The following is a 70,530-nucleotide window of genomic DNA, read 5'->3' on the forward strand; positions in this document are numbered from 1 at the left end:
GTCTTCCGCATCCCAGTCCGTTCATCTGGCCTCATCCCAGAACCTTCCTCCTCCTGCTGTCCCCAGAAGCCTAGAAGAGTGCCTAGAGTTCAGCGACCGGAGTGACAGGGCCTCAGACAGCACCAGGCTCACCTGGCCAGGGAGAAATGCTGTGGGGGGAACAGGTGGGACCCGAGCCCCGCTCGGTAAGGAGGATGTCAGGTTCCCCCACAACACATGGGGAGGCCTTGCTGCCAGCTCCCCTGCCCAGTCTGCTGGTCACCGCCTCACCCCTCCTCTGGCCCAGCCCAGAGGCAGCTGTGAGGGGGCGTCCTGCCATATGTCCACAGCAGGGCCCGTCTGCGCACGTGTGTCGCTGTCAGGACACTGAGTCCATGGGGCATGCACAGAGAGAGAGGTTTACTGTAAGGATCTGTCTCTCGCAGTCATGGAACCTGCAGAGCCCATGTTCCTGCTCAAGTCCGGAGCCTGGCAGCCACTGTGGGACCAGCCAGAGCTGCGTCTCAGCTTTAAGGCCATCAGGCAGGATCCCCCCACATTCAAGGGATTGATGGTCAGCCTTGTCTGCCACTTGGGTCAATGGATTGGACGAGGCCCACCCTCTGGGGAGTGCAGTCTATGGATTCAAGTGTTAATCCCACCCAGGAATGCTGGGAACAACATGCAACTAAGTATGTGGGACCCCCGTGGCCCAGTCATGTTGGTCTGTAAGACTTCCCATCACACACGCCCGGAGCCGATCACTGATGGCCTCTTCCTTGCTAATAGGTGTCTGGTAAGTCTGGCATTGCCAAGATCCCAGCCCTGAGCTGGGACAACACGTGTCTGTCCCCAACTCAGCAGACCTCGCTGTTCTCCGACTCTCTCACCTCGGCTGCCCCCCACGGGGGGCTGAGCCCAGGAAGGCTGGATACAGATGTTTCTCAGTCTGAGGGGACTGGCCACAGCCCCTGGCAGGCACTCATCCCCATCCTGCCAGCAGGTACCCAACACGAAGCAGCAGACCTTTGGTAAGAGGCACCCTCTCTGGCCTTGCTGACAGCATGGGCATAGCCTGAGGGAGGAGGCAGAGCTCTTCAGCAGCCCCTGGGGGCCCCAGGGATCCTCCGGGCAGGGCTGGGGGGCAGGCCCCACTGGCTGCAGCCGGAAGCCGGGAAGCAGGCAGAGGCTGGTGCTTAACCTCTCCACCCTCGTGAATGCAAGCACCCTGTACCAGCATCCCTCTGCCCCACGCCCTCCAGCCTCTGCAGCATCACGTCTGGTCAACAACAGCCCAGCATCGGGGCTGGGACCCAAGCAGGCGCGACAATCAGCTCCATGCCCTGGTCCCCGCTGGCCTGGCTGTGGAAGTCCAGCTGAGGTCTGAGAACCCACTTTCCTAACCAGGTGGTCTAACCGGTCAGCGCTTCCCTGGACTAAAAGGGGAGTTCCCTGTTGGGTGGCCATTAACAAAATGTGCCAGACGGTGGCGGGGGGGCTTGAACAAGACCATTGTTTCTGGCAGTTCGGAGGCCAGGAGTCTGAGGTCACGGTGGTTGCATGGCGGGGTTCTGGGGAGAGCCCCCCTTCTGTGGCTCATGGCCAGTTTCCTGCTGCCTTGCCACGTGGCAGAGAGAGCGCTATTGTCTGTTTGCATGAAGACACCACCAGGGGCCCCTCATGAGAGCCCCGTCCTCGTCACCTCTTCACCCTCCAAATACCATCACCCTGGGAGTCAGGGCTTAGCACGTGGACTTCAGGGGCTTACAAATATTCAGTCCCTAGCACCCCCTGAATCTTGCCTCTCTGCCTCCCCAGCACCCATAGCACAGATTGCGTTTGTGTCTGCTGGGGACGGGACATGCCAGGTGAGGACTGGGGAACTGGGGGAGCCCAGGGAGAGACCAGAAGCACGGTGTGCATGGACGTGACCTTGCCAGGTCAACAACACTCGGTCCAGTCGAGCTGCAGATGCTCCAGGCTCCTCTTCTCTCTCTCAGGACCCTGAGGTTTCTATTGCCAGACATTCCAGGCAAACAGGGACAAATATCCTTGTTTAACCTGTACTTTATGACAACGAAGGAGACTGGGCTCTTTTCCTGTGTTTACTGGACTCCTGGGTCACGTCTTGCATGGTTTTCTTACTAGGATTTCTATCCTAGTCTATCTATCTTGGGAAAACACACTTCATTCGTAGACCCTCTCTAGCCCTCTCCATCCCCCCAGTGGAAATATACATCAGTTGTCCGCTCTCTGACTTTGCTTATGGACTTTCCTTGTCCTACAGAAGGCCTAATTTTCACAAGGCAACGTATTTTTACCCTTTCTTTGATGGCTTACGAGGTCTCCTCCTCAGCTAGGATGAATTCCCTCACCCAAGCTTTTACAAATATGCCCCGAAATACGCTTTTTACAAATATATGCGTTTACGGATATGCTCCTATTCTCCTACCTTCATGTTTTCTTTGGATGCAAACACTTAACTTACATAGAACTTGTTCCTATATGCACTTGCGGCAGGGTCTCTTTCTGGTCCTCTGGAAGTCGGAGAAACAGCTGTGTGGGTACAATTTAAGTAAACCACCTCTGCGTCTGGCTGGAGATGTCACCGTCACAGTGTGGCCCCCTCTGTCCGTCCGCATCTCCTCCTGGGTCCTGTCGTCCGCGTCCCCCCACCCACCACTCCGGGGCCCAACCCGGGCCGTCCAGGCACTGAGGAGCGAGTCTGTGTCATATGGTTGACTAAAGCTGGTCCTCTCTCCTTCCCACTGTTCTTCATGAATATTCTCTGAACTTTTGAAACCTGAAAGTATTTTATCCACATGAAATTTAAAGTTACTTTATCCAGTTCTTGAAAGTGGTATTTTTAGGGGCGCCTGGGTGGCTCAGTCGGTGAGCGTCTTACTCTTGATTTCGGTTCAGGTGATGATCTTGGGGTCCTGAGATCAAGCCCTACATTTGCCTCTGCACTCAGTCCATAGTCTGCTTGAAGATTCCCTCCTCCATCCCTCTCTCTCAACTAAATAATCTTTTTTAAAAAGAAGCATTTTAATTATAATTGCACTAAATGTATATGTTAGCTTCCTAAAGCCTAGCACGTTCTGATATTAACACTTTTCTGCACAGAAACCCGTCTTGCACGTCTCCAGCTGTTGAAATTCCATTTTATGTCCTTTGGTTCAATTTCATCATCTTATTTGAAGAAGCAGCATACTTTTCTTAGCCTTAGGAAGTGTATAGCTTTGTTGCTCTTATGAATGGGATAAAAAACTCTGCATTGCTCTACCTTTCTAAATTCTACCAGTTGTAATAAAACCTGATAGATTATCTAGGTATGTTCCCAGTCATCTGTGAATGAAGGTATTTTCTGTCTTTTCCCAATATTTATTGCGCTGGGTTCACTTTCCCAACCCACAGAATCAGTTAAAACCTCCAGCACCGTGTCGACCCATCATGGTGAGAGCGCCCCAGATCTTGTTCTTGAAAGAACAGAACAACTCAAGCATTTTCTGTTTAGTAAAATGTTTGATCTGGGGTTTTAGTAAAGAGTTTTTATCATGTTTAAGTAGTTTTTCTCCGTACTCAACAACTTCTTAGGAGAAAAAAAGAATACATACTTGTCAGATTCATGATAGAAGTACCAAATATCTGTGAAATTAGGTCCATAAATTGTGAGGCATAAATCATATTTCCATTTTCTCTGCAACACTATGAAACTCATCATACTTTTGTGGTTAGAAAATTCAAAACAACAAAAAATCATGCTTTGGAAACCTCACTTCCCCCATCTCCCAGCGGGGCATCTGCACCAGGGTCTGTGGTCTCCGGCCCAGCCCTCAGCCCAGCAGCCCACTGAGTGCAGGACCTCCACGTGCTCCATTAGCCCTGGGGAGCGGTGGGCAGAGGGGAGGGCAGGTGGAGGGGAGAGAGAGGAAAGTGTGGGAGAGGCTGGCGTCCAGGTGGAGGCCAGGGTCAGAGGGGTCTGAGGTGGAGAGCGGTGGCTGCCAGGCCCGTGATGGAGAGGGGCAAAGCTGGTGTCTCTGCCACACCTGCCACACATGACCCTTATGTCCCTGAATGAATCACTCCAGGGAGGGCTGTGGAAGCAGGTCCAAATCCCACCGTGGGCAATGCTCTGCCACCAGGGGCGTGCCCTTGAGTCCCCAAGTCTCCTCCTTGAGAGGTCTAGGTGCTCTGTCTTTGTGTCCACAGCCTGACCTGCCCCCTGGGGAAGAAGAGGTTCGCCTCCAGGGCAGCTCAGGGATACACAACAAACATGCAGCCTGGGGGCCTAACTCTGCTGCAGGTCAGGGCCTCCTGCACCCCCCACCCCCACAATTCCTGACTTGGCTGCTAATTCATATTTCTCCATATATAGATGCAGAACTGTGTCTCACCAACTTAAATGTTCTCCAAGAACATCCCTGGCGTCTTCGTGTGCCCCAGGATGTCAATGTGCCCTACTTTCCTCAGCTGGTGTCCCTTTGTTAGGTGGTTCACTTTTCCTATTGTCTGAGAATCACAGACAATGCTTCAGGGATCCATCCACTCAACCATATTATTGCAAAAAGAAAACAAACAAACAAACAAACAAAAAACCCAAACGGTTAAGCAGTAAAACTAGTGTCTGAAAAGACTAAGAATTTAGTTCCCAGGAGGGTCTGAGGCAGGGGGCTCTCGGGCGGTGTCCATGCTCTCGAGCAGAAGCTAGTGGGTGCCAGGAGGGGCGTGGTGGGCTTCAGAACAGCGCATTCTTGGGCATAACCACGCCAGCCCGGGCTGCTGGGTCGTGTGGTCCAGCTGGAGGGGAAGAGACACAGACCAGACTCCCTGCACTCAAGGTCCTGGCGTCGTGAACCCCACCCAGGAGAAAAACGGCAACCGGAGGACCAACCAGGTAAGTCGCTCCATGTCCAAGGGGAGGAGACCGGGGGGTGTGAGAGGCTGTGGATTTGGAGGAGGCCCCTCCTGCTAGAAGCAAATGTCAGGATCGGGGAGACACCTGTCTCCCAGCAGGGAGTCGCACTGCTTTGGGTTGGAGCACCCTGCTCGCCCAACAGGTTGGACATACTTTCATGAGTTTATTGCCCCTTGAGGCTTCTTCTCCCAGGAAATGGCAGGTCTGGACATGCGGGAGGCGGCTCTTCATTCAGCACGGCTGCTCTCCCCTGAGGACTCCATTTGTCCCCCCAGCGCTGGGCATCAGTCTGCCCCTGTGAGGTTTGGGGAGGGAAGAGGCTGAGATGTGACAGGCCCTGTGTCCCTCCAGGCAACCAGGGGCCTGAGGGCTCCGGGGAGGGCTTGTAGAGGGCTGCAGTTATGCATGTGTGCACACGCACACACGCTGACGCATGCACATGCACACACTCCCAGGGAACACTCCCAGCTGGTCGCTGTTGTTTACAAAGCATTTGCACGGCAGGGCGGGTGCGCGCGAGTGAGGACGGAGCGGAGGACCGCTCACAGGAAGACCCTCGGGAGCGCTGGTACAGACCGGGAGTTTTTATGCCCAAACTATGAGGAAGATCCAGGGAACAGGCCTGGGGAGCCGGCACAATTGGTCACCCCCAGCCCAGCAGTCCAGAGCATCAGAAGTAACTGACACAGAGGGAGAAAGTGAGTGTGGAGGCATGCAGACACAGGGAGTAAGACAGAAGGAGGACAGCCAGCCCCTAAGCGCACACGGGTGCGCGGAATCCGTGGTTCCAGGCATTCCTGGCGCCAAGCAAACCCACTTCTACAGGCGCACACATCAGTCCTGGGAGGAAGGTGGGATTCTCTGTGCTTTCCAGAAAATTAGGTCTGAGCTGTGAGAACTGAGACGTGGCCAGGGAGGGTGTGTGGGAGCGGATGCACTGGTCTGTGGAGACAGGAGGTGTTGACGGCTGCGGGGACACAGCCTATGGATCACAGGAGGAGCCACATTCCTGGTGGGAACCCCAGCCTGTCCTTGAGCTGGTACAGCAGGGACTGTTTCCCCTCCCAGGCCACAACACACAAGGCCAAGGCACCACTTGCCCCCCCCCATCCCTGCAGCTGTGCCTCATGCCCTCCACGAGTCCAGAAGTCTGGAAGGACAACCTCGGGGGCTCAGGCTGCCTGCAGACTGAACCAATGGTGGGAAGCAAAAGACCTGGGCATGGAATAGAATAAGGGCTCAGACCCCACATGCTACAGGGACTCAGAGGAAAAGGGACTGTAGTGGGGGAGCTGGAGCCTCCAGAAAGCACTCAGGAGGAGCTAAGGACAGCATAATGGGGAGGCTGGCTGGGGGAGAGGGGTTTCAGACAGAGGTAGGAATGAGCCAGGTACTGTCATGACGACTCCAAAGGGCCTTCACACCTGGACACATGGCTTCGGGTAGACTGGGTGTCAGTCACCCACGTAAATTTCCCCTCTTCCCATTAAAACATTGATGGGGATGGGGGTGAGTCCCCACTAAAAAATAGGTCTAACAGTCAATCTATCCCCATTCCTAACCACAAAGTTTGTAAGCCTGGATGGAGGAGCCCCAGAGGCAGATAGGAGACCTCATCCCTCCCCCCAAATTCCAAAACACAAAATCCACAGCGACCCCGAAAACCAGCAGCTCCATTACAAGCAGGAAGGAGCCATTCTCCTTCTGGCCAGTCCTTTCTTCATGCACCTGCTCACAGACTCCACTTCCAAAGCTGATGGGGTGGGCAGCGAGAGGTGGCAGGAAGGAGGGACACAGGTTGGGGCCACTCCCCACCCCAGAAGCAGTGGCTCTGAGCACAGGACTTTCATACTCAGAGAACAGGCTGAGGAGGACACACGTCATCCAGGGGAATGGAGGCATGATAGCCCCTAGACCTGGGAATTGGGTTGGCAGAGATGAATCTAGAAAGGGAAACTGACACAGGGGTAAGTGAGCAGAGGAGCCACATGCCCCTCTGAGGACACATGCTGCATCTGGACAGATCCCTGCCCCCCTCCAGAAGGAGTAAAGCAAACCCCCTAAGCATACTGTGGGACACAGGAAACATCCATCACCCTGCTGACTTAGACAATGTCCCGATCTCTATAGGGGGTTTTCTGCAGAAACCTGAAGGGAAGCTGAGAAACCCTACTTGGCATTCTGTAAAGGATCTGAGCTCATGAAGCAGAGCTGAGGGAGAACAGCCTAGGATGAAAATAAGAGGTCTTAGAGGGACGATGAGAAAATCCAGGAGTGTTAAAATTCACATGGGTGCCAGATATCACCCCACGGATGGCTCTCTAACCTCAGAGGGGGAATATGTCTTCCCCACAGAGGGTCCGATGCTTCCTGCCCCGACACGGAAATCACACTGAGACCGTGGGAAATGGAGAAGGTCACCTGCAGACCTAGCTCCCCATTACAGCAGATGCAGGGACAACGTAAGCTAAACACACCAAGAGGAAACAGACAAACCCCTAATGTGGGACAGTGTACATGTGACACCCTGGAAAAGCGTGGGGCTTTAGGAAGCGGCTGCTCTGGGTTAAAGACTAAAGGGACCAAACATCAGAAAGTGATGTGTGAACTTGACATTGCACGGGACTGAGGGAAAAGTCCTTGGGGGGGACAGTCGGGGAGGTCTGAATATGGACTGGTTTTTGGATACTGGGGAATTAGTCCTAGTTTTTAGGTGCAATGCAGCATTAATATTATAAAGAAGAGAACTTCCTTTTAAGAGACCCTGCTGGAGTCCTTCAAGGGGGCATGTTACAATAGTTGCAGTTTGTTCCAGACAGATCAACATTTAGAATGTGCATGTATTACAAATGAATAAAATATCGATTATTGTTGTGTATGTGATGACCTCTGTCTTATCCTCCCAGCTTTTGCATTTGGTAACTTTTCACAATAAGAAGTGGGGCGGGGAGCCATGTTGTGTGGGTAAAGGGCTGAGCTGGCTGTGATCTACTAGTCAGTAGGAGCAGAAATGAGAGAGGGGCACCTAGGTGGCTCAGTGGGTTAAGCCTTGGCCTCTTGACTGCGGCTCAGATCATGCTCTCGGGGTCTGGGGTCCCGGGATCCAGCCTTGCGCTGAGCCCTGCATGAGGTTCCACACGGGGCATGGAATCAGCTTGAGATTCTCTCTCTCCCTCTGCCCCTTTCCCCACCCCTGCTTGCTCTCTCTCTCTCTCTCTCTCATTAAAAGGAAGGAAGGGAAGAGAATGGAGCCCCAGCATGGGAATGGGTGGTGTTCTGAAGAAGAAGTTGCAGCTAAGAGAAGGGATCAGGAGCAGAATTAACACAGCTCACAGCCGAAGTATAAAACAGTCTGGATTCCAGGCAAAAGCAATTAACTTGACTCATTTCTAGAAACCTTCCGTAAGTTGTCTTTGATTATAAAGAAATCCAAGAAAATACTATAACCATTCCCAGAAAAAAAGGAAAATTTTAGATTTGTTTTATAAACAAAGAGATGGATTTTATGTCACGAACTTCTTGGCAATGCTAAGTATTTTCTTAAAGTTACCTCCAGTGCACTTTGAGTGAAGAAAGTAAGAATTCAAGAATATTATTCCCAGCCAAATTACTTGTGATATGTGGTATAAAAATATTCTGTATAAAAACATTCTCGTGTATGGGCATAGGAAACATAACTTTTTGGGGAAAAGTTACATACATAAACATATGTCCCATTCAACCAAGAGCTAAATTTGGAACACGAGACTGGTGAAGCCACATCAAATGTGTTTGTGGGTCCTTTCCCACTGGATCTGGATCCCAATTTTAGTGTAGTCAGATTATGGCTTCCTAAAGCAAAGCATGACCGTGCAGAGTCCCCTCACCTTTTTCTTCTGGCATTGGCGTCCTTCCCAGCGCCAGGCGGTGGGGCGCACACACCACCCCCAGTTGGAGGCACCTGTTCCTGTGTGCGGTGTGTTGGAAGGTGTTGGAGGCACCCACAGGGCCTGGAAGGCACGCGCCGCCCCTGGCTAGAGGCTCCTCTCCCGAGCTCATGGGCCCTGAAAGAACATTGTTGCTATTTTCTCCTGCAGCCATAAGTAGGAATAAACCATGAGAGTGGCAGAGGGCTCTTCCAGGGGAATCACCCAAGAATCTTTTTTTGGCATTTTCACCCAATACCAAGGAACTTTAATAGTGATTTTTCTACATTGAGAGTGGTACAGCGTTTTTGTTTAAATTTTAAAAAAATAATACAGGGGCGCCTGGGTGGCTCAGTGGGTTAAGCCTCTGCCTTCGGCTCAGGTCATGGTCTCAGGGTCCTGGGATCGAGCCCTGCGTTGGGCTCTCTGCTCAGCAGGGAGCCTGCTTCCCCCCATCTCTCTCTGCCTGCCTCTCTGCCTACTTGTGATCTCTCTGTCTGTCAAATAAATAAATAAAATCTTTAATAAATAAATAAATAAATAAATAAATAAATAAATAATACAATACCAGGAAGCAAATATTGTTAGCCTCTGTATCACCTTCCATCTAAAGTGTGTGGATGTTCTTTTATGTTAATTATTCCTTGAAAAGAGTATAAGCAGTGTGGCCCTGGGAACGTAGTACACACATGCACACACACAGCTTGGGAGAGGAGTGAGGAGAGAGACAAAGATGAACCTTATTCCCCAGGCCGCAGAGATCCCCTCCAGGGGGATATTCATGTGCCTGGGAAGTCTGTTTTGATGGTGATGTGCACGCACACGTGCACACGTACACTCACACGCACATACAATGCACACATACATGTACGTGCACACAGGTGTACACGACCACCAGTAGTTGTGAATTTCCCACGCACCTGGCCTTTGTTTTGCTGAATGGCAGATGCAAAATCAGGGGGTCCTAGCATCACTCTGGAACACAGAAAGCATTTAGGGAGGCCAACTGGGAATAATATTCACTGAATCTTGTCATGTGCCTGATGCCATTCTAAGCATTTAAGTACAACACCTCTGTGAGGTGGGTACTATTAGGACCCCCCACTTTACAGGGGAGGGAAAGTGAGGCACAGAGGGGTGAAGTAATTCATCCAAGGCCCTACAGCCAGGAGCAGCAGGACGTGGGGCTCCAGCCAGGCCACCCAGGCAGCAGGGTCTGCACCCATGGTTTCATTGTCCTGCCCTCCGGATGCCTGTGGCCCGTGGCCGGCAGAGGGACCTCGGACAGGAATGCGGACACGTTTGTCTCAGTGGCATCCTCTTTCCCGACTTCCAACCAACTGCTTCATAAAATAGTCTGTTCTCCTTAATGCGTGGTAATGTTGAATTTGTTCTGTGACTGCCAGGAGGTGCCATGTATGGCATGTGTGTGCGTGCGTGGATGCACTTGTGTGCGTGTGCGGATGCACTTGTGTGCGTGTGCAAGAAGAATGGCACAGAGGACACTCTCAGTGTTTTCCTGCTTTACATTGTCATTTTCTGTAATATTTTGCTTCTTAAAAATAAAGTCACCCAACTCTGCCATCTTCCCACTGTGCCGGGGTGCGTGAGGGAATGAGCAGCACACTGACCGGGCGAGGTGGCAGGCAGGGAGGGTGGCGTCCCACTCCTGGTGAGAGGCAGGCAGTGGGAACCACAGGGACAATGGAGGGGAAGAAGGACAGGAGGATGGCAGGAGGAGCAGGGGACGGGAGTCAAGTTTGGAGGCTACCAGAGGGACAGGGACAAGGAGAAGCCACTGGAAGACTGTAAGTGGTGGGACTCCCGAGTCTCCAACCTGACACGGAGCTAGGTGGGGTCAGCCATTGGTGGCGGTGGCGGGACCCGGCCAGTAGAGAACCAGCCCAGCTGTGCCCCCAGGGTGGCCTGTGACCCCACGTGCCCTATGCTATCTTGTGGCCTGCATATCTGTGGCATGCCCCGTGTGGCGTGCGTGTGCACTGTGGCCCTGTGATAGGACCACATCACCATGACAACAGCCGCGTGGTCCCCACACCTGCCAGGCTGCACGGTTTCAGGCCACACGCTGTTGTCACCCTGATAACAGCCTCGGATATCCATCCCAGGGTCACAGTGCTGGGCTTCATACGTGGCGCTGCCGAGGAGAGTTTCGGCGAACACCTGTCAACAGGGGACAGAAGGGGCAAGGGCTTGACTCAGGGCCGCGCTGATGGGGACGGACAGGGACCTGGCTGCCAGGAAACAGGACATCCCACTCTGCATGCAGGAGCTGCAAGAGGAAGCTGGCGCCACCACGCCTGGCATGGGAAGGCTGACCTGGGCAGGGAGCTGGCAGCTCCGGGTCTGACCAGATCCAGGTGACCCACTGTGTCACAGAGCATGGCCTGGAGGCCGAATTGTCAGCACCTGCCTCTTCTGGGACACAGGGAGTCAACACAGACACCGTTCACCATCGAGTGCCCCTGAAGAAGGCTTTCTGGCTGGCGTCTTGAGAGAGTCGAGTGTGGGCGAAGTGAGGACTCGGGGTCCATCTCTACCTCCTCCCGCCCAGAAGAGGAAGGGAAAAAGGAACATCTCACCTTCTCATGTTCTCACAACTGGAGTGGCCAGGAAAGCGTCTCCCCTGACACACACGCTTGGTGCCCAGGAGCTGGGAGGTCAGATGCCCACCCGACCCAGCACCACCACCCGCGCGGCCCGCAGCCGAGCCTGAAACTGCGGTGTGCGGGCGCGGGGCCCGGGGTCACCCGCTTAGGCCAATGGCTGGGCGCTCACTAGCCCCCCGCCCCTTGGGGGGAAAGGTGTCCACCTTGATGGGGACCTGGGGGAAGGAAGGGGAGGGAGAGGAAACAGGGCCCAGGAGGGAGCAGCCGTGTCATCCTGGGACCAGAGGGCCCTGGGTCTAAAGTCTGCGTCTGGGCTCGAGTGGAGAGGAGAGAGGCTAAGCACACATGGCTCCTGGGAGTAAAAAGCTCTACTTTGGCCAAAAAAGAGGAAGGTGGTGAAGAAAAGGGGAACGAGGATGAGGGCAGCAAGAGGCGCTGCAGATCCCGTGGGGGTGTTTCTGAAGGCCGGGAAGCCGTGGTTGGCCCACATGGAAGGGCAGTGTCCACTCGTATAAGGTGACTTCCTCTCTGAAGGGGGAGCCCCGGCCACGGGCTCTTCTGGAGTTCAGGGCTCCACCGGGAAGGTGCAGGCTTCCCGCGTCCCTGAGCTCACCATTAATGCCGGTCCTGGAGAGCCACGAATGACCTCGCCCCGAGTCTGCTGAACACACTTTACTTCTCCGACATCTGCGACCCATAGCAGATGGGCTGTCCCAGCTGTACTCCCCATGCACCCCCTTGATGGGGAGGGGTGCGCCCAACAGCATCTTCCAGGACTTACCAGTTACAGGGCATGGCCCAGAGGCCCTTGTGGGCTGCCGCAAAGTCCATGCCCTACGGTCCCTAAGCGCGGCTGCCGAAAGCACAGTGAAGTCACATAGCTTTCCATGAGGCTTGCTGGTGTTCCCATTCTTCCCACCAGTGCTGACTGAGCACTGGCTGCAAGTGGTACCCAGAGCCAGGCCAGGGACAGAAAGGTGCAGATAAGGCTGCATAACGATCCCTGACATGCTGGCTGAAAACAGCCCCAGTGCGCTAACCCATGTCTTCTGCAGGTCAGAAACCCAGGTGTGTTGCTGGGCTCCCTGCTCTGGGTCTCGCAAACCTAAAACCACAGTGTCTGCCGGGCTGCACCTGTTTCCAGAGTTCGGAGTTGCTGGCAGAGCTTGGTCTCGCACACTGCGGGTGGAAGCCCCCACGTTCTTGCTGACTGGTGGCCGGACCATTTGCCCTCTGGGGGCTGTCCTCAGGTCCTGACAATGGGGCTGTCCGCTTCTTCAAAGTCCACTAAGATGGGGTGCTGTAGACGTGACCTGGTCAAGGGACAGATGACCCCCAGGGCATTGCTGGCCCCACATGCAAGGGGCTGGTGTGCCCAGCGTGGACATCCTAGTGGCCTGTCGGAGATCTGCCAGCCCAGCACACCTGCAGCGGGCTCCATCCAGTGGGACACTTCACTCTTTCTGGTGTTTAATTTCTCCTTCTTGAGATCCACATGATGATGACCTTCCTAGTTCCTCTTTCTCGGGGTTCCTATTTTTTTGTCCACTTACTGTGACTCTTCCTCTCCTTGTAGTGAGAAAAACTGGTCACACGCATCACACACTCTGCCATCTGACGGTTACTGATCTGCAGTTCCTTGTCTGTCCTACTTTGTTGGACATTTGGGTGATTCCCAATTTGGTGATGGTATTGATTACCTACTTTTGTATAACGAATCACCCCCCAAACTTAGTGGCTTAAAACAGCCTGTGTTGTGTCACTGTTTCTGGAGGCTGGGACTCTGGACCTGGCTGCCTGGGCCCCCGGACTCCGGCTTCTCCCACGGCTGCCGCCCAGATGCTGGGCTGTGATCTCATGTCAGCCTCTGCCTGGACTGAAGTTATGTCCATGTTTACTTGGGTTGTTGGCAAAAGTCACTTCTCACAGGCTGTTGGATTAAGGCTTCAGGTCCTCACTGGCGGTTAGTAATCTGGCCCCCACCCCCGCCGGCACTCCCTGCCACAGGGACGCGGCCATGAGGCAGCCTTGCAGGTGACCTCCTAAGAGAGCCAGTAGCCAGTGAGAGGACCGGAGAGAAGGTGTGAACAAGTGGAAATCATGGTATTTTGTGAGTTCATCTCAGGAGTGGCCGCTGTGCGACATTCCATCAGTGAGAAGCAAGTCGCTGGTCCAGCCCACACCCAGACGACAGGTTGCAAGGACAGAAGAATGCCAGGGGGTGGGAATCCCTGGGCACTGTTCTAAAAATTAAGCATCCTCGCATATGCCCTGTGGCATGTGCCAACTCCCAGCCATACCCGGGCAGGCATGGAATTTCTGGGTGTCAGGAGACGTGGACCTTCAGCTGTCCCAGGTAGTGAGTGCCCGCTTCCCCCAATTCCCATGCCAACTCACATGCCCACTGGCAACATTTCTGTCACTTCATATCATCACCAATGCTTGTTATTACCAGACTTTTTATTTTGGGTCAACATTTGACTTTCTCAGATCACAGGATGAGGTCTGGCCTTTGTCATTTATATATTCCATGACAGTCTTGGATTTGCTCTTTTGTGGAGGGAGTACCGGCCTGCTTCTTTTGTCCATTTCCCTGTTCTTTCCTTACTGATTTGTGTAGCTTCTTCGTGTAATCTGGATTCTTGCTTCTTGGTGGTTACGGGAATTGCGAGAATCTTCTTAGTTTTCTTTCCTGCCCCTGCAGTCTTTAAATGAAATCTTTGGATGAACAGGGGTCTTATTTGAACATAATTACATTTAACAGTCTTTGTCTTTACAAACTTTACTCCCTTTCCTTGGCCTTGACTTTGCCGGTCTCTAGATGCGGTATTTCACCGATGTCTCCAGCTGTCACTTCTGTCCTGATGCCTCCCAGCCAGTCGTACTGTCTCCACGTACGACTTCAGCTGTCTGCTCAACGGTGCCACCTGCCCTTCCCACAGACAGCCCCACACCAGTGCACCCTGAACTGAGCTCAACCTACCCTTCCGAGTCCACCTTCTGCCATGCTCCTGTCCCCTGTGTTTCCTGATTCCATGAATCAGTTAATGCACCTACAGAACAGAGCAGAGCACATGGCAAGCCCTCAGTAAACGTCAGCTCTGGATATCACATCCCTCCCACCCTGCATAGTGCTTGGCTCATAAAAACACACAGACACTTCACTGGCGAAAGTAAATGAGTAGCACTTCCCAGGAGGGTGTGGGGAAGGGAGGAACATCCCAGACTGTGTTAGGATGCCCAGAGACTCCCAGGGCCCACTCATCAGCACTGCTCCTGGCCCCAAGGGGCTCAGTGCTGCTCCTGGCCCCAAGAGGCACAGTCCTGCTCCATGGCCCTGTCTTTGGACAGATGAGGTCACTGGGCTGGGGCAGGGGGTAGTGACAACTTCCACGTGAATGGCCAGAACCACTAGGGTCTCCTCACATGTGGCCCTTGAGTGAGCCCCCCGTTCTCTCTCTCTTTGTGGCTTGGGAGGAGCTGGTGACTAAAGTCTTTGCTGCTCAGAAACGAAGACTGTCACTTGATTTGTCCATTAAAATCCAGAGTAGTGGGGCGTGTGGGTGATTCAGTTGGCTAAGCAGATGCTTAGGTCATGATCTCAGGGTCCTGGGATCCCTGGGAGCCCTCACACCACCATGGGCTGCTCTGAGTCTCTCAGGATCTTGGAAATCTGGCTGGAGGTTTGGACAAGGGGCGGGAGCTCTGTGCGGGGAGTCTAGGAGCAAGGGAGAGCTCCTCCTCGCCAGCTCAGCTGTGCCTTTGTACGGTTACTCCAGGTCTCCTCTGCACCAGGGCAGGAGAGGTGGCCTTGCTGGCCTGGATGACCCCAATGACAGTCCAGGGGCAGCCCCGTTCCCTTGGCTCCAGGGCGCCTCAAGCACCCAGCACCCACTTGCCCCAGCCTCCAGGCCCCCAAGGCCACGGGTCCCCTACCTTCTTCCTCGTCCCCACAGCCGCAGAGCATCTGGGGCGCCTCCCATGGGCCCTGGGGTTGGAGCAGGAGGTCCCTCCACGGGTCAACGAGCTGAAAGTGGTGGCCCATACCGCGGGTCCGGGCCTGACAAGGGCGGGGCTTGCCCGAACGGGCAATTGGGTGGGGCCTGGACGATGGGAGGGGCGGGGATGTGGCAGGGTGGTGGGCGGGGCCGAGCAGGCAGGCAGGAATGAAGCAGGCAGGTGGGCGGAGCCAGAGCTGCTCCGGTGGGCAGGGCCGGATCTGTCTGAGGGCGGGGATAGGGGCGGAGTCCAGGCAGGTGGGAGGGCCCGGATCCGTCCGGGGGCGGGAATGGGGCTCGGGGGCGCCCTGCCCAGGACCTTCCAGCAGGAGGGGCTGGGAGGAGCGCTCCGAGGCGTGAGCGAGCCTTCCCCGGAAGTGGGCGCCGGGTAGCGGACGAGGACCGGGGCAGGGGACGGGACTGGGACCGGGCTGTCGGCGGGGTCGGGCGCCACCCGGGGGCGTCCCGGGCCGCTTCCTGCTCTCCTCCTGGGACCCGCGGTGGCCGGGCTGGTGGCCGGTGGGTGGCCACCGCGAAGCCCTGGCTCTGTCGAGGTCTCTTGCACCCCACTTTTGGAAAGCTGTCAGACTTTGTCACGTTCGCTTTCGTCCGCACCTGGAATGGGACAGATGGCTTCACTGTCTTAGAAAAGGGAGCCAGCCAGGCCGTGGAAATCCCAGAACTCTGCCCAGCTGCCCGACTAAGGGCCTGAGCCCCGCCTACGGAGAGCACCGGGAAAGCAGGCTCCACGGTAAATATTGTTGGCCTTTATGTTATCAACAATCTGCCGATGAAGACAGGGGAAAACACGGCTGGAATGACATCCTCCCAGGCGTGAGGGTGGATTTGGTTGGTTTTCTTAGGAGTGAGGGGTGTGCTGCCCCAGGAAGCCTATCTGCAGAGACCATGTTGGGTGGGAATCAGCAGCAGGGGTCTTCGCCTCCCCGTGGGTTGTGTGTGTAGTCCCTTAGTGTTTGAACACACCTGTCCTGCACAGTGACCCACAGACAAGCAGCTTAATTAACCTCAGCATTCTTAGAGAGTGTCCCTGAGCAATGAATGACCTAATCAGTATGATGTCCTGTTTGAAGGTCAGGCACAAATAGGATGCTGTCCTCTTGCTCAGTGCCTGGAAAGGAGCCCTGGGGATACTGATGCTGGCGGTGGCCACCCTGGGGAGCAGCCAGTGCCCCACTGGGTGAGTGTGGCTGAATCACTTTTCTCTGTGTTTACTCAGCCTGGCTGAGCGTTGACAAATCTGTCCAGGACCCATGGACCCCTGACTTGCTTCATCCTTTGTCTCATGGGTAGAACACAGTGGCCAGCAACTTACCAGTGAGGCAGGCACAGCCAGTTACAGGGGAGACGGTGGGGCAGGGCCGTGGGGGAAATTCTGTGGTACTATGAACTAATCCCTTAATTGTGGGGTTGCAGGCAAGTTCCATGGGGTTCCAGAGGAAGGGCCCAGGCCAGAGCTAATTACTAAGCACACTTAAGCAGTCACCCGTGCCTCTCAGCCTCCACGGTACCCCCACCCTGAATTGTCACGGGATTGTCCTGAGTGTGTCAGCTCTAAGCAAAGCAGGGAGTGTTGAGTTGCTATGATCTGAATGCAAAGCTGGCCCTGCCAGGTTTTGGCTTTGTATTTTTGGAAGAAAGACTTCTTAGGTGGTTGTGTTTAGCATCACAGAGCCTTCTTTGTTCATTTGCGTGCATGAAGAAGTTCAGCTTTGCTGAGTGTTGCAATCAGAATAGGCCTGCTTGTTCATTTCTGCATGCTTAGAGACTCAGCAGAAAGCTCTGGAACGTGCAGTTCCTGGGTCCGGATGTGCTCGTTTCGTGCTTCGTTTCGTGGAAAGGAATGCAGCCGGCAGGTCCAGACTTCAGTCCTGCTGCACCCTAGGGTGACTGCCAGCGCTGGCTTTGCAGCCCTCACCCCATGTGTGCTCTGCTCTGCAGGGCTCGCTCCAGGCTGCGGCACTGTTCCTGCCCTCCAGAGGCTCCAGGTTCAGGGTCATCCCTTGTGAGAGCCTCTGAGTGCAAAATTGTGTGCTGTCATTTGCTGGTTGAAAGAGCCAGTGTGGGCTGCTCAAGACAGCAGGGCTGTGGGGAGCTACTTGTCTTTCTCAGGATTTAGAAATGGCAGTCAGGGACTGCACCGGGCAGGGGAAGAAGGCCCAAGGATAATATTTGAAGGCTATGGATACACAAAGGCCCTCACTGTCAGCCCCGTGCAGTCCAGATCCCCTGCCTCTCTTTCCAGCTCTGGCCACTCTCTTTGTGTCTCCTGACATGCTGACCTTCCAGAAGGTCTTTTTTTGTATGCCTCACTTCCCTTACATTGTTGGGTCCCCCAATAATGGGTCCGTGATTAAAGGAGCAAGACTGATACAAAGCGAAGGTCAAGCAAAGCTTTATTATGCGCCAAGCATCAAGAATCAAACCGACCGGTCGGGGCCGCCCCTTACAGAGAGGACCACCCCTCTCTGTTTCACCGACTAACTTTTATAGAGCAAAGACCACGTGGTTGGGCCTGGCCACACATAGGTGGCCAATGAAATTGTAACACACAGAGAAAGCTGCGCAGCCATGCTAGGTGACCAATTGAATTACAATTTACCCTAATAGACATTTGAACCAGCCTATCACCTTGGTCAGAATTGGCGCCCATAAGGTGCCCAAAGGGCGGGGGCCCATACTCCTTAATAGCTAGGAGACAGTATGTGCCCCCACTGATTGAATACCTCCACCTGACCTGACCCACCCTTTTTACTTGGACTTTGTTACCTGGGACTGATTTCCGGGGCTTGTTCTTAAGTAAGTTCCCCTGGGTGGGGGGCGGAGGGCAGAGTCAATTTAAGTTTTACAACAAAATGGCAGTTCAACCGGGGTGGGGCTGCTCTGGCTGAATAGGCCCTTACAACATTTGCTCTCCTGCCCTGGATGTCCTGTTGGGTAATCCTCTGCATGTCAGAGGGCACCTTCTCCAATGAAGACAGGCAGAGCTGGAGAGCCCCTCCTCTGGTTTCCATTGCTCTCTGCGTGGAGCTCTGTAGGTGCTCTTGCCCCAACCCCCCCATTGCCCTTCAGATGGGAGGGGTCTTTGCCCCACTTCCTGCAGCAGGGCCACGTCTCCCTCATCTAGGGACCCTCTGAGCCACTGCTGGTGTTGGCACAGAGCAAGCATTAGGTAAATAATCCTTGGGTGCAGTCCAGGACACAGGGAAGTGCCTTGCCCACTCGGTGCAGAAAGTGTGGGCTGAGCATTCTTCCTGGGGCTGTGAGACTGGGTACATTTAGTGGAGCCAGATCCCAGGGGGCTTGAGGAGTTTGTGTTCTGTGCAGCAGAAGGAGTACAAACCCCAGCAGCCCCCACTGCCCCCAGGACAGAATGCAGGTCCTTCTTGGCAGCGGAATAGCCTGTCTAGCCCCAGCCCCAGCTGTCCCACAAGCTCACAGCTGCACCTACCTGGCCACTTTGCCCATGGGGACCTGGGCTCCCTCCCACCCTTGACCATGCTGCTTGGCAGCCTCTGTGGAGACAGCTCCCTGCTCTCCCTGGCTGACGGCTCCTGTGGCGGGGCATGGTGGTGTCACGAGAGACGGGTCCACTGACATGCTTCTCGCTCGGAGTCCAGGTGAGGCCAGAGCCAGAGAAAGTTACTGGGAGCATGAGTGCTGGGGATAGTCCAACCTGTGGGAGCAAAGGGGATCCATGAGCCAGGGGGTGGGGGGAAGGAGAAGGGAGAGGTGGAAAATGGAATGACAGAAAGATGGGAGGAAAGTCAAGGATGACAAAGGAGGAGGTATTGCAAGAAGAAACAGGGTTCCAAGAGTCCATACTACAGAAGACACTGGGGAGATTCAGACAAGAATCGATGAGGAGGTGGTGGGCTCCAGGAGGGGGTCCTGGATGCCATAGGGAAGATGGGGGGCCAGCAGAGGCCAGCTATAGGCAGTGGAGACAAGGGGCCCTTCTAAGGCTTCATGTCTGAGGGACTGGCCCTGAAGGGAGCAGTGATCAAGTCAGGAGAAGATTCTGTTTGTCTTAATGATAAGAGATCTGACCCCTGTTTGGGAAACAAAAGTGGGAAGACCCTGCAAGCTTCTCCAGCCACACACCTGGCTTCCAGGTCACCCTCATCATGATAAGCATACAGAAAGGGGACAAGGGAAATTAAACTTGTCAAGGATGCCCAGATGGTGGCCACAGGAGGACAAGAACCTGACTTTCCCCTCTCCCCGCCCAGGGCTTTGGCCCTGGGGTCCTGCATCTTGGAAGTTACCACCCACAGCTAATTGGAGCCAAGTCTCTGGCCAAGTCCACCCCACCCAGAATGGAGCCCAGCCTCCAGGCAGTCAGCCCAGGGTGGATCCCACCTCATGAACCTCCCTAGGGTAGGGGACACAGGCTTCCAGTAGGGGCGTGTTCCCCAGCCGCCCCTGTTTCCAGTCCTTTCAGAGCCACCCGTGAAATCTTCCCTCCCACATTCCTCCCCGCCCCTGGCTGGGGAGACGCAGGACTCTTCGTCCTGGTCTGGCTCCCTCCTCACCCTCCCTTCTCAAGTGTTGTGTAATCTCTCTTCACATTTCCATTCTCCTTGTCTAACAGATCAAAGTTTAATAGGTTTTCCTTCCCTGTGCCTCCCGACAGCTGCCTCAATTTACATCACAATGACGATAATTTCTGCCCTCAGAGAGATCTCTGTCACTACTTCAGGGGATGCAATGGGGGACTTCTCAGCTTTCTGCTGGGGGCTTTGGCTCCCGACCTTGCAGCTGCCCCTCTGTCCAGGCAATTTGCTTGGCCACCTGCACGCTGACTTTACCAAGTTGCATTTGGGGGGACTGTGAGAGCCTCAGATGTGAATTTTCTGCAGACAGAGAGGGATATTCAGTTCCTTGGTGAGCTCTCTCTTCTCAAGGAGTTTAAAGGGGGTCCTGCTAGTTGTTGGTCTTTAAAAATCACCCAAGTGGAATTACTTTCTTCAGTCAGATGTTTTAAACCTGTACTAAGGAATGTGTAATGAACAGACTGAAGAGAAGCCATTTTGTTGGGTTTGCAACATACTGTCTTCAGAATATGGGTGCCTCCGCATGCCTCAGTGGTGTAGGGGGGACCACCACCTGAAGACATTAAACACCATCAGGCAAGATTTTACATAACCTCCTGTGAGGGCGGAAAAGGGAAGCAGCAGATGGCCCCAGTATTGGGAGAAGCTCTGTTTCCTTCGCAGTGCTCTCCTTCGGTGGTTCCTAAAGGGAGTGCGTTATCCAGCGAGGTGCACTCGGATAAATGATGTCTGTGTACTTACACGCAAGAAGCGTTAGCGGGTTTCGTGTCAGTAACCGGTTGCTCTGGATTGGGCACGGGGGTGTCCCTGGGGAAGTACACTTTCTGTCGCCAGTGCAGGGATGATTGCACTGGTGCTCAGAGAGGCGAGGCGCTTGCTCCAGGTCACACGTCCATTAAACTGGGAGCCAGCACTTGAATCCAGCTGCAAACTTGGTCCTCATTCCGATGCAGAGCTCCGAGCGCGCGTGGGCGGGGTGGACAGTCCCTTCTGAGACCGGGCTGGGGAAGAAGACGTCCGAGTCCGAGCGAGCCCCGCTCCCCGTGCGCCCCCGCACCTGCGGGCCCGCGGAGCCCGCCTCTGCCGCCCCCTGCCGGTCGGCGTGGAGGGGGGGAGCGCCCCGCGCACCTGTGTCCTCCGCTGCGCCTAAACCCGTGAGGCCTGTCCCACCCCCTCCCAGAGGCTTCAACTGATTCCCCTTTGCAACCATCTGATGCTACACTTTCAGGGCTGCAAAGAGTTGGGGGCGAACTCAGAAGTGATCCCGCAGCACCTCGTTAGCAGTGAGCGGTGACTGAGGACAAGTCACTTGCCACTCAGGCTGCCCTGGTGGGTCGGGGCACTCGCCGGGTCAGGATCTCCTGGAGGCTTGCTCCAAGGGCGGAGTCTCAGCTGCCAGCCCAGCCTGCTGACTTAACCTGCTTTTCAGCAATGTCTCCGCTTGATTTCTGTGCAGAGCACCCACTCGGGCTCTCTACCTGCTTCCGGGTGTATTCCGCCTTGGGTATTTTGGAAGATCAAAATGATGACTAAGTTTGCCGCTGGATGTAAGCCCCAGTCCCCAGTGTAACAGCTGCGTGAGCTGGAGCAAAAGCCCGGCCTCTCTGAGCATGGGTGAGATCACGTCTGCAGCAAGGCCAAGCACCAGACATCTCCCACCGGCAGGACCCCTCCTTCTCCATCTTAGCCCTGGTGGTGTCCTCCTCAGGGTTGCCTCACTCGGCCCTAACTTACCTAGCCGGACTGCTTAGAAATGTCCCACTCTGATGGCAACCTTCGCGTTTGCCCCAGAAACCCGCAAGTCCTGTGCTCACCGCGGTGCAGTGAGCTTCCGCTGCGTCCCTGGCTTGGTTGAGCCTCAGTTGCCAAATGCCTTTGGGGATTTCATGGAATGGCCTTTCAGGTCCCACAAGACCCTTCCTCAGCACCGCTCTGATTCGGTGAGGAATGCTTTTGATTGTGAAAGGGTAGAGTTTCCCTCTCTGGGGTCCCAGGGAAGCGAGTTGCCTGTCTGCCTGGCACCCGCAGCCACCTTCTGAACAGGGGCTGGGCCCGAGGTTTCCAAAAACCTTCAGCTCTCAAGTTCCACGTGCCTTGACTCACAAAACAGTCTTGGTTTTTTCCAATTAAAATTCCGCTCCATAAGAGACCCAGCTATAATTTCGAATTCCTCCACAAAGACAATCGCTGTATGGCATAGCAAAATAGTACACAGTGGCCTCCGGGAAGCTCCGTCCCTTGAGCATCCGACTTGGTTTCTGCTCAGCTCTTGACCTCAGGGTCGTGTGCGGAGTCTGCTTGAGATTCTCTCTCCCTCTCCCTTTGCCCCTCCCCACTGCTCATGCGTGCACGCGCTCTCTCTCTCTCTCTCTCTAAATAAATAAATAAAATCTTTAAAAAGCAAAAAAGCAAAAAAAAAAAAAAACACATGCATAACGTTTTCTGTTTCTCCTCCTTAATTAGCTTCTCTCCTTTAGGAAAAGCAAAGCCCTTTCTCCTGATTTCACCAAATTAACACTGACCACCCTCATCACTGATGAAGCTCCTGTGGTCTTGGGAATGGAAGCAGTGGAACGGTCAGGGGTCTGGGCCCCTAGAATGAGGAGGCCATGTCTGGAGCTCCCTGTGTTAGGCCTGGGATGTGAGTGCCCCTGATGAAAATAAATTTTCAGAGAATCAGCAGGCAATATTACTGGCGTGTTTAAGCTATGCTACTTCAGGTATATAGCATGAATAAAAATGGGGTCCCTGCCCTCAAGAATTGTGCACTCTTGGGGGTTAGGCATGACATTATGAATATGTTGTCATACGGGTGTGACTGGCACATCAGGGCTAGGGAGATAAAATGGGCCCAGAGGGGTGTGAGGATTGTTTCATAGGGAAGCTGGCCCTGGTTGAGCCCATGGGATGGACAGAAGCCCTCCAAGCCTGGGGTCCAGCCTCAGCAGGGAACTTGGGTGGAGGATAGGTCCCAGGACTGCAGGCTAGGTCTGGGGCAGAGGCCCGGACTGCTGGTACCGCCAGGTGGGCAGGCTGGCTGAGTTCATCCACAGTCCATGGCACCTACCCTGAAGCCTTCGGCCCCCAAGAGTGTGACCTCTAGGGGCACAAGGAGCCAGTGAGGCTGCTGACCAGAGCTGAGTGAGAGGTGCGTGTGTCACTGGGAGACCAGCTGGGAGGTCTCCGCCCTGCCCAGGTGGGGGTGGGGGCAGAGCCATGTCCAGAGGGGAGGGGAGTCGATGCTGGCAGTGTCCTGGGGTGAATCTCGCAGGACTGGCCACCAGCTGCACTGAGGTCACACTGGAGGCTTCTCCCAGTCTGACCTTGCCTACTGCTCTAGGGTTGAAGAATATGTAGGCTGAAGACGGAAATACACAACAAGGGTTGGGAAGGTTCAAATGGGCTCGGAATTTGGAGGGAGTGCTACAGGTGCCCAGAGGGATATTTCCAGCTGTGTCCAGATGAGCAGGAAGAAGAAGGGACACACTCACTCTCAGATGCTGATGGTGTAGCGCTCACAGGTAAGTACTCCCTGCCAGGAGGGACATGACCAGGACCGGCTCCTGGCCAGACCAATCCTTTCAGGGACTCAGAGGATGCACACCAGTCCCCAGCATGCTGGCAACAGTGCCTGCGGGGTGGGGGAGTGGGGACTGGTGGCCACGGAGCAGGAGGGATGGCCCAGAGGTGGGATGAGGCAAATTCAATCACTCAGGGGACACCTGCGACATGGTACGTCCTGGCTGCTGGCAGCGTGGCAGAGAACCAAAGAGAGGACACCTGTCCTCAGCAGCAGAATTCTGATTTACAGAAAGATGGCTTTTAGAAGGACATGGCCCTCAGGACAGCATGGCCTCCCAGGTGCTCCCTGGCAGGTTTGTGTCTGTGGGATGCCGTGTTCTGCTGGTAAACATGCATGTCCTTTGACTCCATTTGGTGTCCTGGCCTTGAGCCTTTGTGCAAGGTGGACCCAGCCCTCCACACCTGCCTTCAGACTCAGTTCGGGATTTTCACTGCTACGTGAACTCTGGAGAAACTCTCGCCATCCCCATTTGGAAATGAACTGAGCATTTTTCTCAGTGAGACCTCCGTGCCTGCCCGCTCTGGGCCACCACCAGCCCAGCTCAGACTCCAGGTGCTCACGGGGCCCAGGACCAAGAGGGTCTGTGAAGGATTGAGGGGCCCCCCTGGCTGGGGCTAAGTGTGAAGACATGCCCAGAACTCATCTGAGCTTAGCCAGCCTGTCTGCTGTCCCAGCCATTAGCTCAGGAAAGGGCACCTGCTCCCCTAATGGCTGGGATCAAAGCTAAGTGGGGAGGGCTGCTGGCCCTCTTCCCCCCAGCCTCATTATCATAATTAACAATGCTTGGCAGGGGTAATGGGCCGCACTGACCGTGCCACTCCCGTGGCCCTCAGAGTCCAGACCCCAGCTAGCTCATGTACATGGACTCATGCTGTCTCTGGCCTCTGTGACTGGGCATGATGTCCTCGAGGATCACCAGGTCACACCAAGCATTGGCGTCTCCTTTGCATCAAGGCTGACTCATACATTGTGTGGACACCACGTCTTGTCAACCTACTCATCTGTCGGTGGACGTCCCCATTGTCCCCAGACCAACTAAACCATCTCTTCATGCGGACCCATGTACCTGTACTGTTTTCATGTCTTTGGTGATTTCAAAGGACAGCTGTGTCCTGTCCCTGGACTTCCTCCTCTGGGCTCCCCAGGGACTCTGACCTGCCATCCTGAGAGAGACTTTCCTTGCTCGTCTGTCCCTTGTTGAAGTGTGAGCACACCAGGACTGGGGAACAGATGCACCCAGGTCCCTGATCCTCTGGGATCTTGAGTCCACACCAGACCCAGCAGGTCCCCGAGCCCATCCTGCAAGCTCACCAGGCTCCCAGACACACGGCAGCTTCTACCTCCCCTGAACTGGAACCTTTAGCCTTGAACTGGAGCACAGTCCCTGCTGCTGTAGTGTGCGGTGTGAATAACCATCTCGTTTGATTCACATGCTAGGAGGTGCGAATTTCATGTGGGCTTGTGAGCAGTTTCTTAGGTTTAAATGAAGAAAACCGGGCCCAGCTGAGCCACCCCACATTTGAATAAACGCAACACACTTGGCAACCCGTCACAGACCTTGGTTCCCCACCCACATCTGCTGTCACAGCGGTCCACCTGCTTTCAGGGATCCCCTGTGCGCCGTCTCCCTCAACTCCGTGCAAGCCTGGGACACAGGCTCTGCGGCCCTCAAGGTGAAGGTGGCCTACTGTCCTGTGTCTTTCACAGCTATATAACACCTCTATGACTGTGCTACCTTCTCTCTATCAGGTTGTTTTTCAGTACCACTGGGGAAGATTTAGATGCTAGCCCCCTCTCCCCAGAATCCCTGTTTCTGTTGCGTGAATTTGTATAGCATGGGATTCTAGGGGAGGAACGCGTGTGTCGCCGGATGCACACACCATTAACACCATAAGCCTTGTCCATCATGTGCTCCGTAATGATTCAGGAGCGCATGTCCGTGTCCTGCACCTGCCGCTCCCAGCAGCTCTAGGTGTCCGCTCTCTGCAGCAGAGCCTGGGGAGAAGTGAGCAGGTCCTCTGAACTTTGCTCCACGTGCACACACCCTTCCTGCTCCCCCTGCTTTGCCCCACGTAGAGGCCCTTGGTCTTCTGTCTTGGATTGTCCATACCTGCTGTCGTGTGCTCCCGCGTGCTGCCTGCCACCCTCTCACAGATGTCTGACGGGGTCTGGAGCAACTTCACAGCTTGCTTCTCATTGTTAGATTCGACATGCCCTACAACAGGACCTGTTCAAATTTACTTCAACCCACGTTGGCTTCTGGCTCCCATTCCAGGACCCTCCGCTTGGGCAGTCACACCTCCCCACGCCTGTCGGCTTACCTGTCCTGGAGCTTGACCCCCAAAGCCCCCTTCAGAGGTAGAAATGTAGCATTTCACACCTTCCTGCATTTCATACGATAATCGGTCTGCATAGTCTTTTTGTGGTACAACATATGCCCAAATAATTTTCTTTAAAATCTGGCCTTACCCATCTCACTGTACCACAGGTTTCACAGCTCAGCATCTTGGAGTGCGTTGTGTGGGGCTCCTGTATAGCCCTCGTTACCACCACAAGTTCAGGGCCAAGCTCTGAAACACGCATTTGGGGGAATGACTCCAGGCAAGAAGTTGCCTGGAACAAGGCAAAATCGAAACTCGGAAATTTGACTCTGTTATTCTGAGCCAGTGTTCTCAACTGCATGTCTCTGCAGGGGTTTTTCTGTCTGGTTACATAAGATGAGAATTCATTCTGATGTTTGAACAAAATAGCAGCTGTGAGACAGTCAGCAGTGTGGGGGTCGAGCGAGCTCTTCCTGCAAATACTGCTGGTTTGGTACCGGAACACATTTGTCTTACACTCACTAAAAATCCTCATTTGTGAAATCAAAGTTTCTGTTCTGTTCAAGGACAAAGGTTGGCAAACTGCGTGCGATATTTGGACCGCAAAGCCTGAAATATTTACCATCTGGCCCTTTGTAGAACTTTTTTAAAAAACATTTTTAAAGGATTTTTTTAAAGGTTTTTTTTACTTACTCATTTGAGAGAGAGAGACAGAGAGGGAGTGAAAGCATGAGCAGGGGGGAGGGTCAAAGGCAAAGGGAGAAGGAGGCTCTCCACCGAGCAGGAAGCCCAATGTCCATGATTCCAGGACCCTGGGATCATGACCTGAGCCGAAGGCACACGCCTAATGGACTGAGCCACCCAGGCGTCTCTGCAGAACGTTTTCTGATCCCTGTTCTGGAAGGTGAAATGTGCTGGTTGTTCTATGTGAGTGATGAGCTGGAAGGAGCAAACGTCACGAGGTCTGTGAATCCCCAAAGCTAGGGACAGTTTGGTTTGTTATGTGTATATGCATTTTTGGAGCTCAAGGAATCAGAGCTATGGGAGTCTCCAAAGGGTCCATGACCTCAAAGAATTAAGAACTACTGTAGAGTGTGGTCCGCGGATGGGCAGGGAGGCTGGTGTACGTGTGTCCCTGCCTGTTGCTTTAGGGCCCTGTTCCCACTGTGAGACGGGAAGAAGGTTGCAGGAAACAGAGTGTGGTCTTCTCTAACCTTGTGTCTCCCACATCCTCCATATTCTTCCTGCCTCCTTCTAAGCACATTTGAGAATCTCTGTGTGTTTCTAGGAGAATCTGCCTCCTGAGAACCACGTCTCCCACTGCATGGCCCAGTGTGGACCACCACAGCTGCACCAGATTCTGGAACTGCAGCCCAGAACACGTGCCAGGAGGCGGGAGCCCGATGCGGGTCATCACCAGAGAACTGCAGTCTCTCGTCTCGTCTCCGTGAAGGTGCCAGGCTGCCCTTCCCTGGCTGGTTTGCTCAGGAATCGGGAAGGCAGGGACGGTGTTGTCCCAGAGCTGGTGCCTGCGCAGGGCTGGTGCTCTTCTGGGGCTGCTGTGGGGCTATAACCCCACATCTGGCCTCACCCGTTCCTACTTGCTTTCTGGCAGGTCTCCACCTTATCTACCGAGATCACCCTGAACTTGAGTCCCACTTCCCAGAATGCAGGTGTGTCTACTGTAAACTCAAGGACACTGGCTCCAAGGACCACATGAACCCAGAAGAAATTTACTGAGGAAGGAAGAGGCAGTTCCGCTGTCAGGACTCCGTGAGATCATCCCTGCGAGAGACAACCACAAGCTACGTGGGTGGAGAGGCAAGGGAAGAACTTCTGGCTTTAATCATCATGTGCCTCTGGTGAGCGGGGACTGGAGGGACTGGAAGCTTTGCCTCTGGGCCGCAGTGCTGATTAATGCAGCTTTCTACGACAAATGTTTAAATCCCCAAACTTTTCCATTTTGAAATGGAATCACAGCTCTAATCTAATTCACCCATATGCATAATTTTAATGAGATCAACATAAGGTGCCCTAACAGGAATATCCAAAAGAAATTAAAGGGGAAGTCATTTATGATGAATTAATAGAAGCTGCACATGAGGAGGCAAAATGAGTGATTTGGACTGGATTTCATGTACTGGATTTAAGAGATGTAAGAAAATACTCAATGGACATTCCTTAAACTTTTTTAAAAATTACATTCGACATTTAGAAATGAGGGCCCAGTAAACTAGCTCACACACAAGTGCACACATGAGCATACAGACAGATGTGCGGCACCCTTGTGAACACGTGCACACACTCAGAGGTGAGTGCACACACACTTGTGCACACGTGTGTGTGCACAAAACACACATGCGTATATACACACACATGCATGCGTACCCATACGGTTCCAGGCGTCCCCCCACCATGAAGGGATTTTCCTGGAAGGGCGAATAAGTCCCCCTAAAGCTCCAAATGGTAAAGGTACAAGCTTCCCTAGATTCACAAGGTGGTCATGTGGAAAAGTCAGTATTTAGGAAAACAGTGCAAGCAATATGCCATTGGCTCTGAGAAGAGAGTCAGGCTCTGAGGTGATTTTGAGCATAGGTTTCACCCCTGCGGTGGCCTGGTGGGACAGCCTCCTGCTGCGGGCGCCCAGCCAGCCTCCTTGCTCCCTGGGGGGCTTCTGTCACCTCCTCTCCATGATCAGAACCCCCTGTAGCCTCCCACGTGCTCACGGGATGCTCTGGCTGAGGTGGCTTCCCCATCGGGAGCCCCTGTGTATCCAGGACGTTTCGTGGATAAAATGCAGTTTTCTTCTTAGCAGAGACAGTTCCTTCCGCAGATCGCCAGTGGGGTGACTCATTCCCCTTTGTTTCTCCTTTTTAGCAGCACACATCCTTCCCAGCGCTTGCTGCACTGACGGCAACATAGCGGTCAGGGAGACAGACAGCAGACAAGGAAACTGGTGGCTGCACAAGGTGATTCAGGGCTTGGGATCATGGCTTTCACAGAAACACACAAGGTAGTTTCCAGAGAGTCAGGGGTGGGGAGCTGTTGCAACTAGCGAGCGTGGGGAAAGACTCTTGAGGAAGTGTTGATGTGAGATCTACCCATGGGAGCGGCATGCAGGAAGCAGCACGTGCCAAGGCGCTGAGGTTGGACAGATTTGGAGGAGGCAGATGGAGCCCCGTGTGACAGAACTCCCACATCAGACGCTGGGCCTCTCCTTTTCCTGTTCTTTCCTCGGGTCTCTGCTCAAAATATCATCAGGGAGGGCTTTCCTGGCCACTCCACAAACAGCCACCAGCCCCCTGCCCTGGCAGTCCTGGTCTCCATGTTCCCGGTTGATGGTTGATGTTCCTTCTTCAGTTGGGTGGCGCCCTTTCCCCACTTCCCTGCACTATAACGAGCCTGCGAGGAAGAGTGTGGTCTGTTAGTTCACCCCCCCCTGTGTCCCAAACAGTGCCCAGCACATGGCGGACATGCAGATGATGCTCGGGAGACAGGCGGAGCCAGACGGCAGAAGTGGGAGGAGGGGAGCCGCCTGGGGAAGGCAAGGAGAGGCGGGTGGGGGGGGTTGTCTCCAGGCCACAGGGAGGGCAAGTGGCCCATGGGAGGTGAGGGGCCTCCGCTGCTGCGGCCCTGGCCCCCGGCCTCGGCCTCAGGTGGGAATGGTGGAGAAAAGAGGGGCCCTGGTCGACAATCTCGCTCCGCGGAGTTCTTCCCCTTGATTAGTAAATGCGCGGTTTGGAGGCTTGGGGTCAACTCCGGCTCCATGCCCACTTCTGATTTGCTGTAATCTATGTGTCTCAGCCTCAGGGTTTCCATGGAAACCCCACCACAGATCAACCTCAAGGTGGAGCAAAACCTCCGCAGAGTCATGGTCCAGCCCCACAGGACGCTGTGGCCGTGGCTGCACCTGCTTCCTGTTCCCCTCCTACCTTCACCCCATTCTCCATCCAGAGAGTTACAGAGTACTTCCTTCCCTTTGGAGGTTCCACAGAGAGCAGGCCGAATGAGCCCCGGGCACAGCAGGTGTGGCCCCTCTCCACCTGGTGCAGGGCTGGGGACACAAGCCAGACGCAAGTAGGGATGCCCTGACCTGCAGCCTGCCCACCCCATCATGCAGGCCGTGTTGACCTGCCATGTCTGATGCTCGTGGAGGGTGAGGAGGACCAGCGTTTGTGTGATGCAACAGGCCGTGTGTGTGTGTGTAGTGAGGGCAGAGGTGTGGACGGGCCCGTGCCCTGGGCAGGGTAGGTGGGGAGCTGCCACAGAGCCGTCGGCAGGGGGAAGAGTGGTCCCTGGCAGGGGAGGGGGGAGGGGAACACAAATGTGTCTCTGCCTGCTGTTCTCTTCAGCTTCCACGGCAGACCTTGAATGACTGATTGCACGAACGAGTGAATGATGTAAAGGTCAGGTATTTCTGAGGTGCTTAGAACAGTGCTCACCACCCTGCACCGCAGTGCAAGTCAGAGTGAAGAGCACCGTCTACACAGACACATAAGCCATGGCCACGCCCGCAGGGTCTTGGGGAGCTGGCGCATCGTGGGAGTGCCCCCGAGGCCCAGGGACCCAGTGCAATGCCTTGAGCTGGGACGGCTGTGTTTTCATCCTCCCTCCTTCCCCACAGGATCATGGGAGGCCACCTGGACCTTCTGTTGGGGGTAATACTCGTGGCCAGCCCTGTGCTAACAATTCCTTCCTGCACTTCTGATGGCCAGAGGGCCTTGTATCGATCCTGCAACCTAACCCAGGTGCCACTGGTCCCCAGCACCACCCAGATCCTCCTGCTCAGCTTCAACTATATCCGGACTGTGACAACCACATCCTTCCCCTTCCTGGAGCAGCTGCAGCTGCTGGAGCTCGGGACTCAGTTTACCCCCTTTACCATCGGCAGAGAGGCCTTCAGAAACCTGCCCAACCTCAGGGTCTTGGACCTGGGCAAGAGTCAGGTGGATTTCCTGCATCCCGATGCTTTCCAGGGGCTGCCCCGCCTGCAGGAACTTAGACTCTTCCACTGTGGTCTGTCTGATAAGATATTAAAAGATGGTTACTTCAGAAATTTGGAGTCTTTGTTTCGCCTGGACCTGTCCAAAAATCAGATTCGTAGCCTTAACCTTCACCCTTCGTTCTGGGAATTAAATTCCCTGAAGTCCATTGATTTTTCCCTCAACCAGATACCCGTCGTGTGTGAACACGAGCTTCAGCCGCTGCAAGGGAAAACGCTCTCGCTATTAAACCTCGCCGCCAATCAGCTGTACAGCAGGGGCTCCATGGACTGGGGCGCGTGCATGAACCCATTCAAAAACATGGTCTTGGAAACCCTGGATGTTTCTGGCAATGGCTGGACTGCAGACATCATAGGCAACTTCAGCAGGGCCATCAGCGGGAGCCAGATCTCCTCCCTGGTGCTGGCCCACCACATTATGGGGTCCGGGTTTGGCTTCCGGAACATCAGGGACCCCAACCAGGACACGTTCGCAGGCCTGGCCAGGAGCACGCTGCTGTGGCTGGACCTGTCCTATGGCTTCATCTTCTCCCTGAACTTCCGAGTCTTTGAGGCCCTCAAGGACTTGAAGCTCCTGCAGCTGGCCCACAACAAGATCAACAGGATTGCGGGAGAAGCGTTTTATGGCCTCGACAGCCTCCAGGTTCTCAACATGTCCTACAACCTCCTGGGGGAGCTTTATGATTCTGATTTCTCCGGACTCCGTCAGATAGCCTATATTGATCTCCAAAACAATCATATTGGGATCATTCAGAGCCAGACCTTCAGGTTCCTGAAAACGTTACAGACCTTGGATCTGCGGGACAATGCTCTTAAAACAATCTCTTTCCTGCCAAGCCTAGACACCATCTTCTTGGGTAGCAACAAGCTGGCGGCCTTGCCGGACATGGAGCTTAAAGCCAACTTCATCCACTTGTCCGAAAACAGGCTGGAGGATCTGGACGATCTCTACTTCCTCCTCCAGGTCCCCGACCTCCAGGTCCTCATTCTGAATCAAAACCGCTTTTCCTCTTGCAGCCGTGCTCGCGGCCCGGCAGGGAGCCTCAGCCTGGAAACGCTTTTCCTCGGAGGAAACATGTTGCAGCTTGCCTGGGAAACCGGCTTCTGCTGGGATGTCTTCAAGGGGCTTTCACGGCTCCGGGTCCTGTATCTGAACAATAACTACCTGACCTTCCTCCCTCCCGGGGCCCTTGGCAATCTGAGTGCGCTGAGGGGTCTCGACCTCAGCTCCAACAGGCTGATGGCGCTTGCTCCTGGTGACCTGCCTGCCAACCTGGAGGTGCTGGATGTGTCCAGAAACCAGCTCCTGTCCCTGGACCCCAACCTGCTGGCATCCCTCACCGCTGTGGACATAACACACAACAAGTTCATCTGTGAGTGTGACCTCCGTTCTCTCGTTGTTTGGCTCAACCAGACCAATGTCACCGTGCTTGGGTCTGGTGCAGACATCTCCTGCACGTACCCCAACACACTCGCAGGGACCCCCCTCTCCTCTGTCTCCATGGAGGATTGTGATGAAGAGGAGGTCTTGAAGGCCCTACGGTTGTCTCTTTTCGTCTCCTCCACGGTGACCCTGACTCTGTTCCTTGTGACAGTCTTCGTGTCTACCAAGCTCCGGGGCCTTTGTTTTGTCTGCTACAGGGCGGCCTGCAGACTGCTGCCCATGGTCCAGGCCGAGCGCCACGAGTCCGAGCCGTACAGATACGATGCATACCTCTGCTTCAGCGGCAGAGACTTTGAGTGGGTGCAGCGGGCACTGCTCAGACACCTGGATGCTCAGTATAGCGCCGAGAACAGATTCAACCTGTGCTTTGAAGAAAGAGACTTTGTCCCGGGACGGGAGCACATCGCCAACATCCAGGACGCCGTGTGGGGCAGCAGGAAGGTGGTCTGCCTCGTGAGCAGACACTTCCTCCGGGACGGGTGGTGCCTGGAAGCCTTTGCCTATGCCCAGAGCAGGTGTGTGTCTGATGTGGATGGCGCCCTCATCCTGGTGATCGTCGGGTCCCTGTCCCAGTACCAGCTGATGAAGCACCGGGGCATTGCAGGGTTTGTGCGGAAACGGCACTACCTGAGGTGGCCCGAGGACCTCCAGGACGTGGGCTGGTTCCTTCACACACTCTCCCAGCACATTCTGAAGAGAGAGAAGGACACTGTAAGGGATGGCAGCATCCAGCTGCAGGCTTTGGTGACCGTCTCCTAGCCAAGGAGCATTTCCCCCTAATCTCACTCCACGGATAACTCTTACTGTTTTGGGGTCCTATTTTGGAGGTTTTTTTTTTTTTTTTTTTTTTTTTCCTACTAGGAAAACAACATAGCTCTGAATTCTCACAGCCACATGATGCCTGGTCTCACTGACCTGGAAGTGGAAAGGAATCCTGTTCTTTCCAGACTCACCGACCACAGGACACACCTTCGTCATGGGAAGGGCACGAGGAGAGGCGTCCCAGGTGGCTGAGAGCCTTTCTCTGGTGCTCGCTCAGTTGGCAAGGGATGCCCTGTGCTCTGCAGAACAACACTGAGGAGGAAGACTGGAAAAGACGGTGTGTCTCCTGCTTCCACCGCGGGGACGACGCCGCTGCTGGGAGCTGGTCCTGCTCTGTCTGAGATAAGCACTGGCCCCACAGAAGCTGGCAGGAGGGGACCTGGATCTTGTTGAGACCATAGCGCTCTCCCTGCTCCTCATGAGCTCTTCTTCTTCACACGTGGCCTGTGTTCCCCTTCCTTCTCTCCCACACCCTGCTCATCCACTGTGCTACACGGGGAGCCTGGTTCCAGGCCTGATTCTGCTGCTCAGGCACTGTGTGACCTCAAGCACATGACAACCCCTCTCTGGGCCTGCTTTTTTTTTTTATCTGTGGGCTAGGTGCTATCTACCAAGGACCTCAGGCTTCTCAGATCTTTTCCTTAGTTACCTTGCTGGCCCCAAGGGCATGCGCACACAGAGGGGTCTTCTGGAGGCAGTCAAAACTTCTCTGAAGTTGTATTTTTTTTTAATCTTAAAAGAAGTCTCTGTATATTTTGCATTCTGTCTTTTTGTATGTTTATTTTAATACAGAAATGTTTTTCTGCAAAAGTATTAAGAAAATTTAAACCAAGGAAGGTGTGCCAGAATATTGCCCGTGGCTTCACACACAGCCCCCTAAGCCCAGCAGCCCCAGCTCGGCTGCCACATTTGAGGGGCGCCCTTAGGCCAGGGGCCAGTGTTCCAAAATGTCTTTCCTGTCCCCTGGCCCTAACTCCTCTGGAACATCCCCCCCGACCCCAACCCTCCATCTCTTCCTTCTGGAAAGTTCTCCCAGCTCTGCCCATCCGTCCTTTGTGTTCTTCAAAACCCCACCCACCCAGCCTCCTGGGAGGCCTCCAACCCAGAATGCTCTTAAATTCTCAGCACCTAACCTGTTCTTCTAAGACAAGCACTTGTGACTTCCTGTGAGAGCTGTTGAGCCTGTCTGGCCGCTTACCCCTCTGGACTATAAGGTCCATGGGAAGACCTTCCTTCTGTGTCCCACCCTCACTGGCTGTCAGAGACCATGAATGGTTTTGGGAAGGAATTCCTTTTCTCCGTCTTCCTCCTCATCTGCCTGGCGAATTTCCTAGCACAACTGCCCTTTCCTGTAACCCTACAGATTTTTGTCACTGGCCTAGATAGTGAGCACCTGATGGCAGGGACGTTGTCTTATTCATCACTGTATCTTGAGCCCAATATGGTGCCTGATCCATAGCACATGCTTAATAAGGGTGTGGTGAATGGATCAAGTGTGCTGGGAAGCCCAGCTCCTGGGAGGTGCTGGGTGCTGGGTGGAGAGCCGAAGGGCCAGGAGCCCGAGGCTCATTTCAAACTATGCAGCATGGTGCGGGACTCCTGGGTGGGGGGACGGTCTTAGCCTCTATGAGCAACCAGGGGTTGGACTAGAATGAGGAGATGGAGAGATTAGATGGGGGGATGGAGGGGTGGAGGGATGAAGAATGGTGTGATGGAGGAATGGGTTGATGGAGAGATGGGGTGATGGAGGGTGGGGTGATGGAGGGGCCGGGGATAGAGGATGACGGTGTGGAGGATGGGGGGATGAAGGGATGATGGGGATGGAGGAATGGGGGGTGGGGGATAAAGGGGTGGAGGGATGGGTTTTCTGGGGGATGAAGGTGCTGGGGGATAGGATGATGGGGATGGAGGAGTGGAGAATAGGGGATGAGGGGTAGAGGGATGGGGCGTGGAGGGATGAGGGGGATGGTGGGGTGAGGTGATGGAGAGATGGGGTGATGGAGGGGTGGGATGATGCAAGATGAAGGAAGAGAGAGAGAAGCAGCTTCTTGTGAGCGTTGTACTAGGAAATGCAGTGACAGAAAACACCCACCACACTAAGGCTCTGCTGTAGGAACAGTTGTGACCAGGAATCAGGAAGATGGTAAAAGGCTACCGACTCAGGACAAACCTTCCTGCCCCCGTGGGGCAGGCGTGCTTCTCCCCATGCTGCAGGAACCTGGACTTGCGTCAGGACCGCTGGAAGGGCATTCCCTTGTCCTGGTGGGGTGGGGGACTCAGGGGCAGTGCTAGCCCAGGTACCCCCTTGCTTTTGGGGGACTGTCCCCATGACTGTTTTCCAAGCCAAACCCGGACCTGTGGAAGGACAGGGGTGAGGGTATCTGTGGGATCAGTAGGTTGGAACAGGAGGATGGAGTCCATTTCACAACCCTTTCTAATCCTCTGACTCAAAAACCCTAATAGCAATAATTTTCCTAATGAAACACATTTAGAAAGCACCTTTTTGATGTTTCTGTCATAGTTAATGGGGAACTGTTCACCACAGATGTCCCAGCCACTGTTGAATCGACAGGCCACTCTTTATTCCTGAATTTCTCTTTTCTGGCAAAAACCCCCACATTTTTACATCCTTTTCACTTGCCTTCCCTCCCATCAGCAGATCCAACAGTTAGAATTCTGTTTCAGGCCATTTTTCTAAGTGTCGCTTCACAAGAGCTGGGGGAGGAAGGGCTGGTTGCATCATGTTGGGACTGTGACAAGTGAACAGTGACTGTCTGTGGAAGTCCTGTTGCTTCCACAGGGACCCCAAGCGAAGCTGGAGATGCGAGTGTTATGGACAGACCATGCAAGGAATTTGCAGGACCTGCTTGGCGCTGTGGTCAGGGTTACCTGGACAAGGTGGCCCCATTCCTAACTTTGTGTGGAGATAGTGTTTGTTTTCTGAGGGCAGGCACCTCGCCTCCCCAGAAAGGTCACCTCCCTGAGACATGATAAATCTCAGTGACATCATGTCTCACTGGGGCCCCAGGCCCTGCAGGAAACAGGTGTTCCCTCGGAGTTTTCCCGCTGCCCTGACCCGGGCTTGCCACTGGAGCAGCCCTGAGGGCTTAACCCTTGAGGCTGCGTTCGTGGTTTCCGATGACCTTGGCCATCACTGGTCCGGGCTCTTCCCCGATGCTGCTGTGTTATAAGGCCAGTGTGGTCCAGGCCTCAGGTCGTGCCAAGCCTGGAGAGGTTTGCAAATATAAGTCACCAGGGTTTCTGTGTGCTGGGCCATTGTAAACAAGAGGACTTTTTGGAGAGAGGGCCTGGAGTCACCATGTGCTTCTAAGGAAGACCATGAGGCACAGGAGTCAAAGAAAAGGAGAGAGGCCCGGGTGGGCTGTTGGCCGGCACAGGCACAACCCCTAGATGAGCCAGGGCTGCGTCCCCAGCGAGGATCCTCCGAGGACGCCACCGCGGAAAGCACTCTGCTCGCGGCATCCAGCCAGCTGGGTGCTGTTGAGCTGCTTGGAGCCCCTGGTTAGGGGGGTTTTGTCGTTGACCACCACCCCCACCTCCCAATTAGAAGAAGCAAGGAGCATGGTTCCAGCACAAAATAACTGTGTGTCAAGGCCGGGTGGGGCATGGGGAGCGCACGGGCCACCCACTCTCTGCGCTCTGTGAGGCTGGACGCCCATCCTTGCGCTCCCGGCAAAACCAGCCCGTTGTTTGAGACGGAAACCTGTGGGTTGTTCTCTAACATGAACACAGATCCCACGTGTACACATCAATGGGTTCGTATACACATTTGCCCAGATGTGAGCTCTTCCTCAGCCAAGATGGGGAGTGTTTCCGTCACCTCGAGAACTTTCTCCTGCCCCTCCCCTGCAGAACCTGCCCATGCCCCAATGCAGGCGGCCGGGGCCAGGGCTCCTGCCAACACGGGTGAGTGGAGCCTTCTAGAACTTCACGTAAGTACAGTTTTTCAGTTAACCCCCTGTACCTGGCTGGACATTGAGGGTTTGCTCCTCTTCCTGTGTTTGATGGAGTCACCAGCAGGCATCTGTTGCGTCTCCCACGGAGGCTCGCCCTCCCCCACAGAACGGGGCTGCTGCACATGGAGCAGGTGCAGCTGGTCCTTCACGGCTCTTTGCATCTGCTCCCATTGCTCTGGGGTAACTAACCGGGGTGAAGGGGTTGCAGGATAGTGTCCATCCGGCCCTTTCCAGAATGGCTTTCATGGCTGCCAAGGGCATGAGGCTCTGCTGGCCCCACGGCCCTAGCCTGTGGCACCTGGCCTTCCACCTGCTTTTTCCTGCGGACCCTTGTGGTGAGCACCAGCACAATCAGGAGCCAGGTGACGAAGGGTGAAGGTGGGGAAGGTTGTTGGGGGCCGCGTATGCCACCTGCCTGCACCTGCTGCGTCCCGGCTCCTTGCTGGAGACCCCGAAAGTGGGCAGCGGGAGGGCACACCCTTGCGCATGATCCCAAGCACTGCACCATCTTCCACACTTTCACAGGACGAAACACAGACCCATGAAGGATGAGCGACCCGCTCAGCTGGTAAGCTGTCCACACTAGGGTTCTCCAGACTCTTCTGTTCAATCTCACGTGGGGCCTGAACTTGATCCGTGACTCCGGGGCAAATTGGCAAACTCCTCTGAGTTACGTTTCCTCACTTGTTTTATGGGGTGAAGAGCAGGGTTTTATGATCTTATCCAAGCCCGTCTGGGTGCTTGGTGTCCTGCTCGGGTGTGGCGACCCTGCGGGTCTTCACTAGTTCTGCTGCTGCGTCTCCTGAGACAGACAGTCCCTGTGGGGCGGTGTCTGCTGCCAGGGACAGCGGGGTCCTCCTCCTGAGCATGGAGGCCCCTTTGGGACTGTCCGGGACCAGCCCACGGGACCAGCAACAAAACCAGTGAGACACGCGTGCTCCCCGCTCCCATCTGAGGTCTGAAATGCGCATATGTTTGCAGTAAGGAAGCTATGCTCTTTCCTCCATCTTAGAACCTCCTGCGTATCTGAGGATGGACCCTCGCACGTATTATGTCAGGAAAAACAGTGGCATTTCAACGACGTTCTCAGCCACTCCCCTTCACCCTCACAGTGCAGACCCCAGCGAAGCTGGGTGGAGGCTTACAATGAGCTCTATCTGCTTTTCCACACCTGACGCCCTGTGGCGAGTACGGGCGGATGGAGGAAGCAGACGTGACCGCTAGATGGCAGCCGCGAGCAACAAGCTGGGTTTCCGGTGGTGCCTGGCTGGTTCCCCAGGAGGCCCAGGCCTGCCCCAGCTGACCTCCCAGAGACAGTGAGGCCGCAGGGGCAGAGGGCCTTCGTGTCTGGGCTGGGTCTTTGCACAGAGAGCTCCGAAGGGCAGCGGCGGTCTGGGGCCTCCTGTGGTCCCAGGGTCCCAAGATCGATGGCTGGCAGCTGTCGGGTGTTTTGTGAGTTACGGGTTATGCAAGGCCAGCAGACTTTAACTGGTTATAGATCTACTCATCTGATCTGTGTTTAAAGCAGCTGATGCGTAAAAATTTGACTTTGGTGCTGGCGGGCTTGGTACTAATGGTCCCACCCCCCCAAGAAGCAAACCCTACAGGGTTCTCTTGTAACCCATTATACAGGACACCCCTAAAGAGAACAGTAGGCAGGGTGCAGGGTCTCCTTCAGTCACTCCACCTTCTCCTCCACTGTAGGGCCCATTCAGAGAGCTGCAGGTTGTCCCCAGACTGCTGCCTGAGTGGCTTGGATCCCCCATTCCCGCACCGCGTCTCAGCCATCGCATGTGAGGGCCCCGGAGCCTGGGAGCAGACCTGCCACCTGTCACCACTGGGGTCAGCCTCTCCACATGCACTTCTGAGGTAAGGACAAACTAAGCTTCAGGGCATCTCAAAGGTCCCCACCACCCCCTCAGCTCGGCTCAGTTGGCAGATCCTCCATCATCCCAGCAAAGCCAGGCGACAACCTACTTCATCCCAGGACCACCAATGACATTCTGGGCTGGGTATAAAAATGAAAGTGAAATAATGCCATCGCATTTGAGATGCCGCCAACTGTGTTATCTGATGAATCAGTAATACATGGGACGACTGTGTAATGCACCCTGTTCGTTCAGTGTTAACTATGAAAACATGCTCCCTGACTCTGCAGATGCAATGGGTGAGTGTGGCTGAGCCATGCTCTTCCTGCCACACACAACCACCCCCGCCCCGCCGCTGCCCCGTGGTGTCAAGAAGGTCTCCGAGGTCCCTTTCTGATCCCACACCCCTGGGCGAGGCTCAGAGGGCCTTCTCCGGCCCAGATGCCCTCACAGGAGGAAGGACCCTGGGTCTCTCAGACATGAGGAGCCTGAGCACCTGACATTCTTAGCCGCAGGATACACAGCGGCTGGTGCGAAGCAGTGGTCCTCAGCGGCAGAAAAGTGGCACTCACTTCCAAAAGTGGCAGCAGATGGAGGGTTAGGGCAAATGCTGGGAGGTAGACCCCACCCAGGAGGGACCACACATGCCCCCTAGGGAAGGAAAACAAATGTCCCTCCCACCTTCTGAGTTCCCAGAGGAGACCCCTGTAATGAGAGATGGATGGGTGCAATTGTTGATGTAGAGATGTCCAGGGCACGTGAATAACCCCGGAGGTGGTGCAGAGTTCTTGCCTAGGTGCCACCCTGGGGAAGGGGGGCAGGCCTCCTGGGGGAGACGTAATGTGTAGGACAGGGACTGGACCAGAATGACAGCCATGACAAGTCTGCCCAGGGTCGACGGTATTCCATCCCCTGTCCTGTAGCCCCGTCAGTCCTCCCAGGATGTGGTCTGTGACACCTGTGGTCCTTTGGAGGATCCATCCTCAGGCAGACAAGGACGTTCAGAGAAACCTCCCCCTGTACCTGCTGTCCTCCAAGGTGGATGTGTGGGTGGGTGGATGGATGGACAGATGGAAAGATGGATGGATGGATGGATGGATGGATGGATGGATGGATGGATGGATGGAAGGATGGATGGATGGAAGGATGGATGGATGGAAGGATGGGTGGATGGGTGGATGGGAGGATGGGTGGGGTGAGTGGATGGATGGGTGGAAATCCCATAAGAAAGGGCATGGCTTATCTCATGAAGTTCACTGATGCACTCAGAGCAGTGTCAGGAAGCAGAGGGCAATTGTTTGGGGGAACTTGGGGGAAGGACTAGTGCTGGAATGGCTAGTGGAGACAGCAAGTATAGACTGCTTTTGGAAGCAGCTTGGCTGAGGAGGGCAGAAAAGACAGGTATTTAGGAGATAGGGTGGTTAAGAAAAGGATTTGGGTCTGCTGTAAGATGGAAGAGCCTAGATGCATTGATGTGCTGGTGGGGAGGGTACTGAGGACCAAGGAGCAAGGGGAGGGTCCTGGTTGGGGGTGGGTACAAACAGGGGTGTGCACAGCGTGGTGAGGGGAGGAGGGTAGGATGCAGGCTCAGAAGCTTCTCCACGACACCCAGGGCTATGGCCATAGGACGTGCCTGAACTTGGGAGAAAAAGGATAAATCTTAGTCTTGCAGACCTGTTTTTTCCCCTGTGTGAATAAAAAGCATCTGAGCTGTACTTCATGGACACCTCTCCGCCTTCCCTCCCAGCCCATGGTGGATGGGCTCTTGGCCGCACCAGCTCTTTGTTCTATGTGTTTGGGTGGAACTTTCTTCATCGGGCCCGTCAAGCAACATAGTGTGATGTGACTTCATCTTATTTAAAGTTTCAGTTGGGAAAATTAAGCCATGTAGATTTGTCATGGAAAGAAATGTTCACTTTTGCTAATAATCTGGATTTGGAGGGAACAGGCATTTTAGTGAACACTGAAGAATTCTCTCTCCCACGAACTCCCTCCTCATTAATTGCACTTCAGTTTCATGGAAAAAAATTTCCTTTAAGTGTTCTATGATCTGAGTCAGTCTTGAAGTGAATCTTTTGGGGGGAAAAGTGAGCTAAAATTGCTTCAGCTGTTTTTGACTGGTGGGATGTTGGAACACACACACACACACACACACACACACAGACACACTCACGTGCGCGTGCTTCCTCTCTTTAAAAGAGAGGGAAGAAAACACGCTGACCTATTTTTACACCCGCGCAGCTTGCCATCAGCGGAGCCATAAACCCCAAACTTGGCAAGGCTGGGCTGACATCTTTGAAGAGGCAAACCCCGCTGGCTCAAAGGGACACGGCTGCAGACATCACAAGAGTTTAAAAAACCCTGCATCCGAGCCTGGGGAGGAAACATTTCTTACCCAGAGTTTAAGCAAACCTCATTATAGGATCCCCACTAAAAAGCTTCAGGGATGTTGCCAGCTGCCATTTCTTTCATTAAAAACAGCCTCAAAGAGGAAGAAAAAGCAGAGAGAAGGCTCCCGAGCTCCTGCACACCTTAGCTGATGCCCGAGACAATCGTGAGAGTTTTTCTGGATGGATGTGGGGATTTTAAACCTGCATTTGAAGCAGGAACAGTAAAGCCCCAGGCACTGGGAGGCTGGATCTCAGGACACCCGCAGATCTGATTCCTGGAACTTGAGACACTGCATCTCCCATGAAACAACAGCGGCACTGTGTCCCTGGATGGACTGGCCTGGTTTAGGGTGTGGGGTCTGGAGTGGGCCACCCCCGGAGGGAAGGGCCCAGAGGTACTGGGCACCTAGGGTTTGGAAGCAAGATCCCTGTTCAGAGTTAGCTCTGGGAATTCCTGGACGCTCCTGCGGGGCTGGCGAGAGGCCGGGCAGAGAGTGGCGTCCGGCCAGCGGGGGCCACACGGAGTGGTATTGGGAGTAGGCCCCCGAGCCACATACCTGCCTTTGCTGTTCACTGATCGCTCCTTGGCTGCGTCCCAGAGCCTCAGCCTCCCCGTCTGTAGGGTGGCCGTGGCGACGATGGTGAGATCGGCCGGGTCTGAAACCCACACATTGCCCTCCACGTGTTAGGGGTCAGCTGACAGAACATATGGCGTGTGGGATAGGCTGGACTAGAGGGCAGCTTATTTTAGGAGTGTTGTGTGCACACGGGAGCACACAAGAGCAGGTGTGCATTGCCAACGGCATCACCAGGCTGAAAGGAGAGCCTGCTCTCCCTCCTGTCAGACCCACGTCAGGGCTCCACCTCTGGGTCCCCACGGTGAGGCACGGGGCCTCAGAGGCCAGACCCCTCAGCAGCACCAGCTCCCCACATGGTGAGGCCACACTCATTGTCATGGTGCCCTGGCAGCCAAGAGCCCCCAACTTGATTTCCTGGAACAGCCTCAGAGAACATCCTCAGCTCCTCCCCACCTCTGCTGTGTCCCTGGGCTGCAGCCCCCCTTGTGTGTCCCTCAGCCCATGGAGGGGGGGCCCAGCTCCAGCCGCAGACCCTCCCTGCCGAGTCTACAGGGCCCTCGTCCTCACAACAGGGCCTGGCTCGCAGCCAGAGGCAGCAGGTCTGGGAGATGTGAGCCCATTATCCTTTGACCGCTAAGATCCGTTGCCAACATGCTGTCCCCGAAACCATTAGCATCCCTTTCAAAGAGAATTTATTAAGTGGGAAGAGATTCTCAGACACTGTCAGGCAAATTCCACTTTTTGGCGCCTGAGGAAAACAGCCACCTGGTTTAGATCAGCCTCTGGTGCCAAATGCCTCGGCCAGAATTCTCATTTCCTGAGTGTGAGAGCCAGGGGAGCAGTGGCCACAACCTTGTGGACATGGGGCTCTTTCTAGTGATTTCCAAACCCTCCAGTTTGGAGAGGGGAATCTGCTAGGGACCGCAGGCGGCCCGGCCTCCAGAAGCCGGCTTTGAGCACCTGCTGTGTACCATGCCAGGTGCTGGGGTGCAGGAGAAAGGAACTGGCCCTGGCCATCAGGAGAGGCCGCTGACAGCAGGAGGGGATGGAGAGGCATGGACCGGGTGCTCACACAGCACGACAGAGCCTGCTGGAAGGACACACACTCAGGTGTGTGGTCAGGTGTGCAGAATGAGGCCTGGAGCTGGTCCCAGAGAGGCAAGTAGGATCTGGGTTTGCTGGAGCCTCTGGGGGCCCCCCAGGAACTCTTGGTCTTGCCCTTGAGCCAAACTGGGCATCCTCATGTTGCTTCCCCAGCATAAATCTAACTCCACTGGGGGGACAGACCAGGGAATTCTTGCTGAAGGGCTCCCAAGGAGATGGGGGAGAAGTGTCCACACTCCCCAGAAAGCAGAACTTTCCTGAGCCCCAGGTCGGGGTTTCTGTTCCCTCAGCAGTGGCTCACCCTACCCCCACAGCCCCCAGACCCGCATGCTGTCCCCCAAACTTCCAATCCTTGGGCTCTCGGACTCCGGATCACAGAAGGAAAGACGCAGGGACCGCCAGAGCAGAACTCTGCATTGTGGGGGCTGAATCATATCCTGCAAAATCCACATGTTCCTCGGAGTGTGACCTCGACAGGTGTCCTTAGAAAAGGGGATATGTGCAGACAGGCCCACGTATAGGTATGCCATGGGAAGGGATGCAGGCCGCACAGGAGATAGGCCCGGAGTGCCGTGTTTCTCTGAGCCTCAGAAGGGGCTACTGTGTGACACCAGCAGGCATGGGACCCCAGCCCTTCCTGACACCATGCAGAGGGGCACACGAGCTTGGGAAGGGGAAGATGCCAAACCAAGTGCCTGGAGACATGCAAGGTGGCAGGAGGCCTGGCTGTGAGGAGCACCAGACACCACGGAGGGCGGGTGGTGGATGGCACGGTGGGGCGGCTGGGCCCGGGAAAGTCGGTGTGAATCCCACCGCGAAATTGCACCCTCTGCCCTCCCCCGGGGCGGCAGGTGGGCAGCCTCTCTCCTGGAGCAGGAGCAGGTGTGCCTCCAGCCCTGGCATCCACCTCCCTCTGCAGTCCCTGTCCCCACACCTTGCCGGACTCGCTGCCTGGCTCCCCAGGCCTTGCGGGTGCCCAGCCTCGCTCTGCAGATGGGCGGGGTCCCCACACGCTGGAGGGTGACCAAGCTGGCTGGGAAGCCAGACTGTCTGAGCCACAGGCTCCTCACCTATGAGGCGGGGCAGCCGAAGCCAGGGTCTCCCCCGTTTCAACACTCTGGGGATCTTCTAGTCATTGTTACCTCCTAACAGCAGGGCTGTTCTGACAAAAACAGGGAATGGGGTGGGAATGGTGTTTTCTGGACACTCCGGGGCCCTGGACAGGCCCACACTCCAGGCCAGCACATCCCCAGCACCTCCCAAGGAGCTGGGGGGGTCTCCTCTGGGGTCATGGGCAGCAGACCCCCATGGACCCCACAGACCCCAGCAGCCTCTGGTGGCCACTCCCCTCGTCGCCCCCAGGTGGCGCTGCAGGACCTCCACCCAGGAAGCCAGGACCGGGGACTTTCAGTTCAAGACCCAGCCTTCCAGAGCTTTCCAGAGGAGCTGGGTGAGGGCCTCTTACGGGTCCCTGCCACTGATGTCAGATGACACAGTGCCCAGAGCCTGGAATTCCCACCTGGCGCCACTGAGTCCTGTCTGTTCCTGGACGCCCCCTCTCCTGCCTTCAGAAACCAAATGAATGCACACGCCTTCCTCGCCACACATGCGTGCCTGCGCGCGCGCACACACACAAACACACAAACACCCCATGGGTACATACACACACACACCATGGGTGTGCAGACACACACATGCTGCAGGTGCACACACACACACCCCGTGGGTGCACAGACGGCAGACACACGCGCACACACATACAGAACATTGTTGACCTGTGGTCCCAGACTGGACTGGTGGGAAATCCATGCTGACTGGGGCTGAGCTGGGTGATAATCTATGCAAGGGGAGACCCTGGGCCCCAGGGGGAGCTGGCGGGCCCCAGGGGGAGCTGGCCAGCCCCACTGTAGCCCCAGCTGCTGCTGTGGGCGGCAAGGCTGCAGGCGGACAAAGACTGTGGAATATTCTAGTAACCTTGACAGATCCCATTTTCTCAGACTTCTGCCATTTTTGTCAGGAGTTCCAGGATCCGGAGAGTAAAGCACCCCTTACAAGGGAATGGAAGGGGAAGGTCGGAGCTGAGTGACCCCGAATCACATCTCTGACATGTGAGGAGGGAGCCTCCCTTGTCCTTACTCTGGGGTTAGAGGGAAGGTGGCTTTTCTTGCAGAAGGGCCTGTGGGACCCTGTTCCTTACCCCCACTCCCCGTCCTGGAGCTCGAGGCCAGAGACCCCAGACCCTGGCCTGCTGCTGTCTTGTGCTCCGTGGAGCCAGGCTGCCCCGGGCGCCGTCTCCTTGCAGGACTGCGAGGCCTGAGCTCAGTCCCTGTGGCTGGGATGAGGGTAAATGCCAGCGTGAGAGGCAGTGGGTGCAGGACCCCGAGCTGTGTGCCCCTTCCATACTGTCTCAGTGTGATGGCCAAGCCAACAGAGGGGTCGGTGCCCCTGGCCAAGTCTGTTCCACGATGTGAATCCCAGCCAGTTGCACTCAATTAACCAGCTGGCCGTTAACTTGATTAACTTGGTGCTGGGCAGGTAGGGTTCACTCTGCCAGCCTGTTTCTCAACAGTGACCAGCAACCATCTGGCCAAACGAGGACGGCCAGAAGGTGCAGAATGCTAAGTGTCACTGCATAAGGCCTGGACAGTGGGAAGGACCTCCAGGAAAGGCCTTGGGGTGCCCGTCTCTGCTCTGTGGGGCTGCGTGGGTTCTGGCACCTGCCACCCCAGGCTCCATGGACTGCTGCGGAGCAGCAGCCTCACACGGAAGGACAGACGGGTCAAGTCATGGAAGGACAGACGGGTCATGTCCCCCTCCCCTGGCCCCGCTGAGGTTACCCTTCCCTGTGGCCCCGACGGAGAAGTCTGGCCTGATGCTGGCACAGGAAGGCGTCTGAGAGAGGGCACAGACTGGCCTGGGTGGACGGAGCCCAGGCTTCCTGAAGGCCTAGTAAATACCCATCCTGCTCCCAGTCTGCCCCAGAAAGGTCTGCGGCACTTCAAGAGCCTTCCAGGGACAGAGCGGCGTGCAGGGGTGGCGGGATAGCCTGCTGGGCCCATGGCTGTGTGTGCCGCGTCTCCACCGGAGAGCAGCTGCAGACATTACCTCATCTCTCAGACACTAGCCTCCAGATCTCCAGTTTGGGGGGAATGGGACTCCCTCCCTCTCTTCTCCCTGCTCCCCATACCCTACTCGTGTGTGGACCAGGGAGGCCGCCAATACCCGGAAGGGCAGGGGGGCGTCCAGAAACTCATGAGGGAAAGTGAATCTCCCTAGACCCCTTCCCTGCAGCGCCACAGAGGGTCCGCTTGAGCCAGAGCCAGATCCTGCTGTTAGGGGTGTGGGGTGTGGAGTGGCGCTCAGGGCTGTCCAGTGTCACCTCCGGCCTAGAGATTGGTAGGTCCTGCTCTTCTTCCTCCCTGTGCCCTGGCCTTTGTATCTAGCTTAGCTCTGTATCAATGTCCTCCCTGCCCCATGTCCGTCCACCCTCCCTACCCCCGGGCCCAACCGTTGTCCCCACCCCTGTGTCTGTGGTCCTCCCTGCCCCCTGTGCCTGGTGCCCCCCCCCCCCCCCTCATCCTCCTTGCCCCACGACTGCTGTCCACCCCCCCACCCCCCCACTGGCCTCGTGTCCTTTGTTTTCCTCAGGACAAGGACTTACATTCACTTTAGTTTCAGAGACCCTTCTGTGGGGAATGGCTTTTACATAGTAGTTGCTCAGTAAGTGAGAAGTTAAATAAAATGAATTAGTTTCATGATGTGCAGATAATGGGGAAGGACCTCGGCCTCTGCTTGAACCCAGAAAGTGGATGCCAGGTGGGAGCACTTGTCCGCACCAGCCCCTCGTCTGTCACTATGGTCGGCAGCCCCTGTGGAAGGCCCACATGCTGATAAGACCCTCATGCCCCACTGCCCCGCCCCCCGGCTGGGCTGTGTACTTGGGGTGAGGCCATGCCCTTGCACCTTGTGGGAGCTGAGTGACCCATGCAGCAGGATGGAAGGGAGGACTTTCTGGGACGGAGTCTGTCATGGGTTTACTTGCTCTGGATTTCCTTCCTTTCTTGGGGGCTGTTATGGGAATTTCCCACTCGTCTTCAAGACTATAAAGCAATCTCGGTCAACCAAAGGCAGGAGAAGGGATGGGGAGGAGCTCGGCCAACCAGGTGCTTCTGATGGCCCCACAGCTTCAAACAGGAAGGCTGCACTTTCCCATGTGGACGTGGCCTCTGGTAAGAGGAAATCAGGACTCTAACAATAAGAGTCCCCTGCATCCAGGAGCGTCCCCTGATAGCAGCCCCCGACACCGGTGTGCACCAGCTCCCTGGGGTCCATGGCCGCGTGTGCAGGGCAGAACTTAGCATGGGAAGGCTTGGCGTGGGAAGGCCTTGGCGTGTGCAGGGCAGTAGCTGTGGTGTGGAAGGCCTGGCCAGGGAAGGGATCACTCAGGGATGCCCGAGGGCCTGAAGGATGCCACAGGCCTGGGGTGGGGAGAGCAGCAAGGAGAGCTCTCGGGCACGGTTCAGCGTCCTTAACGCTAAGAGGGAGATCATAGCCCTCGCGTGCGTGTACACTGTACACTGCGCCCGCCCCCGAACGTTTGTGTCCCCTTGAAGAAACACATGGACTGGAGGTGCAAGCTTGACTTAATCCTGGGAAGATGTGGTCACATCTCCAAGGGACAAAGAAATGGAGAGGCTCTCACACCTTGCCCTGGGGTGGCCTGCTGCAGGGCTGGTCCTCAAATGGCTCTGGGGCCCCACGCCAGGCAGCCAGCTGGGCTGTGTCTGCACCTGCCGGGGGAGCCAGGAGAAGAGAGTGTGTGTGGTTCTGGAGTCTAGCACACTCGGGGAACATCCTCTCGGCTCTCGTGTGGAACAGGGGCCTGTCGCTGAGGCGTCGGCGTCCAGACTACGGGAGGGCATTCTCGTGGTCAGAGCCTGAGGGTCCACACATAGATTTTGTGGGTTGCCTGCTTTGTTTCAATCCTTGAGGATATTTCCACTCCAACCGTGTGTCTGGGTTGGGCTAACAAGGAGGGAAACGGAGGCACCGTGGCAAGAAGAGTGGGGCCTAAGCCCATACGGTGATTTTCAAAATCCCAGAGCAAATCTGGGAGCTGACCAATGCCCAGCGGTTTCGAGTCGGTGTTTCCCATCCGCTCTTGGTGAGCAAATGGGTTCTGCAGGCCTGTCGTGTTTTTTAATCTAATGCCTATTTTTCTTTAGTGGTGCCTGATACAAGGGATGATGAGCCCAGCAACACAAAGAGCCTTCACTCAACCGGACAAATTGTGAGCAGAGAATATATCCACGTAAAAGCTCGTCGTTGAGCCGTACATCTTCAGCACACTGTTGATGAACTAAGAGCCTCTTGCTGAGGACGGTGCGTGAATGAGCTGTTGTGCTCAGGATAGAGACTCCTACCCAGGCATACACCTCTCGTGGCCCACCGCTGCGGACACGCAGCTCCCACGCCCCGGCCTGCAGGACCGACGTGTCACTGGCCCACAGTGGCACAGCCCACGGTCACATTGTCGCTCCCTCCTGCCCAAGACCACAGAGAGCAAACTGTCTTCTGCTAAAGAAAGAAGGGACCGCCTACAAGGGTGTGGGGCCCTTGCTGCTCCTGGGCCCCGGGCCCGTGGTCACCTGCGGTCACCACCCGCCCACCCTCACGCCCCGCCCCCGCCCCCCTGCACCCGGCAGTCCATTCAGCAGCCCAGGGGCCCCTCTGAAGCCAGGAAGTTTGCTCTCCGTCCGTTCTATTTCGAGAGCTTGGACTTGGCCCTGGAATTTTACAAGCCTGGGAGGAACTGGAGTCTTGGCGCTTTCCTCTGCTCCCACAAGGCCCCTGTCTTCTGCGTCTGGGGGACTTGGTGGGGCCGGGTCCCCAGCCTGGCAGCAGGGGAGGCTGCGGGAGGCTTTCCAGAGGGCTCCCAATGCAGGGAAGCGAAAATCTGTGACTTCTGTAGCAAAAGTGATCCCTCAGCTAGAGTACATGAGAGGATTCTCTTAGCTGACATTGGGGCAAAATAAACTGACTTCCATTGAGAGGGCTCCTGACCATGAAGATAAACAGCCCGTGACAATGTGCTTATGTTCTCAGGATGTCGGGATGCTTGTCTGAGTCCCCGCCCCACAGCCAGTGCGCGGGAGAGAGCCTGGCCCACAGCAGGTGCTTGGTAACAGTGAAGGGTTGGAGGGAGGGAGGCGTCCATATCACAGCTGTGTGTCCTCAGACCCAGGGCACCCAGGGAGGAACATGGGGGGTCCTCCTAGCAACATTTGGGGACAAAAGTCGAAATTCCACGCCTGAAAACCAGGACACCATCTTCACGTTTCTGCTTCAGTCCCCTCAGTCCCGTCTAGGGAAGGATGCAGTGAGGACCTCAGCCTCACTCCCGAAACAGAGACGCTGGGCTGTCACGCTGGCGTTGGTCCCAGGAGTTACTTCAGGGACGGCCAATGGCAGAAATCTTGCATGCGCCACATGTACAGAAATCACGCGTTAGGAGCAACCCTGGGTTGGTGCGGCCCCAACTCTGTGTGGCAGAAACCGAGGGTTTTCCACTCAGCACCAGCGGCCACAGGCTGGACTCCCCGTGTGGGGCTGTCCCATGCACACAGGACGCCAGTGGCCAGTGGGACAACCAAAACTGTCTCCAGACCTCGGCCAGCGTCCCCTCGGGGGATGAGAGTATCCAAGGTCAACCAGTTGAGCTGCAGGGACTTTAAGGAAGAATGTGTATTTTCCTGCTGGGAAGGCTGGGGCTGGTGGAGGCTCAGTGAGCTGCCTCTTACCTTGAGGTGATGGGGCCTGGGGACCCAGAGAGGCTCACGGATGCCCCAGTGGACTCAGTGCAGCTCCTTAGGGCTGTGCAGGAGGACGCCTGTCATCCTGGGCGTGGAAGCCGCAGCACAACCCCCCACCCCCCCACCCCTGCCCAGGGCTCCAGCCGCTCTGGGTCCATGTGCCCTCCTTCTCGGGTTCCAAGGCCTCGCTTCAGCCAGGCCATGCCAGGCAGCCCCAGCCCAGAAGTGGGACTCTTCGAAGGGACTTTCCTTGGCTTCCCTCCTGGGCGCCCCCCTCCCCTGTTTCTCTGCCCTGTGCGGGTGTTTCCTTGGGGTTCCCTGGCACCTTGGTGGGGCTGCATGCGTGTTCTCAGCATGGCAGTAATGGGTGGGGGAGTGGCAGGTGCCTTCTCTGCCTGTCTCCACCTCCAGGCCGAATGCAGAGCACACTAGGGACTTGCAGAATGGAGGCCTGGGTCCCTGCATGTTCTCAGGGAGGGCACTTCTGGACCAGGAACGTCCTCACTGGACCGCCGAATGAATGAGAAATAACCGCTGTTAAAGACCGGGCGTTCAGATGGTGTCTGCCCTGCAACCAGCATCCTAGAAAAGCACATGTCATGGGGGACGGAGGTCTCAGGGGTTCTTGATGGGGGTGGAAGCCATCGTGGCACCTAATGAGATAACCATGGGCCTTGTACAGAGCTTCAGGAACTCCTTTGGCCTGCGGAGTTCCCGCAGTGGTGCTGGGTCCCTTCCTGAGTGTGTGGTGCTGAGCCAGGAGGCTCGCAGATAAGACTGTTGTCAGAAAATAAAGCCTCAGCCTTGAGAAGCGTACCTCCAGTACACACCCTCCGATTTTTTCACCCAAAATCTTCCCATGGAGACATACATTCTTGAGTCATGAAACAGAAAGGACAACCCAAGCCTTGGGCTTATCCTCTTCATTTCACCGTATTTGTCCCCAGAACAAAGAACAGAGACTTGTCCCCAAGTCACTCGCTCCCAGAGCAAGGAATGGACCAGCCCTGAGGTGCAGCCTCAGAGCCATATAAAGAACATTTTAACTACTTTAAGAATAACCCTTTGCCTCTGCTTTCAAGGGCTCAGAAATAGTGAGGCTCAATCTTAAAGCACCCAGCTGCTGGATAAAGAACATATTCTAATGATCAGCAAAGAGACATCTGTCTCTGGAACTGTCATTTGCAGGAAGATAGGAACCTCTGGTTTCTGCTGGGATAACGGGTCCAGACCCCTGATGAATGGGGCCCAGGAAGTCCAAGGGCCTCCTAGCCTGGAGACATTGCCTTGGTGCAGACAGGCCAACAGCCCATGGGGACATGGGGACCCCACACAGAGACTGTGCGCCGTGAGCCTGTGGGTCTGTCATTTGTCACTCGGTGAGAGCCCACCGCAGCCACACTGCCTTCTTTCAAGCCAGTGACCACCTGGCATTATCTGGGTTTGGGGCCAGGTCTGTACCTTAGCCCCCACTTCCTCCTAAGTTTAGAAGGGCCTTTTTTGGGGGCCACACACATGGCCACTCAACAGCCCAGCTGGCCCACACATCTGGTTCTGAACCATCTGTTCAGGACTAATTCTTCATGACCTCTCGAGACCTCTCCCACCAGCCATCTTATGAGTTCCCGTGTAAAGGGTGCCAGGCTGCACAGCCTTCCCCCGCTGTGCCCACTTTCTCAACACAGCCCTCCCTAAACATGCTCAGACCACAGGACCGTTTCCTCAGCTCTTGAGACCTGGGTCAGCCTTTTGGGACATATTCACTGATTCAACAAAAGTTTATTGAGCACCCACTATGTGCTAAGTGATAGAGATGGAGAATAAATACATCAAATGGCCCTACCTTCTTGGGGACCTGCCAATCATCATTCACAAGCCAAGCTTTTCCCCTCTTTCAGACCCAGCCTGATGCTGGTAACTCTGCTTTCAAGCTCAAAGACCACCTTGTAATTCTCACTCAGCTCCCCAAGCAGCCCAGCCCCAGGGAAAGAACTCAGCAGACCCCTCCATGGTTAAGGGCCTAATCCTGGTCTATACATCAACCCCTATGAGTTTGGTGAATGGGAGTCTGTCTCAAGAAACAGAGCCACTCTTGCTGGACTGACAGCACATTTCTGGGCTTGTTAGACTGGGAGCCAGATGGTGGAGCCATCCCCTTCACTGAAGGGAGACCTCTGTGGGCGTTTCCTAAGCTCTCCTCGTCACTCTATATGTCCATAAAGAGGTCACAGTGGTGTCATGACTGTGAGGAATATGGAGCGTGCCTGGGTCACTGTGGGTGATACTCACTGATGTGCACAGACAGACCCCAGCAGGGGCCCCGGACGGACTGGGCCTGCCCATATACCATTGGCCTCTGCCCTGCAGGGACTCAGGAGGTATCTGTTCATGAGCAGAGCTCTGATAAATCCTGATAAATCCCAGCTCACAGCTTTGACAAAACCAAAAGGCAGTTAATTAGAAGGAGAATATGCTTTCAATGACTTGAAAACAGTGAGTACAAGACAACCAAGTTAATCAGTCTCACTGTTTGTATCTCAGCAAAAGTGTTTTAATTTAATTACTTCCAATTCTCTATTAACTCACTACAAAGAAGATCCTACAATAATTCACTAGTTCTAAGAAATACTTTTCAGCCGAAAGCCTGGGCTGGAAACAGGTAACTCTGGGGAGCTGTCCACAGAGTCTCTGTGTTGGCTTGGCACTAGCTCCCGCGGGCGTCCCTTAGTTCCCACAAGTCTGCTCACTTACTTGTGAATTTATCCCTAGCTAGATGCTAGGGATAAGTGACCTAAAAAACCATCATTATGGAGATTCCACTTCTTACTCAAAGTCCTCAGTGCTCCTCTGGACACTGGGTCCTCAGAGCCCCATCTCTAGGCTCCGCCTAGAGCCCCATCTCTGCCTAGACCCCTGTCTCCCACTCGAGGCCCATCTCCCGCCCCTCTGAGCCCTGTCTCCCCCCCGGAGCCCCATCTCCCGCCCGAGCCCCGCCTCCTCCCTGAGCCCCGTCTCCCCCCTCCCCCAGCCCCGTCTCCCACCCAGAGTCTGTCTCCCCCCACCCCGGAGCCCCATCTCCCACTCAAGCCCCATCTCCCCCTGAGCCCTGTCTCTCACCTAAGCCCCATCTCCCCCTCTGAGCCCCATTTCCCCCACCACAGCCCTGTCTCCCCCCCAAGACCTGTCTCCTCCCTGAGCCCTGTCTCCTCCCTGAGCTCTGTCTCCCCCAGAGCCCTGTCTTCCCCCGAGCTCCATCTCCTGCCTCAGCTCCATCTCCCACCCGAGCACCATCTTCCCCAGAGCCCACTCCTCTGGGGTGGGTCTCGAGCCTTCAGATTGTCCCCCAGCGGGAGGTGAATAATGCAGAAGAGGGAGAAGGACTGTGTTCTATGGCGTCTGCAGGATGAGGGTGGGGCTGACGGTCTCCTCCAGCCCAGCCTGTCCGCATCTCAGAGCCTCCAAGGAGGTGACATGGAAACCCAGAAGGGACATCCAGCCCCACAGCAGGGCCACACTGTGACCCAGAACTGAGTCGTTCCCACCCGGGCAGTGGGTGCTGCTGTGCCCACCGGAACCGAGCCTCAGATGGGGTGGAGGTGACCTTTGGTGGTGATTCAGTGATGGGGGTGAGGGGTGCAGGACTAGAGAGCTGACTCCTGCTCAAGTTCCAGTGTTGAGAGTCGTAGCCTCAGAGTGAAGGCCAGAGTTGGGTTGAAGGTCTACACCGTCCAAGCTAACTGTGTGGACGTGTTGCACTCAGTGTTGGAAGTGGGGGCTGGAGTCAGAGCCACAAGTGCCCTTGGTGGGTGACACTCAGCATAGGCTTCAGCCGCATCCCACTGCCTCACCGTCCAGGGCACAGGCAGTGGGCCCTTGGTCCCCACGTTCGGCCACACAACCACCTGCTTCAGGGAAAGCCAGAGCGCCTGCCTCCCTTTGCTCATTCAGACGGTCGGCACGTGTACCTTTCTCTGACAGACGTGAGCCTCTGGGGACTGGTCGGTTCAAACGGCAAACGCTGGCTGGGCAGTAATAATTCCGTCAGTTGTGAGAGATGAACGACTCCCCAGACGCTTGGCCAGGTGCCACACTGCTGCTCACACAGACTTCTCAGAACGTTTGAACCAGGAATCCACGCCCCCACTTCAAAGGTGAGAAAACTGAGGGTCAAGGAGTTTGAGGCAAGTTGCCCGAGTCCTCCAGACATATGTGGGGACGCTGGCTCCCAACCAAACACCTTTGGCACTGAAAACACCACAACGGAAGCTGATGTACACTCAGGGCCGAAGAGTGAGAGTGGGCTGTCTGCGGGTGGAGTGGTAGGTACGGGGGCTGTGGCATCCCAGGAGACAGACGCCCCCGAGAGGACAGCTGCTGGGCCCTTCCGGGACTCCCACAGTCCGTGCCCGAAGCAGCTCCAGGAACCACCGGGGGCATCATCCCAAATACTCTCCTGCTCATTCAGCACTTACCACCAGTGCACCTGCCACGTGCCTTGATCTGGACACCGTGTTGCAGGTCCCTGACCTGAGCGGCTTTACAGCGATCAACACAACAGACGAACACACTTCTGTGATGAGCAGACTTGAGCAAGGGGGCACACAGGGTGGTCTGAGGGGCCCACTCCAAAAGGTGGTGGCCTATCCATGTGGTGGTGGCTCCAGAGCCAGAGTGAGAGGACCTGGGGTCATCCTGCTGCAGGCCCTGTCACCTTCCAGTGCTGGACACAGAGAAGCAGGCGCTCCAGGTGGGGTGTGGGTGGGGCAGCTGTGGGCGGCGGAGGCCGGGGTGGCATTGTTGTGAGGGGACAGGTGGTCTGGCGACAGACGGCTCTGGGAAGGGGTCTCATGCTGCCCTCTGTGCACCAAAGGAAACCATCACAGGGTCTAGAGTACGATCCTCAAGTCAGCTGATGGGGGGAGGGACAGCATGCATCGGGGGGCACAGGCAGCTCGGTGGGGAGGAGAGGAGGCTGGCGCACAGTCCTGGCAGGCTCATGACCAGTGAGATGATCAGAGGCTCAGAAGGCAGAGCTGACCGCTGACAAGATCTGTCCCGATCTTCATTTAGTCCAGGAAGGGAAAGAGATGTGCAAACAGGGCAGTGTCTCTCAGGTCAGTCCCCACCATCATCGCGATTGGGGCCAATGGCGATGCTCTGGAATGACACCAATGATGTGAGGTTTGATTTTCACTGACTGTTGTACTCCAACTGTGTAAGCCCTGCAGAGCCTAAGGGGTACACACTGCTTCAGCGTGAATGCAGTGACTCTGTGTTCAGCCCTCCTGCGGGCCCACAGACGAGGTTACCGCACAGACCCTGGCCATGGACTGAGGTCTCGGTCCTATAGATGAAGTCAGAGTGACAGAGTGGTATCTGCATTCTTCCCAGTCCTACTGGGAGAAACATGCCCATTTCAGCACCAAAGTTCAGGCCATAAGACCACGCACAAGCCCAGGCCTGTCCACGCGGGGTCCTGGGACAACCTAGCCTGGGGGGCTGGACCGTAGGCAGACATGCCCCCTCTGGTCCTAGTTCTGCTTCGCTCTAGTGCTGAGCCCAGTTCCCCTATTTCCAAGGTAGCGACACTGTCTTCTCTTCCTTCCCTGCGGGAGATGAAGGCCTGCTCTCGGAAGACACCACTGCGATGTCTGCAGGACCTGCGAGGCTCAGAATAGGAGACCGGCAGTGAGCAGCGGTTACCTCGCACCTGAGACACACCCTCGTGGGCAAAGCCCAGCTCGCCAATGTTGACAAAGACAAGGACGTGCTGTCACCATGTCTTTGTAAGATCGTTCTCGAAGGCAAAGAGAGCACAGAGACTGGACGGAGCAGGGAAATTGTCCCTGTGAGCAGATGACGGGAGTGCAGGTGCAGTAAGGCCAAGAGAATCCAGAAGGGATCAGGATCAATATGGTCACTAGACAGAAGGCCAATGAACACAACTGAAGTGTAGTTCTATATATGAGCAGAAAATGAAAACTGGAAAACTTCTCAGTGTCACTTACAAAAACATCAGAAAGAATCAGATATCTGGGAACAAGCCCAGCAAGAGCGTTCGAGACTCTACAGGATTGCAGAAAGGGACTGTAGACGTCCAAGTAAGTGGAGACACACCATGGTCATGAACTGGAAGGCTCGAGATTTTTTTTTTAATATTTTATTTACTTATTTGACAGACAGAAATCACAACTAGGCAGAGAGGCAGGCAGAGAGAGAGGAAGGGAAGCAGGCTCTCCGCCGAGCAGAGAGCCTGATGCGGGGCTCGATACCCGGACCCTGGGATCATGACCTGAGCCGAAGGCAGAGGCTTTAACCCACTGAGCCACCCAGGCACCCCAGGCTCGGGATTTTTAAGATGTCAATCCTCCCTAAATAGATCTTTCATAACCATTGGAATCTCAGAAGTGTGTTTTGTGTGTTTTTGAGAACACTGAGAAGCCGGTAGGTGCTCTGGTGGATGGGCCCTCGGTAGGGTCCTGAGTGGGACAGAAGGAGCAGCCCCAGGAGCTGACTGCCACTGGGTGGGGTGCCCCCTAGCACCTCATGGCCAATGTGTGTGCCTTTCCTAGGAGGTGCCAATGTCATCCTTGCATGGCAGCCACAGGATGTCTGCATGTGTCATAGGAAGGACAAGGCGGCCCATGTCTACACGGCAGGAAGTTGGGGTCAGGCGGAACTGCAGCAGGTGCAGGTCTAGTTAGAAGGTGCCGGGAGAGGGTGGTCTGGAGCACCCCTGTGGTGGGGCTGCCTGTGGGATGCCAGCTCCTGGAGCTTGCGCTGGAAAAGCCCATTGAGACTCTTCCATGATTTTCCAGTTCCCACTGTATTTGGGCAAAAAGTGTGGACTGTGTTGTGAAAAGGTGACCCAAGAAACCAGTCCTGCTTCCAGAAGGCCTCCTCCTCCATTGTCCTCTGTTTTGGCCACATTTCCCCGGTGGATGGGTAGAAACGTCTGTGGAGACCCAGCTGTTTGCTTCCCCAGTGCATATTCACACCTGCAGAAGCTTCCGGAACACGGAATTTACTGTGCTCTATAGAAGCACGTGGCTCAGCCACACAACCAGACCATAAAAGAAGGAATTTTGCCAAAGTCAAGGAAAGACCCATCTGCCATCAAAAGGGCCTGGAAAGTGCTAGTGGGAATGGACAAGACTCAGCGCACGAGGACACAGATGGATGCAGTTCCTGGATTTCACAGGTAGGCGGCATCCCCACAGGCATCCAGGAGGAGACCCAACAATGATGAGACGTTCTCCACAGAAACCACATGTGGGGAGCACCTGAGTGGCTCAGTCGTTAAGTGTCTGCCTTTAGCTCAGGTCATGATTTCAGGGTCCTGGGATCGAGCCCCACATCGGGCTCCCTGCTCACTGGGAAGCCTGCTTCTCCCTCTGCCTGCTGCTCCTCCTGCTTGTGCTCTCTTTCTCTCTGTCAAATAAATAAATAAAATCTTAAAAATAGAAAGAAGCCACGCATGTTTGCAGCAGACTCCCCGCCCGACTAGACTCAGTGTCCTCACGTTTTCTGAGGGAAATGATTTCACCCCCAAAACTGAATACCTGCCAGCAGACCACTCTTGTGCAAAATGAAAACATCATTAGGCCAAGACTCGGAATGTTTTTCAGTGGGAAGGTAATGTTTCTGGAAGATACTATGAGAGAATGTCCTTCAAGGTACAGAAGAGTGGACTTGAAGCAGAGCAATGAGATCTAGGAGCAGCGTGCGGTGAAGACACGGTGGCTCGGGCAGAGCTCACGGGGACATGGGACTGGGACATGTAATGTGACCAGTACAAGGAGAAGCCTAAAGTAAAAACCAAGTGATGAAAACACAGAGAGAAACGTGTAAATAACTGACACAGGAGAAGAGCGTCTGGATCGACGACTCGGCCGCTGAGCAGAACACTCCTGATGACAGGGAGGCGTGCGAAAGTCTCGGAGGAACCTGCTCCATCGAGTGTGGAACCCGCAGACCAAGAATCTAAGAACACGTGGTTTTCAGAGCAGCACCGAATTTCCTGATACAGACCCAAACAGTATGGTTTGCTTTCTAGATTTCAAGGATTAATCCAAGCGAGGCCCCCTACTGCACATTGAAACACTGAATGTTAAGGAAAACCCAATAAACTGTGTTCTTGCAGGGGTGGCAGGGAGACAGACCCACCTGAGTGGGGCCCAGAGGCAGAGTGCCTGCCGGACACTCTCACCGCTGTCCTCCTCCCGGGGTATCTCAGTTCACACAGGCGCACGGCGCACACACTGGCAGCCTCACCACGATGCCACAGGTGCCTCCTCCACTCTGAAAATGTTCAGCTGCGGGTAAGGGTCGCCTTCCACAAAGACAGCCACTGACCGTTCGCTGCTGCCCCTGCCCCTGGAGGGTCAGCCAGAGCCACGAGGCGCGTTCTCCTCTGTGGCGGAGTGGACATGGCGGGCGGGGTGGCAGTGCTGGCTGCTTCCTCGGGGGTGACATCTCAACACGTCATGGAGCTCTACCCTCAAGACTCATGCACTTGACATGCGTGAATCTCTCCAAGGAGAAGTCAGAAAATGAAAAAGAAGGGACAGGGAGAGTCTGTCACAGGAAGCAAAGAAATGGGTTCTGGGCTGGAGGCAGATGTGGGGTGACGGGCCAGGTGTTTACAGCGTGTTTCCTGCACTAAGGAGGCCTTAGTGGGGAGGGGGTATTGATGATGACGAGCAGGGTAGCCTCAGCTGTTGAGCGGGGGACCCACATAGGGTCCGACTTGAGGCAGCAGGACATTCCAGGCCCTCGGGGGGTCCAACACCGGGGCGTCACTCTGACCCTACCCTCCATGCCCCTGCTCTGTCCCTGCAGCTCTGGGGCTCAGAGCCAGCAGGCACCCCCTGCCCCCGCCCCTGGGCCCTTGGAGGAGGCCAGCAGTGATGATGAGCCCCGTGAGCTGGAGTCTGCTGGAGAAGCAGACGCCATCACCCAACCCCTCAGATGTCTGGCATCAAGACATCAGATCACTGGCATTAGAACCTTGCCTGAAGTCAGGCCCAGGGCACCCACAGCCCTCCCTGTGGCCACTCAGTATGGTGAGGGGCGTGGCCCCAGCAATGCCCAGTTCCCCAGTTCCATGTCGGCGAGTGGAGTGCATAGATGCTAGGAATCGGCCAGACTCCCAGCCAGGGTGTCTCTGTGGATGTGCTGCTCAGGTCAGGCCACCAACGCCCCTCAGAGCCCTCCCGGGCCTCTGGCTGTTGGATCACAGCCCACACTCACCATGCATAATAACTAGTTGGTCAATTAAGTGCAGGGAGCAAAAACAAACTCTGGACAGAGCGAGATGCTGGCTAATGGGTCGGCTGACAGGCTGGGGCCTGGGCTGTGGGAGAGGGAGGCCAGCTGTGCTCAGGAACATGGGAGCCAGTGTGCCTGGGCCGCCAAGGTGGGAGGAAGGGTGGGGAGAAACTACTTGGGGCTTTGTTGGGCATTGGGCTGTTTTTGTTTGGGATATCGTCCTAAATTGACCCCACATGTAGGTGGTCTTAAAGACAGAACTGAGGAAGAAATACTTCAATTTTCGGGGATGGAATCAATGTCTCGAGGTTCCCAGGCCCTATGAGCTCACCTCCACAGGGCTGCCCAGACCTTCAGACCAGGAGCTGCCAGGCCCTGGATGGGACAGGATGGGACAGGATGGGCGACGGGCATGCCTGTAAGCAGATCACAGAGGAGACCTTACCCAGCGGGCCAGGACAAGCTCCCCGGCCTGCAGCCCCTCCCAGCCCAACAGCCCACAACCAGGCTTGCTCAGGGTTAGTGACAGGGTCCCCAGCCAGTGGCTGCCTCTGCCTCCCTGGAAATGCCTGTAGGGACGTCAGCCACTGCTCATGTGACAGCCACATTGTCCCTGTGCCTGATGAGGCCCAGAGATCCCACAGCCCTGACACCCACTTCAGGGGGCCCCTCGGATGCAGGCCTTCCCAGGGGGCAGGGTCCATAGGTTCAGACCATGCCCTGCCTCATAGAATCTGGAGTGTGCTTGGCAGACCCCAGATCCCAGACTCCCTCTGTGATGGCCCTGAGCTACTTACAGGACTCGCATGGGACTCCTCCTCCAGGACAGTCTGTCCTAGCTACGGCCACCAGGCAGCTCTCTGTAGGAAAGGGACCAGAGCAAAGGCCCGTGCAGGTCCACAGGGCACATGCGAGGCCCGGGCAACGCAGGGCAGGACCCTGCTGGCAGGGAAGGGGACCGCAGCCAGCTCTCCCCTCACTTCCACCTTCTGCAGCATAGAATTCAAAATTCTAAATTGAACCTGGCCTGGATTCCAGTTGCCAAGAGGGTACATTTGTCAAGGCTAGAGAGTAGAACATGTCATGTTATGGCTTCTTGCAACAAATGCTTAGATGTGGGCTCTTGCTCCGGGTCCCGTGCATGTCAGGGCAAGTGTGCCCAGAACTGGGGAAGGAGCTGCTCCCAGAGCCCACCCCTCAGTGATGGAGGCTGCTTGAGCTCAGTCAAGGTGTTGGATTTGAAGAAGTACATCCTTCCTGGGTTGGTCTGTGCTGTCCGAAATCCTAACAGTGTGCTGTGGGGCCCTTAGCTCGCCAGTGCCCTCGCGCCCTCCGTGGGCCCCCCAGTATCCTCCTCCCTCTTCCTTCCACACCCACCTGTGCTGTGGGTCTTCTCTTCCTGATTTGCAGCTGGACCACTTTCCTTCCTGACCCTGCTGAAGTGCAATCTCCTTCAGTAAGGATGTCTCCCTGGGTGACCCGTTGGGGCTCCTTCCACACCTCTCACCCAGCTCCTGCGGGTTCTTGGTGTCTCTTTCACCCCAGACAGTGGCACCTCTGGTGGCCCTGTGGCTGGTTCTGCGTGGAGCAGGCATGGACAGACGAGCCCATGTGGACACTAGTGTTTGGGGCATCGGCCGGTGTCTGGGAGTCGGGGGCTCTGTTCTAGACCTGAGTTAGTGGAGAGTTCCTCTGTCCCGGGGGCAGTGTCCACACCTTCACAGTGGCCACAATGACGTGGAAGTGGCTGCCACTACCCATGCCCCACCCCCAGCGACAAGCCCACGGTCCCTTCCTCACCCCAGAAGGCAGCACAAGGGCCAGTGTGGGGACAACACCAGCAAAAACCAGACATCAGACCAACCGGCCCGAATGCCCCATAGGATGGTCCCAATGGACCGTGTGCTTTTCCCCACAGCATCCGACTGCAAGGGCTTTCCAGGGAACAAATGCACAGAAAGGGGCTGAACTGAGAGGTGAGGGTTCTGGAATGCTCCCTTGGAGGGAACTTAAAATCGTAAGTGCCCAAATGCCCTGCACTGGTTCGTGTCAGCATCTATGCCAGGAGGCTCCATCTGTGCTGCCAGTCAGGGCCCAGCTGAGGTGTCCGTCCCACCTGCACCTCACCAGACCCCACACGACTCCATCTTGACCTAATGGCCTCAGCATCGGCTGTCCCCAAATGGGGCTGGGTTCAGAGGGACTGGTGGTAGGACTTCAACACTGTTACCCCTGCAACCAAGACTCCCCGTGAACCTGTCACCACGCCCCATCCCGACACACAAGGAAGCTCACACCTTCCTTTATGTTTCTGAGAAGCATTATGGCATCCGAGTGCCAACCCCAGAGCACGTCTGATGTTCTTGGCTCAGAACAACCTCTCAACTCAGGACAAGCCAGTCAGGAGCGGGGAACCGGTCTGACACAAGGCTTCTGAGGGTTGACCTTGGCCTCCCGGGCAGCCTGCAGCAGGACCGCGGCGACATGGACGCCTCTACAGGCTGAAGGCTGGATGTACGGAGCTGCCTGGTGGACTGAATGGCTACGGGCATTCAGGATGTTTGGGTTGCTAAAAGGAGAATCCATATTTTCAAGCTGGGGGTTTTGTTCCTGTTATGATTTTGTCTAAAGATGGCAGGCTGGGAGGACAGATGTTGGAGCCAGCACATAAGCTGGACAAGTCCTTCTTTCAGGCCCATGTTCGGGGTGGGAACCATGACCAGAGTCATGCTCCCAGCCTGCCCGCTGTGCCCCTGACACCCTCGGGGTGCTGCTCCTGCTATCGTCACCCCGTGATGCTGGGAGCACGAGGAGGAGCAGATACTGTCCTGCAATCTGTGTGCTGGGGCCTCCAGGCGAGTCCTTCTTGTGAGGACGTGGATGCCCTACAGAGCCACACGGAGAGCTCCTCCCATGGCATCAGATGCCGGCAGCAGAAAGGCCTCTGGGCTGGAAGCCAACCAGTCCTCTTCCCAGCAGAAGCCAGGAGCATGAGGAGGACTAACCCTCAGGCCTCCATGCTACCTGCCCCCCACCCTACCCTTCATCAGTAAAGGCCTCTTGGGAAAAGAGCTAAGGAAATAAAAAATCTCTGGTTTTCCTGTCTGCTGTGGACCCTCTGGGTGCTCCCCCAGACCCCCTGCACCAAACCCAATTTTGCTCGCACCCTGCAATCCACCCTGGCTGCCTCCCCACCCCCAGGGCGCTGCCTGGTCTGGTCTTCCCCTGGCACTTGGCGCATCTGTAACTAGCACTTGGGGTGTTCACTGTGTCCGTGTGCCCAGACGGCAAGTCTCCTACAGTGGACACCTGCCCTCACCCACAGTCCACCGTGTGCCCTCAACAGTGGTGGGACCTCCAGTGAACGAACTCTTTCCAGAAGGAGGATGGCACGGGGGAGCGTCTGTGGCTTCTGGACACTGGGGAGGGACTGGCGTCTGCGCTGGACCTGCACAGCCTCTGAGTGAAGTTGACTGGCCAAGGCCAAGGCTGATCAGGGCAAGCGGCTTCATCACCTGCCATCCAGGCTGGTTTACCGCCAAGCGGCCACTCAGAGAGCAGTAAGTCATGCCCTGGTTCTGGAAGCTTCAGAACCTGGAAGTAAGTCATGCACTGGTTCTGGAAGCTTCTGCCTGAGGCAAACTTGTCACACACATTGATTGGCTCAAGTAAGTCACACGGCCGTGTCTGAGCTTCATGGGGCCAAAACGAGTGGTCCTCCTCCTGTCGTTATCCTGTACTTTCCCGTATTGGGGAATTGGGCCTCAGGGAGAGCCTGGGGGGTGTGGGCTTGGCTTCCTGCTGTCACTGTGGCAGATGCCTGCCCTGCACACATTCAAGCAGGGGTGAAAGGAAGAGAGGGCCTTGAGCCCCATTTCCCCTGACACCCATGCGTTGGTCAGCACCAGGCCTGGAGCCCCAGCCGGAGCCTGTGGGCCAGCCGACGTTTCCTTCTCCCAGCCCAGAGGCCTCAGGGAAGCAATTCCACAGACCCTGAGGCAAACCCTCTCTGCGGGCGTCCTTGCAGGGTCCTGACCCCAGTCTGCTGCAGGCCAGGCTGGCCAGCTGTGCGAGAAGTCCACACTCCCTAGTGGTGAGGGGGTGAGGCTCCAGGTGCTGGGTCTGTTCGCCCCAGGAAGGCACGTGGGCTTTGTGGTGGTGCCAGGAGAGGCTGCTTGCCTCCCTGTTGACCTGGCGAGCCTCTCTCCCTGACGTCCTGCCAGCTGGTTCTTGTTGGCCGCAGCTGCAATGATTTCCTCATATTGCATCTGATATGAACTTATACAAGCTCCCTTCAAAATGCTTAGTTACCGTGTTCTTCTGAAACATGGAAGTGTGTCTTCCCAGCCACCCAAGTCCCCCGGGGAACTATGAACCTGGGTCCCGGAAAGGCTACCTGGGCTGGGGGAGCTGGCTGCCCCGCTCGGAAGCCGCAGGCAGGCTCGGTCCCAGGGACACAGCTTCCCTTCGCTTCTCCTGGCTCCTGCTCTTTGGCGGGGAGGGCTCAGGAAGCTCTTTGTCCTGTCATCTTTCACGATGGGCTAACTCATGCCCTAGAGCTCCTGGTTGGGTTTGCGGGGCTCCGAGCATGTGCACCTGTGCCTCCGACCCTGCACAAGTGAAGGGCAGAGAGACGTGCTCAGAGTGGCTGTCCAGGAGCTCGAGGCATGCACACCCTGCGCAGACTTGGGGACTACGGTCCCTTCACCACCACTCCTGCCAGCCAGAGTATGCTGGGTGTGGGGCTCGGCCCAGAGAATCGACCCCATGGCTGCCAGCCGGGGTTCTCCCAGGCAGTGTTACCCTGATCCGCACACGCCCACGATGCTTGCTTCTAGACACCGGCCCACCCTGACCTTCCTCCAGACCCTCAGCCCACAGAGCCCACACTGCATGGGAGCTCTAACATTTCTGTGAATTGTGCCACAAAGTCCATGCAGAATTCAGTCCTCCAGTGGCCGCTGGTATGCCTGAGTCGTAAAGGGCGAGCATCGCTGTCTGCCCTCTGACCCACTGGAGGCTCCATCCTGCGTGTGGTTTGAACGGAGGGCAGAGAGCATGAGGAGTCAGTGAGCATCACGTCCAGACCTGTGGCCCTCTGCTCCGTGGCACGTTAGAATTGCCCACTGATGCTTAAAGACGCAGGTGCCCAGACCACGTCCTGACCAGCAAAATCAGAATCTGTGCAAGAGGGACTCGGGTGTGAATGCGTTTTCACCCGGGCACATGGAGAAGCTGAGCCGCACACCAGGTGCACACACTTCACGTGGGGTCCTGCCCATGGGTGGGGTCTCCTCCTGTGGGGATTCTGGATTTCCAATAGGGTCGAAGTCACGCTGCCGTCCATCCACACACCTCACCTCGAATTACAAGGCTCAATGACATTCCGAACTTCCTGGAACTGCCCTGAGCACATTTCATGACAGCTGCTCACGACAGCCAAGTCCCCTGTGATTCACAAAGCTGAGTTCAAGTGTGTGCATCAATGATTGCAGAGAACAGAGTGCATTTCGAAGCGCCCAAGTGCTCGGTCCTTCAAATGCCTCACACGGCTCAGACCCCAGGGCCTGCCACCTGCTGACAACACTCAGTGTCTCCGCCAGGACAGCCCAGAGCCACCTCCAAGGGCTCCTGCTGGGGCCATGCAAGCTCCGAGCTTGTCCTGCACCAGAGTGTGTGTGGCTGGGGCAGCCTGGGTCTGGGAGCAGGGAAGGCCAGGGCTGGGGCTGCCGGGGACGGGGAGGGAGAAAAGCCTCTGTGGCGGCGAGTTCTGACGGCTCCCTTCCTGATAATCCGAAATCCTAACAGTGAAACCAGAGAAATATGTCCAGCTGTTTTTCACATCAAGTCCCTGTTGCAGCCCCCACTCCGTCCTTGCAGGACTGGGGGAGGGTCAACCCAGGTTTCCACCACCGCCCCTGCCCCCTGGCTTCCTCCTGCCCTGGAGACTCCCTGTTCACTAAGCCTCCCTGCACTTGAGAGTCTTGTGGGGCCTCTGGATGGATGGACGGGAGCAGCTGCCTCCCTGGGAGACGGGGGCCAGGCTGCTCTGCAGGGACCATGTGACAGAGGCACAGGGGGTGCAGCCACCTTGGTTCCCTGCCAGCCCCGCGGGGGGCCTGCCCTGGGGTTCCATGGGGCATCCCACTTCCTGTCATGCTTGCGTTGTGCGGGCCAGGCTGCAGGAGAAGCCAGGGATGCCTCTTTTCTCTCCATAGGGTCCTGGGGCTGGGGACACAACTTTGGTTCTGACCCGAGGTGTGTCCCTTGGGGTCTGCAGGCTGCTCTCTCCCTCAGGAGCCTGCCGCCCACGGCCCGACGACAGACAATTGCACTTGGCCCTGGAACGTCTATGTCCAGGTCCCAGGAAAGGCGGCTACATCACCTGAACCCAAACAGTGGTAAGACCCCTGCCTGAGAATGTGGGGAAGGCTGCACATTATTGGAGTGAGCATGGCCCCAGGCAGGGGTGGTGCTGGGACTTGGGTGGCTCTCTCTCAGGAGAGAGCACCTGGCTCAGGGACCCAGTGCTGCCGTCCCCTATATCCTGTCCAGGAGCTAATTCTGGGGTGCAGGGGTTCAGGGGACCCTACACTCCTGGCTTCACCTTTACACCCTTGGCAAATGCACAAGCTGACTGGGCCTCCCCAGATCCCTCCATCTACCTATGATCCCTGTCCCCAATTCCCCAAGAGCCCTGGTCCCCAACCTCAGTTTACCTGCTAAGCACTTTCTCATGAAAACCCCAAAGGTTCAGATTTCAAAGCTGCTGAGAGCAAGGGGAGGTGGTGTTTACAGCTAGGCAAAGCAAGTGCTGGGCGGCAGGTTTGAGATCCCAACGGGATACAGGGGGAAGCAGAGGCACACGGGGAGGAACCCACCACACCTGGACTCCACCTCCCAGGCTTTTCGACCACTAGTGTTCCCGCCGTCCTCCTCTGATGGAGACACCGAGGATCATGGAGGCTCATGGAGCGAACGACCCTCTGCCATCAGGCTCAACACGGCCCTGAGCACACATCCCCTCCACCCACCCCATCCCATGAGTTCTGATGTTGAAAAGAAAGCTCAGCAGTGGGTGGGAGGGAGGCAGGGCCGGCAGCCCCCAGATCAGTATGGCCACCAGGACTCCTGTCTCACCTGCTGTGAGCAGATCCTGAGAGTCCCCTCACCTCCTGTCCCCAGGCTTCCTACGGGAGCCCATGTTTGTGGAAACTCAAGAGCCATGGAAGCCGTGAGGGACCGTTTCAGTGGAAACAAATTAATGTGAAAAGTCAGTTCCTTGGTCATGCAAGGCACTCGGGGGACTCCTTCTGGTGGGGGGTCCTCAGGCCTTCCTGTCCAGTTCTTCTTGTGCCTGGTTGTGGGGAAGGCCAGTGCTCTCGTGGGTCTGTGTCACGTGGTCCCCTGCTTCCCTGCTGGTCCTGCTGGCCCCCTCGGCCCAGGCTGCCACCCAGACCCATGGGTCCTGGTCACCCCCAGGGGGCACATGTTCTTGTGGCCATGGGGTCCCCATGGGCCTGTCCCCCAGGGTCTCTGCAGAAGAAGGGGCCAGTGTGGAAAGACCGTGCATCCTGGGACACACAGACCCCATTCACGGCCCATGGTGTGCAGACAGGGTCACAGATGCCTGAGGCAGCAAGTGGGACTCCTCCCTCCTGCAGCCCAGACCAGACAGGCAAAGGGACCACCCCAGGTCTTACTGGTGTAGGCTGAGGCTGGAGTAGAAGCCCCTTGGCCCCCAGGACCCTGGCTTCCCTTTGTGCTCCCCCTGCAGGCCTGGCCTGGAGGGGACTGGGGAATACTCCTAGCCTTCCTGCTGGGAGAAGTCCTGGAGAAGATGCAGAGCAGGGACCATCCCGTCACCAGTCAGGATGTCCTTTTCTTCCAGCTGGAAAGAAACAGCTCATTCAAGAACTTTCCGTGCCTGGGTGGCCTCCTGTTTACTCCTCCCAACCTGCTCCAGCCACAGAGAAGGAAGAGCGGTCCATTCTCTCTGCTTCCTGCTAGACCCCAAACAACTGTTTCCTAGGGTGGGGCAGATGCCACTAGGCCAGTGCCTGGGAGAAAGTGGGCAGGGGGTCCTTGATGCCAGTGGGCAGCTCAGTGGCGAGAAGGGGCCCAGGCCCGCCTGAGGCAGGTGGCCCCCCTGCCTAAGCACCTCCAAGAATGCAGAGAGCACCTCACTGTCTGCAGAAGACAGGCCTCTCTGCACACCTCGCCCCTGAATCTGATGGGAATCCCGACAGGAAACTGACCAAGAGCACTGGCCACCCAGTCAGTGGACAGTGAGCTGTCCTCGCCAGAGGGAGGAGATAGCAGGGGACCACCAAGAACCCAGTGGGCACAGCGTCCCCAACAAATGGTCAGCCTATGTTGGCAGACAGTCACCACTCCCAGTCCTTGTTTTCCAGGTGAGGCAGGGACCTACCCTATTTCTCCTCCTCTGACCTTGACCTCCAGAGCCCAGACCAATGGGTCGTTCCCCCCTTGGACAGTGAGACTTCCCACTCAACATTCAATTGCTGCTTTTTCTGTCTTTATCTTTGCTTTAACAAAAAAAATGTCACTCGTCACAGGAGGAAAATAATTCTGCCTCTAATGTCAATGAGGGCACATACCTAGAGCACTGCTGGCCCTCACCATGCCCTTGGTTCCTCGGGGCCCAGCCCTGACCTCCCAGCAGGCCAGTCGGGTGCTCCCAGCTCATCCTGGGTGGATGGGAGCCTGTCTCTCCTTGTGCACAGCAACCACGACACCTGGAATGTTCTCCCTACATCAGACCTCTGGATCCGCCCCATTATCCATGTGGACAAAGAGCCAGTGAGGCCCTGCTGATGCTATTCCCAGTCCTTGCACTAATGGATCATCTTCCCTTAGGGAAACAAAGGACTCTAAACACGTCTTCTTGTCCGTGTGCTCCCCCCTTTGTCCACGGCCCTCTTCTTGGTCGGGTGGGCCAGCCTCATGGGGAAACTGCTGGGGGGAGGGTCAGGCAGAGTACCTGCCTCCACCCCAGGAGGGGTGCCCTTTGGTGGAGCTGTCTACGCCATTGGCATTTGCTGGGGAAGTGGAAGTTTCAGAGACTATGAGGTCCTGACATTGCTGCTAGGAAATTTAGGACAGTAGTTAACTTAAGGATTCTGGGTAGAACTTCAAACCCTAAGTGAAATCCTAAACCTGGCAGAAGTCAGTGTCTTGTGGAAGTGAAGACAAGGTGTTAGCAGGGATGTCTAATGCACCTGCCTGCATTTCGCTCCTTTCTCCATCCCCTCTATGGGGCCGAGACTGAGCCCACCAGGAAGCCCCCTCCCTGGGCCCCCCACATTGTGTTGAGTAGGGCCCTGAGCTGCACCAGACAGAACCTATCCTGGCTGGTTTTCAAAGCACCACATTTCTTAAGGGACATCAGGAAACTCACTGAAATCTTGCAAGGGCCGGAGTCGAGGGCACCAACCTTCCAGGAACAAGGTGGGTGCCTCCCTGAAGAATGGCCGTGGTCCGGGAGCTACCAACCACCATCCACAAAAACCCAGGATCACCTGCATTTGTGGAGGCGCCTGTCCCTGCTGGTGTGATTCTGACAGGGCTGGCCAAGCCCATGGCTGCAGCCCTGGGTCAGGAGGGCTGGGCATATCTTCTGGACAGAAAGCAGGTTCCCAGCAGTGGCGAAGCTTTCCAAGTAGGCACAGGCTATTAAACTTTGGGGGTGCCCATGAGTGGACAAAGCCTGACACACACGCAGGATTCCCCTTTCTGCGAATCCTTGGGTGAGGTGAGTCTAGGCTCGAGCCCCCACAGCAGAAGACCCTGTTCAGTGTTTACATTTAGAGCATCCAAGGAAGTCTACCGAGAAAAGGAATTGGATCACAGCCTTCCGAGATCATGTGTGAGCCACTGTCACAATGGTCCTCGGCTGTTAGCAATGGCCACGTAACCTTCCAAGTGTGTGCACCGCCACCCCCAGTGCTGGCAGCAGCCAGGTGGGCTGCGTCTGGGAGCCCAAGGACACCCCTTGCTGAAAGCCCAGCTCTGCAGCTGCATTTCCTGATCTCTTGCCCTCAGTTTGCACATCCATAAAGTAGGACTGTGTGCTGACTTCAACAGGTCATTAAAGGTTGGACGGATGGTGGGTGAAAAGGGACCACAAGGGCAGACAGCCAACGCTCAGGATTCCCCGCCCCTTCCTCTTCCTTTCTTCCACCTCAAGTCAGCATTTCTGCCCCTCAGGCATCAATGATTTCCTTATTTAAAAAATACCTACAACAAATTAAGTAAAAACGACCTATATTCCAGGCACATTGAGAAAATATATACAATAAATATATGCGTAACATGAAATTACTCCTTTGTTAGTAATTAGTCCCTCACTGGACTCCATGCCCCAAAGGGAGGCTCTGCTATATGTTTTCTGTGTATCAGTGTAAACATTTTATTTGAAACTCTGTTTTTTCCACTAAATAAACCTTGGGTATCTTTCCAGGTCAGCTTATAAATACCCGTGTCATATTTTTAAGGGCAACACAAAGAATTCCATAGTTATATTGAATTGGGTTCATTGGTGAACATCAAGTTGGTTTCACCAACATCCTCGTACATGTCTGACCCCCTCTCACTGGCATTTCCAGAGGAAATGGTCCTAGAAATGGGATTCTTGTATCGCAGACTATAAACATTCACAATTGTTGTTAGAAACAGCCCTTTTGAAATACCGCGTTGGTTTTCACTCATCCAAAACAGAGTCTCTCTCCCCTCATTGTCTCTGATCTTAAGTTCTGGCCCATCTGTTAGGTGAAGATGGGAAGTCACCTGGGGGTAGACCACCCTGTACTTCTCCTTCTGCAAAGTGCCTGTTCATGCCATTTGCCCATTTTTCAACTGGGTGTCCTTTTCTTTTAGCTATGTCTGATAGAAGTAGTAATCCTTTTTCTGTTGTAGACATTGTAAAATTGGTTTTCTTGCAGGTGTCATGTGTCCTTGGTGATGGTTTGCTTATTACTCTGGGCATTTGGGAGTCCAAGGCTCATCTCTGTTGGACTCCTCCCCCTGTAGCTGGCTGGGACCACACTCAGCAGTGTCTGTGGCATAAATGAGTGAATCAACATGTGGGTGGCAGACTAATGAAGGGAAAGTAAGTTTACATTAGGGAAAACTCTATATTAGGAGATTATAAAATGAAATACCTATTCCGAGAAATATCACTCCTGTCTGTCCATTTTCTGAAAGATTTGTCTTCAGTTCAGATCTTTGCAGAAAAAGCACTGTGGGTCTTGGGTATTGTTTTTCAATTCCTAAGCATTAAGAAGCCCTCAGAATGAATATGAAACACACATGTGGCTGTATTCATATATGTAAATA

General features: G+C 55.6%; 1 protein-coding gene across 1 annotated transcript; it reads left to right on the forward strand.

Annotated features, from left to right (window-relative positions):
- Nucleotides 1-15,949: 15,949 nt before the first annotated feature.
- Nucleotides 15,950-33,184, forward strand: LOC111150868 (toll like receptor 5). Its single transcript, XM_022508525.1, has 5 exons — nt 15,950-16,178; nt 27,194-27,358; nt 27,521-27,767; nt 28,783-28,874; nt 30,530-33,184. Exon 5 carries the CDS (start codon nt 30,534-30,536, stop codon nt 33,108-33,110), a length of 2,577 nt encoding a protein of 858 aa, XP_022364233.1. The 5' UTR covers nt 15,950-16,178; nt 27,194-27,358; nt 27,521-27,767; nt 28,783-28,874; nt 30,530-30,533; the 3' UTR covers nt 33,111-33,184.
- The last annotated feature ends 37,346 nt before the right edge of the window (nt 33,185-70,530 follow it).

Source organism: Enhydra lutris, unplaced genomic scaffold (genome assembly GCF_002288905.1).
Source record: "Enhydra lutris kenyoni isolate GAN:26980312 unplaced genomic scaffold, ASM228890v2 scaffoldscaffold24, whole genome shotgun sequence".
Taxonomy (NCBI): Eukaryota; Metazoa; Chordata; class Mammalia; order Carnivora; family Mustelidae; genus Enhydra; species Enhydra lutris.

Excerpts from the sequence above, each read along its gene's own strand:
- LOC111150868 (XM_022508525.1), top strand. The coding sequence starts at position 30,534 with ATGGGAGGCCACCTGGACCTTCTGTTGGGGGTAATACTCGTGGCCAGC.